Here is a 72,089-nt window from a genome sequence, read left to right on the forward strand (position 1 = left end):
TGCCCTCCTGATTTCGCTCTTAAGTATACTCCTACTTCCTTTATACTCTTCTAAGGATGCACTCGGTCTACCCTGTCTATTCTTGACATATGCTTCCTGCTTTTTCTGAACCAAACACTCAATTTCTTTAGTCATCCAGAATTCCCAATAATTACCAGCCTTCCCTTTCACCCTGACAGGAATATACGTTCTCTGGATTCTCATAACCTCATTTCTGAAGGCTTCCCATTTTCCAGCCGTCCCTTTAGCTGCGAACATCTGCCTCCAATCAGCTTTCAAAAGTTCTTGCCTTATACCGTCAAAATTGGCCTTTCTCCCATTTAGAACATCAACTTTTAGATCTGGTCTATTCTTTTCCATCACTATTTTAAAACAAATAGAACATCAACTTTTAGATCTGGTCTATTCTTTTCCATCACTATTTTAAAACAAATAGAATTATGGTCGCTGGCCTCAAAGAGCTCCCCCACTGACAGCTCACTCACCTGCCCTGCCTTATTTCCTCAGAGTAGGTCAAGTTTTGCACCTTCTCTAGTAGGTATATCCACATACTGAATCAGAAAATTGTCTTGTACACACTTAACAAATTCCTCTCCATCTAAACCTTTAACACAATGGCAGTCCCAGTCAATGTTTGGAAAGTTAAAATCCCCTACCTTACCTACCCTATTATTCTCACAGATAGCTGAGATCTCCTTACAACTTTGTTTGGCAATTTCATTTTGACTATTGGGGGGTCTGTAATACAATCCTAATAAGCTGATCATCCCTTTCTTATTTCTCAGTTCCACCCAGATAACTTCCCTGGATGTATTTCTGGGAATATCCTTCCTCAGCACAGCTGTAATGCTATCCCTTATCAAAAATGCCACTCCCCTTCTCTCTTGCCTCCCTTTCTATCCTTCCTGTAGGATTTGTATCCTGGAATATTAAGCTGCCAGTCTTGCCCATCCCTGAGCCATGTATCTGTAATTGCTATGAGATCCCAGTCCCATGTTCCTAACCATGCCCTGAGTTCATCTGCCTTCCCCGTTAGGCCCCTTGCATTGAAATAAATGCAGTTTAATTTATTAGTCCTCCCTTGTCCCTGCCTGTCCTGACTGTTTGACTCCCTTCTGTTCTCAGCTGGACCCGTCTCGGATCGAGCTCCCAAAATCCTCCCTGTGATTGTTATCACGTCCCATCGCCGCATTCCTCCAAATCTCTGTAAAGTCCTCCCATTCCTAAAACCCGCCCTGTATCTGTCACCTGTCCCAGCTTCCACATCCCTCCCTATCTCCCTATCTCCGTAAGACACCATCCCCCCACCCACCCCCGTCCCAGTTACTACATCCCGCTGTATCACGAAATGCCAGTAGTCACTATAATATCAGATTAAGGCGTGAAAGCAGGAATACTGTACTGGGTTAAATGATCAGTCGTGATCACATTGAATGGTGGGACCGGCTCTGTGGTCAAATGGCCGATACCTGCTCTTCTTTCCTGTGCTTCTCTATAAACATACGATCCATATAACCTCCTTCAGTCCCCACATCCCTCCCTCTCTCCATAAACTCCTTCAGTCCCCATGACTCTTCCTATCCATGTAACCTGAATCATTCCCCAGAAACCTCCCTAACTCCATAACCTCCAAAAGGTCCCACGACCCTCCCTATCTCCATAATCTCATCCTGACCCAATGACCCTCCCGTTCAGAGTAACCTCCTTCAATCCCCATGATCCTCCTGATCTGTGCAACCTCCTTCAGACCCAACAGCCCTGCAGATCTCTTTGGCCTCTTTCAGGCCCCACATCACTCCCTATCTCCATAATGTCCTTCAGTCACCACTGCACTCTCTGTGTCCATAATCTCATACAGTCCGCACATCGCTCCCTATCTCCATAATTTCCTTCAGTCCCCACGACCCTCCTTATTCCCAAAACCTCTATTACCTGTTGAACCTGTAAGCTACATTTTTCAGATTGATAAACACGAACTCCCATAACCCTTTCTGCTGCCAGTCTGAAACCAAGCAGTGTTAGCCTGACAGTAGGTCGGTAGCTGAAATATGTTTGAAAGGATATGTCAATGAACAATAACTGGACCCTTAGAAACGCTTTTAATAAAAAGAGAATATGTTTTTGAGCATGTTGGATTTTATTTTTATTGGTAAGAATATAAATGGCAGAATAGATACGGGTGTAGGAGTGGTTGTACCGAGGAAACGGTTTATTTGAATTTTCAGAAACCTTTACACAAGTTTCAATAAGGGCTAAAGAGTAACTTGTTAGAGAATAGGGCACCTTAACTGTCAGGACGTGGGTGAGATATTAGACGAAATAGTGTTGTCAGAATTTACTGTGGAGAAAGACATGGAAACTCGGGAAGTTGGGGACATAAATAGTGATGTCTTGGAAAGAATCCTCACCAGAGAAGAGAAAGTGCTGCAATATTAAAATAAATAAAGGTAGATCAATCCTCAATCACTTGTTAGTTTGATCCTAGAATATTGTGGGAATCTGGGGAAGATATTGCAGTGTCCCTAACAGAGATATTTATATTATCAACATACACAATGAGTTACTGCAAGACTGGAGGGTGTTCCATCACTTTAAGGCTTCAGGGAGCAGCCAGGAAATCACAGCCCAGTGATCCACTGGTATGTTGTTGGAGGAGATTCTGAGAGAAATGAGCTACATATATTTGGAAAGGCAAGGGCTGATTAGAGATAGTCAGCATGGCTTTGTGAGTGGGAAACCGTGTTTCACAAACCGGATTGACTCTTCGAGGAGTTGACCAAGAGATCGATGAAGGCAGAGCAGTCAACGTTGTCTACATGAACTTCAGCAAAGCATTTGACAAGGTTCCAGGGATGTAGAACATCTAATCAAGAGGAAGAAGGAAGCTAGCTTAAGTTTGAGGAACCAAGGATCAGAAGCTCTAGAGAGTTACATGGGGCAGCACGGTGGCTCAGTGGTTAGCACTGCTGCCTCACAGCACTAGGGACGCGATTTCAATTCCAGCCGCAGGCGACTGTCTGTGTGGAGTTAGCACATTCTCTCCATGTCTGTGTGGGTTACCGACAGGTGCTCCGGTTTCCACCCACAGCCCAAAGATCTGCAGGTTAGGTGAATCAGCCATGCGTTGTTCAAGAAAGGGAATAGAGATAATCCTGGGAATCACAGACCTGTCAGTCTTCTGTCTGTGATGTGCAGATTATTGGAGACTCTGAGATCCAGGATTTATGATTCCTTGGAAAACCATAGTTTGATTATTGAATGTCATTATGGCTTTGTAAGGGACAGGTCATACCACACAAATCTTATTGAATCCTTTGAGAATGTGACAAAACACATTTATGGCTCATTGAGAAAGCACAGAGCATGGGATACAGGGAAACCTGCCTGCCTGGATACAGAATTCCTGGCCCATAGAAGACAGAGGGTGATGACAGATGGAAATCATTCAGCCTGGAGCTCAGTGACCAGTGGTTTTCTGCAGAGAGAGGTCAAAACATCTCTGCTCTTTGTGATTTTATGTATGACTTGGATGTGTGAGTGGGTAAGTAAGGTTGCCAATGACACGAAGGTTGGTGGAGTGGTGAATAGTGTGGATGTCTGCTGGAGGTTGCAATGGGGCATTGACAGGATGTAGAGCTGGGCTGAGAAGTGGCAGATTAAGTCAAATCTGGAAAAGTGTGAAGTGCTGCATTTTGGAAGGTGAGACTTGAATGCAGAATACAGGGGTAAAGGCAGAATACTGAATAGTGTGGAGGAACAGATGGATCTTGGATTTCATGAGCAGAGATCCCTCAAATTTGCCACCAACCTGATAGTGTTGTTAAGAAAGAATATGTTGTATTGGCTTTCATTAGCTGGGGGATTGAGTTTTAAAGCAATGAGGTTATGCTGCAGCTCTATACAGTCCTGTTTAGATCTCAATTAGAATATTGTGTTCAGTTTTGTTCCCTTCATTACAGGAAGGATGTGGAAGCTTTAGAGATTGTAAAGAGAAGATTTACCAGGATACTGCCTGGACTGGAGGGCATGTCTAATAAAGAAAGGTTGAGGGAGCTAAGTCTTTTCTCATTGGAGTGAAGAAGAGTGTGGTGTGATTTGTTAGAGGTGAACAAAATGGTGTGAGGCAACGATAGATTGAACAGTGAGAGACCGCTTTATCCCATGGTACAAGGGGTCATAATTGTAGGGTGATAGGAGGATAGGTAAGGGGGGATTTCAGAATTAGTACTTTACACAGAGAGTGGTGAGTGGGTGGAACAGGACATTTTACCAGACTCTTGGATAGGTACATGGATGATAGCAAAATGAAGGGTATGTCAGTGAGTTTGATCTCACAGTCGGATAAAAGATGGGCATGGCATCATGGCCGAAGGGTCTTGTGCTGTACTGTTCTGTGTTCTACGTTCTGTCTGGTAATCTGGGTAATAAACTCAGATCAATGTAAAAGGATATGGCATTCAGGAGGAGCTAGTCAACTGGATACAAAATTGGGCTTGATGGTAGGAGACAGAGGGTGATGGGAGACATGTTGCCTTCCTGACTAGAGACATGTGACCAGCGGTGAAGTGGGTCCACTGTTGTTTGTCATTTGGATAAATGGTTTGGATGGGAATATTGGTTTTGTGGGAAGTTTTTTGAGTGATACTGAAATTGTTGGTAAAGTGGACAGTGCAAAACGTTACGTATGATACAACAGGGCGAATAGTACGCTGGAGTAGTGGGCTGAAGAATAGTAGATGGAGTTTAATTAGATAAATGTGAGGTGTTCCATTTTGGTGAAACAATCCAGGGTGGGTTTGTACAGTTAATGTTCGGGCCCTGGGTAGTGTTGTCAGTCAGAGACCCAGGGATGCAGGTAGATTGTTCTTTGTAAGTGGTGTCACATGTAGACAGGCTGGTGAAGCAGACATTTGGGGTGGTTACCTCCATTCGGGAGAGCACAAAGCGTAGGAGAAGGATGTCATGTTGTGGCTGGAAAAGACATTGGTGGGGCCACCATAAAACATTGTTGATCAGTGGGAAGAATTCATCTGGTTCACCCACCTCCTTTAGGGAAGGACATCAAATATTCTAACCTGGTCTGGCCGACATGTGACTGCAGACCCACAGCAATGTGGCTGACTCTGAGCTACCCTCTGGGTAATTAGCAGTGGGGTCAAAGACCGTTGTTCCAGGCAGTGACACCCACATCCCGTGAATGAATATATAAAAATACCGATGTCCCTCCGTACCTCTGCAAACCCCTCCAGCTGCAGCAATCCGTCCTGGCTTTGTAACACCCTGACCACTCTCTGTGACACTCTCACCACCTCCAGCACCTTCACCTCTCCCTGTTCCTATTGTGTCAATGAACCCTGACCGTGGCTCCCCTTCCTACAGCCCTCCTCCTGCGAGCAGACCCATTCCAATCCATTAACATTTACTCCTAAAACACTCTCTCACTTCAGGATTTTAAGTACTCTTTGGTGATCCTCTTCGCCTCATAATCTAGTATGATCCCTTTCGTCCTGAGTGAGGGATCAGTGGGAATTTCTTGCTGAGGTTTTTACTGTTTCAGTGGAATGTCCTTTTGTTGAGTATTTTGCATTGTTCCTTCAAATGGTTTCCACTGTTCATTTACAGACATATGTTTCAGTCTGTTTAGCTTGTTTATCTTGGTCAGTTCCCCTCTCACACACAAATAATTGGCTACTTTTATTTCGACTTGTAGCTTGTCCCTTCTGTGTTTCACTTTAAAACTTTGTTTATTTAAACTGCACTTTATCACAATTTCCCGAAGGACCGCTCCAGGTGACATTACTCATTCACTAAGTTTCATTACACGGTCGCTCTGCGATAGTTATGTCCATTAACAGTTGCACAATGTGTTTTTCAAAGAAACACTGAAAAAAAATTCTCCGAACTCCTCTTCCAATATCAATGCTGTCCGTGTGATTGTCCCAGATTATAGAAATATTTACGTTTTCCAAAATTATCACAATGCCTTTGTTAAAAAATTCCAATGAGTTCCTGTTGAATGCAGTGATGAGCAATGAAATGCTGTTCGGTGGCCAAAACTATTACTCACCTTGTGTTTTTGGCAAGTAGTAACCAGAATTTACATTCAGACTGACTCTACCTCATGATCTGCGGCCAAATGATTTCTCTGTAATGCCTTTGGTATCCATTATTGTTAGCGTTACCCATTTTGCCTGAGTTTGCACAAGATTACGAACCACTGAATATTTTGTTCACCCTGTATTCATGTCTCCCTGTATTCATGTCTAAATACCTTTTATCTCTGTCTCACAAATCCATCGACCTTATTGCAGCAACGTTGTCCATTCAAAAAAAAACATAATATACTGCCTTCCACAATTTTCTGTTACAAATCTATTCGCTGATGTACAATTTTAGTTAAACTCTGTCCCATCCTGTTCCTTTCTGCTTGTCTTCAGCCACATTCCCATGCTGTTCCATTGCTTCACCTTTTCCCTTTGGATTTGGAAAGCTCCTTTCACCTGCATCCTCTCTGTCAGTTTAATGCCCTGTCCATAAACCTACCGACATGATTAGCCAGGACACTGGTCCCAGCACAGTTCCAGGGGGATCATCCTAATAGATATTTTTAAAAATCAGGAATGGGATGTGTGTGTCTCTGGCTGACCAGCCTTCCTTGCCCAGTCCTAGAAGCCGTTGAACTGAGTAACTTGCTCGGCCATTTCAGAGGGTAATTGAGAGGCAAACCCTTTGCTGTGGGGATGTCGTGCAGACCACGTGAGGATGGGCAGATGTCCATCTCTAAAGGACAAGTGTTTGGATTTATTGTACATCAGTAATGGTTTCATACTTATTTGTTGATTGTTACTTATTATTTTTCAAATTATTGATTTCAAATGTCCCCTTTTCAGATGGTGGGATTCAATCCTGCCTCCACTGAACATTAGCTGAGGTTTTGGATACATTCTGTCGCTATAATACCACTAGGCCATTACTTCACCTACTCACTGGGTGCTCATCCCTGAGCACTAATACCAGGGCATCATGAAGCTAAACCCATTCTTCTGACACAATTGTGTGATCCTGACATCTTCCAGCAATGTGGGACTATTACTTAATATCGCTCCATTTTCCAGATCTCTGTGGAACTCAGTGCCATTCTCCATGTGTAACCCTCACTGCATCTGTTTAACTTCACATTCTGTCTATTTCTCTGTCTCCTGTAGGTACTCAGGAAAGGCCTGACTCAATAGCCTTTCCAGCTGCTGGGTGGATCGTCCATCACCTCATTGAATGCAGTTGGTCTGCCAGAGAGAGACAAAGGGAAAGGAGATCTGGAGCCTTCAATAAATCCTGTCGTGAATTAAGGTCACCCACAGTGCACAGAGCAAAGAACAATGAGAGGGATCCAAGCATCTGTTAACACAACATGACATAGTACAATGCTGGAGGGGAGCACAGTGCACACACACACCCCAGGCTCAATCACCACACCAATGTAAGTTATGTTATATTAAAACTCACTACTCTACAACAGTGTATCTATGACATGTCTTGTGGTCCAGTGTCTTCAATAATTTTTAATTCCTATAACAGATCCTATCGCTGTAACCTCCTCCTTTCGATAGTCCCTCCACATATTTGAATTGTGCTGCATTCCAGACTACCTTCCTTATCCCTGTAACTTGGTTCAGTGTTAACAACATGCCTTATCTCGGTTGCCTTCTTCTCCAATAATGTAAACACAAGGACTGCAGATGCTGGAAACCAGATTCTAGATTAGAGTGGTGCTGGAAAAGCATGGCAGGTCAGGCAGCATCCGAGGAGCAGGAAAATCGACGTTTCGGGCAAAAGCCCTTCATCAGGAATAGAGGCCGGGAGCCTGCAGAGTTGGGAGGTAAATGAGAGGGGGGTGGGGATAGGGAGAAAGTAGCATAGAGTATAATAGGTGAATGGGGTGGGGAAGAAGGTGATAGGTCAGAGTGGAGGATGGGCGAAGGGAGCAAAGAGTTCACTGGGTGAATGGGGGTGGGAATGGGGGTGATAGGTCAGGGAGGAGGGTGGAGTGGATAGGTGGGAAGGGTGTTAGGCTGTTAGGACAAGTCATGGGGGGCTGAGCTGGAAGGCTGGAGGTGGCGTGTGAGGTATGGGAAGGGGAAATGAGGAAACTGGTGAAGTCCACATTGTTGCCCTGGGGTTGAAGTGTTCCGAGGCGGAAGGTGAGACGTTCTTCTTCCAGGTGTCAGGTGGTGACGAAGCAGCGGTGGAGGAAGCCCAGGACCTGCATGTCCTCGGCAGAGTGGGAGGGGGCGTTGAAATGTTGGGCCACAGGGCAGTGGGGTTGATTGGTGCGGGTGTACCAGAGATGTTCCCTAAAGTGCTCTGCTCGGACGTGTCCAGTTTCACCAATGTAGAGGAGAGCGCATAGGGAGCAACGGATACAATAAATGATATTGGTGGATGTGCAGGTAAAACTTTGGATGTGGAAGGCTCCTTTGTGGCCTTGGATGGTGGTGAGGGGAGAGGTGTGGGCGAAGGTTTTGCAATTTCTGCAGTGGCAGGGGAAGGTGCCAGGAAGGGAGGGTGGGATTTTGGGAGGCGTGGACCTGACCAGGTAGTCACTCAGGGAACGGTCTTTGCGGAAGGCAGAAAGGGGTGGGGAGGGAAATCTATCCCTGGTGGTAGGGTCTGTTTGGAGGTGGCGGAAATGTCGGCGGATGATTTGGTTTATGCGAAGGTTGGTAGGGTGGAATGTGAGCACCAGGGGCGTTCTGTCCTTGTTACGGTTGGAGGGGTGGGGTCTGAGTGCGGAGGTGTGGAATGTGGACGAGATGCGTTGGAGGGCATCTTTAACCACGTGGGAAGGGAAATTGCGATCTCTAAAGAAGGAGTCCATCTGGTGTGTTCTGTGGTGGAACTGGCCCTCCTGGGAACAAGTATGGCGGAGGCGGAGGAATTGGGAATACGGGTTGGCAAATTTGCAGGCGGTAGTCTGGGAAGAGGTGTAATCTAGGTAGCTTTGGGAGTCGGTAGGTTCATAAAAAATGTCGGTGTCAAGTCGGTTGTCATTAATGGGGATGGAGAGGTCCAGGAAGGGGAGGGAGGTATCAGAGATGGTCCAGGTAAATTTAAGGTCAGGGTGGAATGTGTTGGTGAAGTTGATGAATTGCTCAAACTCCTCAAGGAAGCACGATGTGGCGCCAAATCAGTCATCAATGTAGCGGAGGAAGACGTGGGGAGTGGTGCCAGTGTAACTACGGAAAATGGACTGTTCTACATAACCAACAAAGAGACAGGCATAGCTCGGGCCCATACGGGTGCCCATGGCTACCCCTTTGGTCTGGAGGAAGTGGGAGGATTTGAAGGAAAAATTGTTAAGTGTGAGGACAAGTTCAGACAAACGAATGAGAGTGTCGGTGGAAGGGTTCTGTTGTGGCCGTCAGGAGATGAAGAAACGGAGGGCTTGGAGGTCCTGGTCATGGTGAATGGCGGTGTAGAGGGATTGGATATCCATGGTGAAGATGCGGCGTTGGGGGCCTGGAAAACAGAAGTCTTGGAGGAGGTGGAGGGTATGGATGGTGTCTCGAATGAATGTGGGTAATTCCTGGACTGCGGGAGAGGGCAATGTCGAGGTAGGCAGACATGAGTTCGGTGGGGAAGGAGCATGCTGAGAGAATGGGTCGGTCAGGATGGTCAGGCTTGTGGATTAGATTAGATTAGATTACTTACAGTGTGGAAACAGGCCCTTCGGCCCAACAAGTCCACACCGCCCCGCCGAAGCGTAACCCACCCATACCCCTACATCTACATTTACCCCTTACCTAACACTATGGGGATCTTGGGAAGGAGGTAGAATCGGGCAGTGGGGGATCCCGGACAATGAGGTTGGAAGCTGTGGGTGGGAGTTCTCCTCCTGAGGTGATGAGGTTCTGTATGCTCTGGGAGATGACGGTTTGGTGATGGGAGGTGGGTCATGGTAGAGGGGGTGATAGGAGGAAGTGTCTTCGAGTTGGCATCATGGCTTCAGCAGTGTAGAGGTCAGTGCACCAGACTACCACTGCACCCCCTTTATCTGCTGGTTTGATGGTGAGGTCGGCAGAGGAAGTGGAGGGCTGCACGTTGTGAGGGTGAGAGGATGGATTGGGGGAGGGGGTAGATAGGTTGAGGCGGTTGATGTCTCGGTGGAAGTTGGAAATGTAGAAATCGAAGACAGGTAATAGGCCAGCGCGGGGTGTCCTGGTGGATGGAGTATGTTGGAGGTGGGCAAAAGGGTCCTTGAAAGGTGGGTGGGAGTCTTGATTGTAAAAGTATGCTCGGAGGCGTCAGAAGAAGTGTTCAATATCTCAGCGTGTATTAAATTAATTGATGTGTGGACGGAGGGGGATAAAGGTGAAGTCTTTGCTGAGGATTGATCATTCATCCTCAGTGAGGGGGAGGTCAGGAGGAATGGTGAAAACTCGGCAGGACTGGGAGCTGGGACCTGGCGTAGGTGTGGAGCTGGGCGAGGCGACGGAGCCTGGAACAGGAGTGGGTGTGGTGTTAGGGGGGATGGGGATGGAGTCATGAGCAGGGGTGGTGTTCCCCTCCGGATTCTGGGGTAGGGATTGTGATGGTGGGACCTGGGGGTTTGTCAGCAGAATGCAAGTGCGCGGCATTGGTGGGGGCGGAAGTGGTGACAAACACGGCAGTCGAGGGGGGGGCATGGAAGTCACTGAGTGTGTGACATCAGTGATGATGTGAGGGGCGGAAGTGATGTCATTTTGGTGTGTGAGGAATTGTGAGGGGCAGAAATGGCATTTACTTAATGTTAACCAATAATTTCCTGTCACAAATCTATTTGACAATGTAGTATTTTAATTAAACTCAGTCTCTTACTGTTTCTTTCTGTTGGTCTTCATCCACATCTCCATGGTGTTCCAATATTTCAACCTTCCTCTTTGGACTTGGGAATTTCCATTCCCCTCAGACCTTTCCCCCTCCTCATCTGTGTCCATTTATAGCACACTGCATATTCCTGATACCTGGGGAGCCTATCCCAATAAAATAGCTCAGTCTTCCCTGTGTACTGGTAGCAGTGCTCACTGGTCAGAACCACTTCTGTTGATACCATTGTGTGATCCTGATACATTCCTCCACTCTGCTGATATCACTGTCTTTCTGCATGTGATATCCCTTACTTCTGGGTCTAATTGCTGCCTCTGTCAGTGTCTCTCACTCTTTGCAGCTACTCCAGATCCTGAGCTAACAGAATTCTCCACTCCAGAGGGACGCAGCAGAACAGGCCAGAAATGGACATTAGGAATTTCCAGATCTCTGTGGGATTCAATGCCATTCTCCATGTGTAAGATTCATTGCATCAGTGTAATTTCCCATTCTGTCTATTTCTCTGTCTCCTGTCGGTATTCCTGATGTCCCTGACTCAGCAGAATTCCCAATTCCTGTCTCGTCCATCACCACATTGAAGACAGTTGGTCAGCCAGAGAGAGATGGAGAGGGAGATCTGGAGCCTTCAGTAAATCCTGCAGCCGGTCAGATCACTCACAGTAAACAGCACGGGGAGGAGTAAGTGGATTTTAATTCAGACCCTGAGGGCATGATGTAGGAACAATGCTGGGCAAGGAACATGAGAAAATTCTCAGGCTTCATTATCACCATCTTATCTGTAAATTCATCTGTTCCACAGAACCTTCCCTATGTCTGTCAGTTTCTCCATTGTCTGTTTCATTGATACCACTTCCCCTATCTCTATCAGCCCCTACAATCCTGCCTATCCCTGTAAGCTCCTCCTACCACTACAACTCTCCAAGTTTCTGCGTTTGCCTTTAATCCCGGGTTCTGTCACATCTCTCCTTAACTGAAGAAAAACAACTCTTCAGTTCCTTCAGCCATCCTGGTCAGTGTTGTCCTTTCTAGACCTGAAAAACCTCCCTGTCTTTGTGACTTTTTTGAACTCCTACTACCTTCATGATCTCTGTAAATTTCCTGTCACAACAACAAAAAAGCTCTGTACCTTAGTAACCTCCTCCAGCTGTAAGACTCCTCCTTGTCTCTGGGCACAGTGCAGAGTGACCCTGCTTCTCTCATAAATTAGTTTCTGCATTTCTAATGATGATTATGAACTCTTCCTGTTTCTGAAATGCAGTTAGTCTCTGAAAACTCTGCTGGTCCCAAATGATGTAATTTCCTACGATAACTACAAACCTTTATGCCTTCAACCACCTCCACATGCAGTCACACAGTTTATTTCTATAACCTCCATGAGTGTTGAAGTCATAGAGATGTACAGCACGGAAACAGACCCTTTGGTCCAACCCGTCTATGCTGACCAGATATCCCAACCCAATCTAGTCCCACCTGCCAGCACCCGGCCCATCTCCCTCCAAACCCTTCCCATTCCTATACCCATCCAAATGCCTCTTAAATGTTGCAGTTGTACCAGCCTCCACCACATCCTCTGGCAGCTCGTTCCATACACGTACCACCCTCTGCTTGAAAAAGTTGCACCTTAGGTCTCTTTTATATCTTTCCACTCTCACCCTAAACCTATCCCTTCTAGTTCTGGACTCACCGACCCCAGGGAAAAGTCTTTGTCTATTTATCCTATCCATGCCCCTCATAATTTTTTAAACCTCTATAAGGTCACCCCTCAGCCTCCGACGCCACAGCCCCAGCCTGTTCAGCCTCTCTCTGTAGCTCAAATCCTCCAACCCTGGAAACATTCTTGTAAATCTTTTCTGAACCCTTTCAAGTTTCACAAAATTTTTCTGATAGGAAGGAGACCAGAATTGCACAAAATATTCCAACAGTGGCCTAACCAATGTGCTGTACAGCCGCAAGATGACCTCCCGACTCCTGGACTCAATACTCTGACCAATAAAGGAATGCATACCAAACGCCGCCTTCACTCTCTTATCTATCTGCGATTCCACTTTCAAGGAGCTATGAATATGCACTCCAAGGTCTCTTTGTTCAACAACACTCCCTAGGACGTTACCATTACGAGTATAAGTCCTGCTATGATTTGCTTTTCGAAAATGCAGCACCTCGCATTTATCTGAATTAAACTCCATCTGCTAGTTAGCCCATTGTCCCATCTGGTCCAGATCCTGTTGTAACCCTCTTCGCTGTCCACTACACCTCCAATTTTGGTGTCATCTGCAAACTGTACCTCTTGTGCTCTCATCCAAATCATTTATGTAAATGATAAAAAGTAGAGGGCCCAGCACTGAGCCTTGTGACACTCCACTGGTCACAGGCCTTCAGTCTGAAAAACAACCCTCCACCACCACTCTCTGTCTTTTACTTTTGAGCCAGTTCTGTATCCAAATGGCTAGTTTTCACTGTATTCAATGAGATCTAACCTTGCTAATCAGTCTCCCATGGGGAACCTTGTCGAATGCCTTACTGAAGTCCATATAGATCACATCTATCACTCTGCCCTCATCAATCTTCTTTGCGACTTCTTCAAAAAACTCACTCGAGTGTGTGGGATATGATTTCCCACGCACAAAGGCATGTTGACTATCCATAATCAGTCCTTGCCTTTCCAAATTCATGTACATCCTGTCTATCAGGATTCCCTCCAACAACCTGCCCACCACTGAGTTCAGGCTCATCGGTCTATAGTTCCCTGGCTTGTCTTTACCACCCTTCTTAAACAGTTGCACCACTTTTGCCAACCTCCAGTCTTCTGGCATCTCACATGTGATTATTGATGATACAAATATCTCAGCACGAGGCCCAGCAATCACTTCTCTAGCTTCCCACAGAGTTCTCGGGTACACCTGATCAGGCCCTGGGGAGTTATCCAGCACTTCTTCCTCTGTATCTGAACATTTTGCAAGATGTCACCATCGATTTCCCTACAGTCTATATCTTCCATATCCTTTTCCACAGTAAATACTGATGCAAAATATTAATTTAGTATCTCTCCCATTTTCTGTGGCTCCACACAAAGGCCGCCTTGCTGACCTTTCAGGGGCCCTATTCTCTCCATAGTTACCCTTTGTCCTTAATATATTTGTAAAAACCCTTTGGATTCTCCTTAATTCTATTTGTCAAAGCTATCTCATGTCCCTTTTTTGCCCTCCTGATTTCCCTCTTTAGTATACTCCAACTTCCTTTATACTCTAAGGACTCACTCGATCTATCCTGTCTATACCCGACATGTGCTTTCTTCTTTTTCTGAACTAAACCTTCAATTTCTTTAGTCATCCAGAATTCACTATACCTACCAGCCTTCCCCTACACCCTGACAGGAATATGCTTTCTCTGGATTCTTGTTATCTCACTTCTGAAGGCATCCCATTTTCCATCGTCCCTTTACCTGCGAACATCTGCCTGCAATCAGCTTTCAAAAGTTCTTGCCTAATACGTCAAAATGGGCCTTTATCCAATTTAGAACTTCAACTTTTAGATTTGGTCTGTCCTTTTCCATCACTATTTTAAAATGAATAGAATTATGGTCGCTGGTCCCAAAGTGCTCCCCCACTGACAGCTCAGTCACCTGCCCTGCCTTATTTCCTTAGCTTAGGTTAAGTTTTGCACCTTCTCTAGTTGGTACACCCACATACTGAATCAGAAAATTGTCTTGTACACACTTAACAAATTCCTCTCCATCTAAACCTTTACACTATGGCAGTCCCAGTCGATGTTTGGAAAGGTAAAAACCCCTACCATATCAACCCTATTATTCTTACAGATAACTGAGATCTCCTTACAAGTTTGTTTGGCAATTTCCCTTTGACTACTGTGGGGTCTATAATACAATCCTAATAAGGTGATCATCCCTTTCTTATTTCTCAGTTCCACCAAATAACTTCCCTGATGTATTTCTGGGAATATCCTCCCTTAGCACAGCTGTAATGCTATCCGTTATCAAAAATGCCACTCTCCCTCCTCTCTTGCCTCCCTTTCTATCCTTCCTGTTGCATTTGTATCCTGGAACATTAAGCTGCCAGTCCTGCCCATCCCTGAGCCATGTTTCTGTAATTGCTATGAGATCCCAGTCCCATGTTCCTAACCATGCCCTGAGTTAATCTGCCTTCCCTGTTAGGCCCCTTGCATTGAAATAAATGCAGCTTAATTTATTAGTCCTACCTTGTCCCTGTTTGACTCCCTTCTGTTCTCAGCTATACCCGTCTCAGATCGAGCTCCCAAAACCCTCCCTGTGATTGTTATCACGTCCCATCCCTGCATTCCTCCAAATCTCTGTGAAGTCCTCCCATTCCTAAAACCCACCCTGTATCTGTCACCTGTCCCAGCTTCCACAACCCTCCCTATCTCTGTAAGACACCCCCCCCCCACCCCACCCCCTGTCCCAGTTACGACAGCCCGCTGTATCACTAAATGCCAGTAGTCACTATAATATCAGAGTAAGGTGTGAAAGCAGGAATACTGTACTGGGTTAAATGATCAGTCGTGATCATATTGAATGGTGGGACCGACTCTGTGGTCAAATGGCCAATACCTGCTCTTCTTTCCTGTGCTTCTCTATAAACTTACTATCTATATAACCTACTTCAGTCCCCACAGCCCTCCCTATCTCCATAAACTCCTTCAGTCCCCACGATTCTTCCTAATCATGTAACCTGAACCATTCCCCACCAACCTCCCTAACCTCCAAAAGGCCCCACGACCCTCCCTATCTCCATAATCTCATCCTGACACAACGACCCTCCAGTTCAGAGTAACCTCCTTCAATCCCCATGATCCTCCTGATCTGTGCTACCTCCTTCAGGCCCAACAGCCCTGCAGATCTCTTTGGCCTCTTTCAGGCCCCACATCACTCCCTATCTCCATAATGTTCTTCAGTCACTAGTGCATTCTCTACGTCCATAATCTCGTTGAGTCCGCACATCGCTCCCTATCTCCATAATGTCATTCAGTCCCCACGTTCCTCCTTATTTCCAAAACATCTATTACCTGTTGAAACTGTAAGCTACCTTTTTTCAGATTGATAAACACGAACACCCATAACTCTTTCTGCTGCCAGTCTGAAACCAAACAGTGTTAGCCTGACAGTAGGTCAGGAGCTGAAATATGCTTGAAAGGATATGTCAATGAAGAATAACTGGAACCTTAGAAACACTTTTAATGAAAAGAGGATGTGTTTTTGAGCCTGTTGGATTTTATTTTTATTGGTGTGAATATAAATGGCAGAATAGATACGGGTGTAGGAGTGGTTGGACTGAGGATACGGTTTATTTGAATTTTCAGAAAACTTTTCACACGTTTCAATAAGGGCTAAAGAGTAATTTGGTAGAGAATAGGGCACCTTAACTGTCAGGAGGTGGGTGAGATATTAGACAATATAGTGTTGTCAGAATTTACTGTGGAGAAAGACATGGAAGCTCAGGAAGTTGGGGAAATAAATAGTGATGTCTTGGAAAGAATCCTCAACAGAGGAAAAAAAGTGCTGGTATCTGAAAACAAATAAAGGTAGATCAAATCTTAATGTCGCTTATTAGGTCGAATATTGTGGGAATCTGGGGAAGAGATAGTGTCCCTAACATATATTTATTTTATCAATACACACAATGTGTTACCGGAAGACTGGAGGGTGGCTAATGCTGTTCCATCACTTAATGTCTGCAGGGAGCAGCTAGGAAATCACAGCCCAGTGAGCCAGTGCTGGGTAAGTTGTTGGAGGAGATTCTGAGAGAAAGGAGCTACATATATTTGGAAAGGCAAGGGCTGATTAGAGATAGTCAGCATGGCTTTGTGAGTGGGAAGCCATGTTTCACAAACTGGATTGACTCTTCGAGGAGTTGACCAAGAGATCGATGAAGGCAGAGCAGTCAGTGTTGTCTACATGAACTTCAGCAAAGCATTTGTCAAGGTTCCAAGGGATGTAGAACATCTAGTCAAGAGGAAGAAGGAAGCTAATTTAAGTTTGAGGAACCAAGGATCAGAAGCAGGGCTCTAGAGAGTTACATGGGGCAGCACGGTGGCTCAGTGGTTAGCACTGCTACCTCACAGCACTAGGGACGTGATTTCAATTCCAGCCCCAGGCGACTGTCTGTGTGGAGTGAGCACTTTCTCTCCGTGTCTGCGTGGGTTTCCGACAGGGGCTCCGGTTTCCACCCACAGGCCAAAGATGTGCAGGTAAAGGCAGAATACTGAATAGTGTAGAGGAACAGATGGATCTTGGATTCCATGAGCAGAGATCCCTCAAATTTGCCACCAAGCTGATGGTATTATTAAGAAAGAATCTGTTGTATTGGCTTTCATTAGCTGGGGGATTGAGTTTTAAAGCCATGAGGTTATGCTGCAGCTCTATACAGTCCTGTTTAGATCCCAATTAGAATATTGTGTTCAGTTTTGGTCCCTTCATTAAAGGAAGGATGTGGAAGTTTTAGAGAGGGTAAAGAGGAGATTTACCAGGATGCTACCTGGACTGGAGAGCATGTCTTATGAAGAAAGGTTGAGGGAGCTAAGGCTTTTCTCATTGGAGTGAAGAAGAGTGTGGTGTGATTTGTTAGAGGTGAACAAGAAGGTGTGAGGCAAAGATAGAGTGAACAGTGAGAGACCTCTTTATCCCATGGCATACATGGTACATGGGGGCATGATTGTAAGGTGATTGGTGGATGGGTAAGGGGAGATTTCAGATGTAGGTTCTTTACACAGAGAGTGGTGGGTGGGTGTAATGGGACATTTTAACAGACTCTTGGATAGGCACATGGATGACAGCAAAATGAAGGGTATGTAAGTTAGTTTGATCTCACAGTCGGATAAAAGATGGGCATGGCATCATGGCCGAAGGGTCTTGTGCTGTCCTGTTCTGTGTTCTACGTTCTGTATGGTAAACTGGATAATAAGCTCAGATCAATGTAAAAGGATATGGCATTCAGGAGGAGCTAGTCAACTGGATACAAAATTAGGCTTGATGGTAGGAGACAGAGGGTGATGGGAGACATGTTGTTTTTCTGACAGGAGACATGTGACCAGTGGTGAAGTGGGTCCACTGTTGTTTGTCATTTGGATAAATGGTTTGGATGGGAATATTGGTTTCCTGGTAAGTAAGTTTTTTTGAGTGGCACTGAAATTGTTGGTAAAGTGGTCAGTGAAGAAGGTTATCTATGATACAACAGGACGAATAGTACACTGGGATCGTGAGCTGAAGAATAGCAGATGGAGTTTAATTAGATAAACGTGAGGTGTTCCATTTTGGTGAAACAAACCAGGGTGGGACCTGTACAGTTTATGTTTGGGCCCTGGGTAGTGTTGTCAGTCTGTGACCCAGGGATGCAGGTAGACAGTTCTTTGTAAGTGGTGTCACAGGTAGACAGGTTGGTGAAGCAGGCGTTTGCGATTGAGAGTAGAAGTTGGGATGTCATGTTGTGGCTGTAGAGGACATTGGTGAGGCCACCATAAAAGCATTGTTGACCAGAAGGAAGAACTCATCTGGTTCACTTGCGTCCTTGAGAGAAGAACATCTGACATTCTAACCTGGTCTGGCCTGCACGTGACAGCAGACCCACAGCAATATGGCTGACTCTGTGCTATACTCTGGGTAATTAGCAGTAGGGCAAAGAATGTTGGTCCAATCAGCGACATCCTCATCCTATGAATGAATAAATAAAAATATATATATCCCTCCCGACCTCTGCAAACACCTCCAGTTGCAACAATCTGTACTGGCTTTGTAATACCGTTCAGGCCCTGACCCCTCTCTGTAACACTCTCACCACCTCCAGCACCTTCAGCTCTCCCGGTTCCTTTTGTGACATAAAACCTTGACAATTATTCCCTCTTCCATCTGACCTCCTCCTGGGAGCAGACCCTTTGCAATCCGTTTAAAACTTACTCCGAAAACATTCTCTCACTTCAGGATTTTAAGTACTTTTTGGTGATCCTCTAAGCCCGATAATCTAATATGATCATTTTTACTTGAATGAGGGACCGATGGGGATTTCTTGCTGAGGATTTGTCTGTTTCAATGGAATGTCCTTTTGTTGAGTGTTTTACACTGTTCCTTCAAATGTTTTCCACTGTTCATTGACAGGCACATATTTCAGTCTGTTTAGCCTGTTTACCTTGGTCAGTTCCCCTCTCAAACTCATGTTATTGTTTATTTTTGTTTCTAGTTGTAGCTTGTCCTTTCTGTGATTCACTTTAAAACTTTATATTTCCTTAAATTGCATTTTATCACAATATTGCAGAGGATCTCTCCAGGTGACATTACTCATTTACTAAGATTCATCACACAATGGTCGCTCTGAGGTAGTTATGTCCCTAGCCAGTTGCACAATTTGTTATTCAAAGAAACACTGAAAACTAATTTTCTGAACTCCTCTTCCAATATCACTCTTGCCAGTGTGACTGTACTACATTTTGTGAATATTGATGTTTCCCAAAATTATCGCAATGTGTTTGTTAAAAAAATTCCAATGAGTTCCTGTGTGATGCAGTAATGAGCAGCGGAATGCTGTTCAGTGGCTAAAACTGTTCTGCTGCTTGTGTCCTTGGCAAGTAGTAGCCAGAATTTACATTCAGACTGATTCTACTTCATGATCTGAGACCAAATGCTTTCTCTGTGATGCCTTTGTTATCCATTATTGTTAGTGTTACCCATTTTGCCTGAGTTTCCGCAAGGTTGTGATCCATTGAATATTTATGTCCACCTTTTGTTCACCCTATAACCATGTCTCTCTGTTGTCTAAACCTCTTTTATCTCAGTGTCACAAATCCATCTACCTTATTGATAAGACTTCGTCCATTGAAAAAAAACATAATTTACTCTTTCCCACAATTTCCTGTCACAAACCTATTCACTGATGTACAGTTTTAGTTAATCGCTGTCCCATCCTGTACCTTTCTGATTGCCTTCAGCCACATCCCCATACTGTTCCGATGCTTCACCTTTTTTCTTTGGATGTGGAAAGCTCCTTTCACCTGAACCCTGTCCCTGCATCCTCTCTGTCAGTTTAAAGCCCTGTCCATAAACCTACTGTCATGATTGGCCAGGACACTGGTCCCATCACGGTTCCAGTGGGACCATCCTATTGGATTTTTTTATAAATCAGGTAGGGGATGTGGGTGTCTCTGGCTGACCAGCCTTTATTGCCCAGCCCTAGCTGCCCGTGAGCTGAGTAGCTTGCTTGGCCATTTCAGAGGGCAACTGAGAGGCAAACACTTTGCTGTGGGTATGTCGTGCAGACCACGTGAGGATGATCAGATCTCGTTGTCAAAAGGAAAGTGCGTGGTACGCTGGCTCAGTGATTAGCTTTCCTGCCTCACAGCACCAGGGTCCCAGGTTCGATTCCAGCCGCGGGCGACTGTGTGGAGTTTGCACATTTTCCCCGTGTCTGCGTGAATTGCCTCCAGATGCTCCGGTTTCCTCCCACAGTCCAAACGCACGTAGGTCAGGCGAATTGGCCATGCTAAATTGCCCATGATGTCAGGTGTATGAGGTCGAGGGAGATGGGTCTGAGTGGGTTACTCTTTGGAGGGATGGCATGGACTGGTTGGGTCGAAAGGCCTGTTTCCACACTGTAGGGAATCTAATCTAAGGGATTGTGATTTTTGTACATCAGCAATGGTTTCATATTTGTTTATGGATTGTGAATTGCTATTTTTAAAATTATTGATTTTAAATTCCACCATATCTTATGATGGGATTCAAACCTGCCTCCCCTGAACATTAGCTGAGGTTTTGGATAAATGCCCGAACAATAATGTTACTAGGCCGTCACTTCACCTGCTCACTGGTTACTCATCCCTGAGCACTGACACATGAAGCTAAACCCATTCTTCCAACATGATTGTGTGATCCTGAAGTCTTCCTGCACTCTGGTGATATCACTCAGTCTCTCTCCATGTGGTATCCCTCACTGTGTGGGTCGAATTGCTGCCTCTGTCAGCGTCTCTCACTCTTGCAGCTCCTCCAGATCCTGAGCTAACAGAATTCTACTCTCCAGAGAGACTCAACAGCACAGGTCAGGGATGGAGTTTGGGATTTTCCAGATCTCTGTGGGGTTCATTTCCATTCTCCTTGTGTAACCCTCACTGCATCAGTCTAATTTCCCATTCTGTCTATTTCTCTGTCTCCTGTAGGTACTCAGGAAGTTGCTGACTCAATAGACTTCCCAACTGCTGTGTGTCTCATCCATCACCTCATTGAAGATGGTTGGTCAGCCAGAGAGACAAAGGGCAGGGAGACCGGGAGCCTTCAATAAATCCTGCAGTGAGGTAAGATCACTCATAGTGACAGAGCAGAGAGCAATGAGAGGGCTCCAAACATCGCTAACAAGACAGGACGCAGATACAGTGCTGGATGGGGAGCACAGTATAGACACACCCCGTGCTCAATCACCACGTCTACTTTAACTTATGTTGCAGTGAGACAGCATCGGGAGTTCATAGTTATCAATCCAGTCCTGTGCTGTCTTAGCGAGCATCAGTACAACAGAGGGGAGAGTAGGCCTCCGACAAGAGGTTGTAAATGCTGCCTGGGATCTTTCTGTTCTGTGTTCTCCCTCCAACACTCTACTAAGACTCACTACTCTGCAACACCATCTGTGGCATGGCTTGTGCACCAGTGTCTTCAGTCATTTTTAACTCCTACAATAGTCCCTGTCCCTGTAACCTCCTCCCTTCCCGATACTCCCTCCACATATTTGAGACATACTGCATTCTAGACTACCATCACTATCGCTGCAACTTGCTTCAGTGTCTACAACATGCCTTATTTTGGTACACTAATCCTCTTTAGCTGGATACAGAGTGATACAGCACGGAAACAGAACCTGTGGTCAAACCCCTCAAGGCTGCCCATGTTTCTTATACTCAATGAGTCTCATTTGCCTGCATTTGGCCCTTATCTCTTCAAACCTTCTCCTCTCCATGTACCTGCCCAAATGTCTTTTCCATGCTGTAATTGTTTTTGTTTCTCCCATGTGCCTGAGGCAGTCTGTTCCGTTTATGCACTATCCTCTGTGGATAATGTTCCCCTCAGCTCCCTCTTTAAATCCTTGCTCTCTCACCTCCTGTTATACCCTCTAGTTTTGGACTCACCGACCCTTGGTTATTCATCATTCTTAGGGTCACCTCGTGGCCTCCTCTGCCCAAGGGAAATATTTAGGACAAAGTTACAAATATCTCCAACATATGTAACAAAGTGCTGGCCAATGTCGGCAAATGTGCCAAATATCGCTTTCCCCACCCTGTCCACCTGGTATGCCACTTCCGAGGAACAATGTAACTTGCACCCTCTGGTCTCTCTCTCTCTCTCTCTCCGACAACCCTGGCCAGAGCCCTTCCATTAACTGTATTATTCCTCCCTGGTTTGTCTTAACAAAATCCAACCCCTGAATTAAACTCCATCTTTCATTCCTTGGTCCACTGGCCCAGTTGGTCAAGATCCCCTTTGATAACCGTATTCACTGCCCACTACACCATTCATTTGATCATCAACAAACTTTCACACAATCACTCCTATATTTTCAACTAAATCGTTTATGTCGATGATGCACATCAGTGGGCCCAGCCCTGATCCTTTCTTCAATAATGGAATCAAACCATATTCTTGTCATAGATCCATACAGCATGGAAACTGACCCTTCAGTTGATACCCACCATAATCTAAAACTAAACTCTTCCCAGCTGCCTGTTGCTGGCCCATATCACTCCAACCCTGCCCTATTCACCTGTTTATCCACATATCTTTTAAATGTTGTAATTGTACCCACATCAACCCCTTTCTCAGGAAGTTCATTCCACACTCAAACCACCTTCTGTGTAGCAAATTGCCCCATATCTTTTTTTTGAACACCTCTCCCCTCTAACCTTAAAAATATGGCCCCTGATCTTGAGACTCCCCCATCCTGAGGAAAAGGCAACTACCATTAAATTGATCCATATATCTCATTTTTTTCATAAACCTTTATAGCATCATGTCTCAACCCCCAGGCACCAGTGAAAAAAGACTCAGCCTATCCAGCCATTTTTCAGATCTCAAGCCTTCCATACCCAGCAATATCCTGGTAAATCACTTCTGAATGTCCTGCAGCTTAATAATATCCTCCCTGTTAACTGGGCGACCAGAACTGGACAGAGTCTTGCAGAACAGGCCTCACAAATGTCTATGCAAACTCAACATGACGTCCCAAATCCTACACTCAATGGACTGAACAATAGTCAGGCATGCAAAGCACTGTCTTATTCGTCCTGTGATGCAGCCTTCAAGGATTATGTACCTGAACCCGGAGGTCCCTCTGCTTTAAAACACTTATCAAGGCCTGAGCATTAATTGTATAAGCTCTACCCGTGTTTGTTTTACAAAATGCATTACCTCGTATTTATTCAGATTGAATTCCATTTCTACTTTTTCAGCCCATTCATTCACCTCATCAAGATCCCTTTGTCATCTCACAAAACCTCCTTCACTGTCCATGATGCCACCCTCCAGCCTGCCAGCCCATCACACATGGCTGTCTGTAGTACACATACCTTTACTCGGGCCTCCACAATTTTTTCCCTAGCATCCCACAGTGTCCTGAGATACACTTAATCAGATTCTGGGACTTGCCATAGCTTTGAGTTTTAAAACCTCCAGCGCCAGCTCTTTTATAACATGCACTCTTTTCAAGTCATAGAGATTTACAGCATAGAAACAGACCCTTCGGTCCCCAACTCGTACTGGCTTACCCGCTCTAAATAAATCCATTCCCTTTTCCAGCATTTGGCCCATATACGTCTATACCCTTTTAGATTACATTACTTACAGATTAGATTAGATTACTTACAGTGTGGAAACAGGCCTTTTGGCCCAACAAGTCCACACCGGCATGCAGAAGCGTAACCCACCCATTCCCGTACATTTAACCCTTCAACTAACACTACGGGCAATTTAGTATGGCCAATTCACCTGGCATGCGCATCTTTGGACTGTGGGAGGAAACCGGAGCACCCGGAGGAAACCCACGCAGACACGGGGAGAATGTGCAAACTCCACACAGTCAGTCGCCTGAGTCGGGAATTGAACCCGGGTCTCTGGCGCTGTGAGGCAGCAGTGCTATCCACTGTGCCACCATGCCCCCCACCCTTACTATTCAGATGCCAATTTTAAATGTTGTAATTGTATCAGTCTCCATTACTTTCTCTTTCAGCTCATTCCATACACACATCACTATGTGTGTGAAGAAGCTGTCCCTTCAGTCCCTCTGTAAACCATTCACCTCTAAACTTAAATCTATTCCCTCTATTTTTGGACTCCCCAACTTCTGGGAAAAGGCCTTGAATGCTTACCCTATCCATGCCCCTCATGTTCATATAAACCTCTGTGAGGTCATCCCTCAGTCTCCGATTCTCCAGTGACAGTAACCCCAGCATATTCAGCACCAACCCGGGCAATATCTTGTTAATCTTTTCTGAGTCCTTTCAAGTTTCACAACATCCTTCTTGTAGCAGAGAGACTGGAATTGCAGAGAACTCCAATTGTGGCCTAACGTATTACTCTTGTTCCCTGAATTCCCCAGTCTTTCTCCACAGTAAGTTCTGGAGTGAAAAAAATTGTTTAGGATCTTAGCAAATATCCTGCAGTTCCACACATCGATGGCCTCATTGATCACTAAAGGACACTATTTTGTCCTGAGTTACTTATGTACTCTTAATATACTGATACAATCACTTTTGGATTCCCCTTTCCTTCTCTGCTGAGGCTATTTCATGTAGCCTTTCTCCAATCCTGTTTTCTACTCAAAGTGTATTCCTACAGCCCCTGTATATCCTCAGGAATTCCCTTGATCCAGCTGGCTATACCTGACATGTGCCCCCTTTTCCTTGACCAGACCCTCAATAGACAGCCAGTGTTTCCGAATGCTGTCAGCATTGACCTGCACACAAACAGGAACATGCTGGCGCTGATCGATCAGTTTATCTTACTTTTAAAATATTCTCACTTGCCAAACTTCCCTTTCCCTGTAAATAATTCCCTTCCCCAATCACATTTTCAAAGTTCCTGACTAATACGGTCAAGATTGGTCAGGCTCCATTTTATAACTTGCACTTGTGGACCAGGCCTGTCCTTTTCCAAAGCTATTTTCAAACTACTAGAACTGTGATCACTTTGGCAAAACGCTTTCCCAAATCTCAGTCCCTCTCCCTACCTTAATTCCCAAGTGGAGGTCAGGTTTTGCCCCTTTCTCTTTTCAGGCCATTTACATATTGATTGGGAGTTTTCTGGAACACAATTACCAAATTCCTCCCTTGCAAACACTGAACACTGGCAGTCCCAGTCTAGGTTTGGAAAGTTCATAAACGCTACTATAACAGCCCTATTATTATGGTTGATATTTAAGGTGTCCCGACATATTTGTTCCTCAGTCTGCCACAGATTATTCGGGGTCAGCAGTCGCATCGTATCAAAGTGATGACCCATTCTTATTTCTCAGTTCCACGAACATAGCTTCACTGGGCAATCCACAGGAATATTCTCTCTAAGTACTGCTGTGATGATTCATGCAATCAAAACCCACCACCACACGTCCTCTCTTGCCTCCCCTTCCTGCAGCATCTCCACCTTGAAACAATGAACTGTCAGTCCTGCCCCTCCCTCAGCTGTGTTTCTGTAATAACTATAATATCCCAGTCCCATGTTCCAATCCATGCCCTGAGTTCATCTTCCTTAGCTGTCTGGCCCCTTATATTGAAATTAATGCAGTTTAATCATCAGTTTTCCCCCATTCCCTGCTATGTTCTTGCCTGCCTTGTCTGCTGAAATTGCTGTCTTTAACTCGTGTACCAGCCTCAATCATCTTTCTGGCCTTACGTTTATTTAAGGTCCAACACCCTGCCAGACTGGGTTATATCCTCTCAAGCAGCTCTAGCAATTCACCCCACCAGGATATTTGTCCCTCTCCCGCTCCCAGTTCAGGTGCCATTCCCACCCTGTCACCCTGTGCTGACACCTTCAGGGATCTATGGACTTGTCCACCAAGGTCCCTGTATTCCTCAGTACTCCGCAAGGACCTACCGTTTATTATGTCTGTACTTCGCTTATCGTACCTCCCACAGTGTATTACCTCATTTCGATCAGAACTAAACTCTGCTTCGATTATCATCCGATCGACATCGGACAGCAGACAGAGACCATCCTCCTCACTGTGAACAACACCCTCACCTTTCATGTCATCTGCAAACCGACTAATGATACCTTCTGCTTTCACATCTGAGTTATTAATGTTCAATGATTCCTGCACAGTTTCCTGTGGTACACCCGGTGGTGAAAGTATGCTATCCACCAATTTTGCATCCAATTTGCCAACTTGCCTTGGAACCCAGTCCTTTTGAACCAGCCTTCCATGTTGGATCTTGTTTAAGGACTTAGTCAAGTCCATGTAAACCACATCATCTGCAGCGCCTTCATCAATATACTTAAGCATCATTTTAAAAAAAAAGCTGAATTGAATTCCTCGGACAGTATCTTCCTCTGCCAAATCCATGATGACTAAACCAAGTTGATCCTTACCTTTGCAAGTGTTGATTCATCCTCACAATTGTTTCCAATAATTTCCCTCCTCCTGCTGTCAGACTATCTGCTCTGTAATTACCTGGCCTATCCCTGCTGCCCTTCTTGAACAAAGGAACCATATTAGCGATCCTCCAGTCATTCAGCACTTCACCTGTGGCCAGCAAAGTATTATATTTATCCAGCAATTTCTGGGTAATTAGCATGGGGTCAAAGAATGCTGGTCCAGGCAGTGACACCCACATCCCATGAATGAATAAATAAAAATACATATGTCCCTCCCTACCTCTGCAAACCCCTCCAGCTGCAGCAATCCGTACTGGCTTTGTAACACCGTTCAGGCCCTGACCTCTCTCTGTCACTCTCTCACCACCTCCAGCACCTTCACTTCTCCATGTTCGTATCGTGTCAATAAAACTTGGCAACGATTCCCCTTGCCATTGCCCCCCCTCCTGCTAGCAGACCCATTGCAATCCCTTTAAAACTTACTCTAAAACTCTCTCTCACTTCAGGATTTTTAGTACTTTGTGGTGATCTTCTCAGCCTCATAATCTAATATGATCCATTTTGTCCTGAGTGAGGTACCCCATTTTGTCCTGAGTGAGGTACCGGTGGGGATTTTTTGCTTGGTTTTTGTCTGTTTCAGTGGAATATCCTTTTGTTGAGTATTTTTCACTGTTCCTTCAAATGTTTTCCACTGTTCATTTACAGGCGCATATTTCAGTCTGTTTAGTCTGTTTATTTTGGTCAGTTCTCCTCTCCAACTCAGGTAATTGGCTATTTTTGTTTCTAGTTGTAGCTTGTCCTTTCTGTGTTTCACTTTAAAACTTTATAGTTCTTTAAACTGCACATTATCACAATTTCCCAGAGGATCTCTCCAGGTGACGTTACTCATTCACTAAGTTTTATCACACAACAGTCGCTCTGAGACAGTTACGTCCCTCGCCAGTTACACAATCTGTTATTCTAAGAAACACTGAAAAAAATTCTCTGAACTCCTCTTCCAATGTCACTGTTGTCAGTGTGATTGTCCCAGACTTTGCGAATATTAACGTTTCACTGAGTGTTCACCATGCTTGTATTGCCCTCCATATGAATATTTGTTTTTCCAATCTGTACAACCCACGTTTTCTCTGTAATCTGCTCCATTCACCTGAAACATTCCTGTCTATGTAAAACACCCCATCCTACCAACATCCTTATCCCTGTAAACTGCTCCATTCCTCCCAAACTCCCCATCTCCATGAACCCCTGTAGGCCCGACAGCTCTCCACATTTCTGTAACCTCCTGTGGCTCAAAGGTCCTCCCTCCCTGTGAAACCACCTCCAGTTCCCACACCCCTCCCAGTCTGGGTCATCCGCTCCAGATCAGGCCATTGCTGTCTCTGTTACCTCATGCAACCTTAACAACGCCTCATATTTGTGTCTCTTCATTCAGATCGCATCCTCTCCCACTTCCCGAACCCTCTTGCTGCCATCATAACCCTTGCTATTTAGAAAATGGAATAGCACATTCCAGTACAAGTCCTTCCGCCCTCAATATTGTGCTGACCTTTTATCCTACTCTGAAGATGAAACGAACCTACATATCTTACATATTACTATCATTGATGTGCCTATCCAAGAGTTGCTTAGATGTCTGTAATGTGTCTGAATCTACTACCACGGCTGGCAGTCCATTCCACGCACCCACCACACTCTGTGTAAATAACGTACCAGTCCCGTCCATGCCGACAGGATATCCCAACCAATCTAGTCCTACCTGCCAGCACTTGGCCCATATCCTTCTGATATCTAAGCTAAACCTTCCGCCAATTACCTGAAACTTATGTCCCCTTGTGATTACCATTTCACCATGGGAAGTAGTCTCTGGTTATCCACTCTATCTATGCCTCTCATTCCCTTGTACACCTCTATCAAGTCACCATTCTTCCTCCTTCGCTGTGATCAGAAAAGCCCTAACTTCCACAATCTACCTTCTATGGGCATGCCCTCCAGTCCAGGCAGCATCCTGCTAAATCTCCTCTGCACTGTCTTTAAAGGTTCCACGTCATTCCTACAATGAAGCGAACAGAACTGTTCACAATATTCGAAGTGTGGTCCAACTGGGGATCTGTAGAGCTGCAGCAAAATCTCACATCTCTTAAATTCAATCCCCCTGCCAATGAAAGCCAACACACCATCCGCCTTCTTAACAGCCTGTCAACTTGGGTGGGAACCTGAGGGACACAGGATCCCTTTGTTCCTGCACGCTGCTAAGAATCCTACCTTTAACCACGTAAAGGTTTTCTGCAGAATCCTCCAATCGAAAACTATCCCTATCTTTGTAAGTTCCTCCAGTCCCTACAACACTCATAAACTGTGAAACCTTCTCAAGTCCATATATTCCTAATGTCTGCAATATCCTCCTGTCCTGATGTCACTCCATATCTCTGTTACCCCCACCATCCTGCAGTGCTCTTCTGGGGAACATTGCAGAGGAAGGAGGAGTTGGAGAGTCTGGGCCATGTTACAAGGTATGAAGGGCTGCAGAACTTGGAGGATGGTACAAATGTCGGAAGGGACGTGGGACTTGAAGAAGGTTAGGTGTTCCGGGATTCATTGAACCTGCAGGATAGGACAAGGGATGGCTTGTGGAACCTGGAGGATATTATGATTTGAACCACAGGTAATTTTTGATTGGAACATTCAGCCGATCTTATAGTCATAGAGATGTACAGCATGGAAACAGACCCTTCATTCCAACCCAGCCATGCCCACAGGATATTCCAACCCAATCTAGTCCCACCTGCCAGTACCTGGCCTATTTCCCTCCAAACCCTTTCTATTCATATATACATCCAAATGCTTCTTAAATGTTGCAATTGTACCATCTGTAAGACTGGCTGAAAGATCCAATCAAACATTACCTGTGGTTCAAATCATAACATCCTCCAGGTTCCCCAACCCATTCATGGTCCCATCCTGCAGATCAGATATCCCAACCCAATGTAGTCCCACCTGCTAGCACCCAGCTCATCTCCATCTAAACCCTTCCTATTCATATACCCATCCAGATGCCTTTTAACTGTTGCAGTTGTACTAGCCTCCACCACTTCCTCTGGCAGCTCATTCCATATACTTACTATCCTCTGCGTGAAAATGTTGCCCCTTTTTATCTTTTATATCTTTCTACTCTCACCCTAAACCTCGCCCTATAATTCTGGATTCGCACACCCCAGGAGAAAGCCTTTGTCGATTTACCCTATCCATGTCCCTCTTGATTTTATAAACCTCGATGAGGTCACCCTCAGCCTCCAACTCTCCAGGAAAAACAACCACCACCTGTTCAAACTCTCCCTATAGCTCATCCCTGGCAACGTTGTTGTAAATCTTTTCTGGACCCTTTCAGGTTTCACAACATCCTTCCGATCGGAAGTAGAACAGAGTTGCATGCAGCATTCCAAAAGTGGCCTAACCACTGTCTTGTACAGCCACAACATGACCTCCCAACTCCTGTACCCAATACTCTGACCAATGAAGGAATGCATACCAAGCACCTTCTTTGTTATCCTAACTACCTGTGACTCTACTGTCAAGGAACTCTGTATTTCATTTGAAAGATTTCATAGACAGGTAGAGTGGCCCGAGGTCTTCTGGGTAATGCTAGTTCAGTCTAAGCTGGTAAGCAGAGCCAGTGAAATATTTGCAGCGCTGTCTCTCGAATGGTCGAGTGATAATGCACATGTCAAACAGGCTATTTTAAGTGCTTATGGATTGCTTATGAAAGGGAAGCCACTACAATTCCCTTTACCGTACCATCGCTATCTGTCAAAGCTCTTTCAGGTCTATATCCTCCGAATTGTTGAAACCTGCTCTCACAATTGCAACTCCCGTTATTTCCTAACATTGTTGAGTCTCTAAAACCATCCCTTTCAGGTTAATCTCCTCCACTGCATACAACACTCCAAGCTTGTGTAATCTGTTCAATTCCTTCAGTTCCTATATACCTATGAAGAGGTGTGACTGCTTTGTGGCCATTGTATCCTCATTTATATCTGCAAAAGGCTCTGCTCACTGTAGCATATCCTATGCCCATAAGTGAATCTGGTCTCTCATAAGACTCTCTATCACTCTCTCCTCCAGTCTCTACAAGCTTCCCTATCCCTGTCGTATCTTGCAGCATGCACACCACGCACTCTCTCTGACATACCTTCCAGTGCATAAATTCATCTCTCCTTCTAACTGTATCCAGTCTACAACTTCATCCCTGTCCGTGCAACATCCTCCAGTCCATATACTCCTCTCTATTGCTGCAGCATTCTCCAGCTTATATCATCTTCCATGTGCTTGCAACATTCTCCAGTCCATACGACCCTCCCTTTCCCTGTAATATTCTCCAGTCCATACGACCCTCCCTTTTCCTGTAATATTCTCCAGTCCATACTACCCTCCCTTTCCCTGTAATATTCCCCAGTCCATACCATCCACCCTATCACTGTGATATTCTCCAGATCCCACAACTGTTGTTAAATGTACGACATCCTGGAATCCTGTGAATGTTTCTATGCCCTGATCAACGTTGTCCATGTAACGATCCACAACCCTACACACATCCCTATCTCTGGAATCTAATCAAATACGCTTTATCTCTCTATCTTCCTCCAAACAATAAAATGTTTTCTCCTGCGAACAATCTGTAGCAACTGTAACTATGTTTAACCCTGCAACATTGTCACACCGCCAAACATCTCTCCCACTCTGTGACCTCTAACCATCCCTCAAAGGCCCTCTCTCGGTGACACGCGCCATGCATTTGCAACAAGGCAGATGGAATGACAGCATTAACTGAAGGGAACAGATATGATCGAACTGTTATTGTGGAGGTGTGGCTGCAGCATGACCATCGCTGGGATGTGTTTATTGAGGGGTTGTAGGGATTTAGGCAGGATCAGCAAAAAACCAATCAAGGTCCCGTTTTGTTGTGAAGAAAGGACGCAGTCAGTGCATTAATGAGACAGCCAATTTAACCTGGGAATCAAAATATAGAGTCATTTTGAATCGACAGCTTCCAAATAGCAAGGGAGATCTGGGAGATCAAATCACAATCCATGCATGTTGTTAAGTCGGATGCAATATTTTCTTGGTGATAGTAGACAGAGGCATGTGGAGTTGTCAATTTCTGATTGGACGTCTGTGGCCAATGGTGTTTCACAAGGATCAGTGCTGTGATGTCTGTGTGTAATTTATATCTGTGACTCAGATGAAAAGGTCAGCAGTTTGAGTGGTAATTTTGCAGTCGACATTTGGAAAGGCATGTAATGATTAGGGATAGATAGGGGAATTGTGGATAGTGAGGAAGAGTGTTCATGGTTGCAGCAGTACATACATCAGCTGTAATGTTGGGCAGAGATGTGGCAAATTGAATTTCATCGGGACAGGTGTGAAGTGATATATTTATGAAGTCATATGGAAGAGAGAAGTACACTAATTGACTAGTTGGAAACATTGATAAACAGAGAGACATTGGAAGCAAATCCATAGCTCCCTAAAAATAACAACACAACAGGATGTGGTGGTCGAGGGGGAGTATGGCATGCTAACATTTATTGGGCACAGTATTGAGTACAGACTTTTGCATGTCATGTTGTGACTGAATGAAACTTCATTCGACCATGTTTGGAAAGTTGCGTGTCATTCTCATCGACACACCACAGGAAGGATGTGGAGGTTTTGGGGAGGTTCCAACAGAGGGTTGGCAGAATATTGCCTGGATGACTGTGTTTAAGGAGGTTGGACGCAGTTGGATTGTTTTGCGAGAATATCCGAGTCTGAGGGGTGACCTGGTACAGGTAAAGAGCATGAGGAGAGGCGTGAATAGTGTGGATAGTTGGAATCCTCCTTCCAATGTCGAAATATCAAATACTAGGGCGCATCGGTTTAAGGTGAGAGTGAGAAGTTTTAAGTGAGATGAATGAGGCCAATTGTCTTTACCGAGCAATGTGATTATTGAGGGGTTGTAGGGATTTAGGCAGGATCAGCAAAAAAACAAACAGGAGGTGGGAGAGGTGGCAACAAGAGCAAACATTTGAAGGGCATTTAGACAGAAACATGAACAAACAGAGAATAGAGGGATATCGCCCATGTGCAGACAGATGGGATTAGTTGAGAATAATATCATGGTCAGCACAGCCATGGTGGGCCGAAGGGCCTATTACTCTGCTGTACTGCTCGATTTTCTAACTTAACGACATCTAACCTGTCAAAGCCCCTCCGAATCCTGGATGTTTCATTCAATTTCTCTCCCATTCTTCAAAACTCCAATAGGTTCAAGGGCAATCTCCTCCACCTCTTCTCATTGGAAAATCCCGCCATCTCCAGGATCAGCCGAGCGAACCTTCCCTGGCCTGCCTCCAACACAAGAATGTCTTTCCTTAGGGCACACATACTATTCATTATAATCTAGGTGTGGTCTGACTTGTACCTTGCATCGTTTTAGCAAGACCTCCCTATATTTAGACTCCATTCCCTTTGCCTTCTCGATTACTTGCTGGTCCTGTAAGCTACCTGTTTCAGATTGAATCACAAGGATTCCCAAAATCCTTTGTGCAGTCAGTCTGAAACCAAACGGTGTTAGCCTGACAGTAAGTCGGGAACGTGCTGGAATGTGCTATAAAGAATATGACAATAAATGAGAACTAGATACTTAGAAACAATGTGAGATGTATGATTTTATAAAAGGGGAATATTTTTAAATCTGTTGCATCCTATATTTTGGTGTGACCATAAATGGCAGAATAGATAAGGGTGGGGAAGGCTAGTTGCAGTAGAGGGATATTTGAAATTTCAGAAGCATTTTGACAAGTTTCAACAAGGGCTAAAAATTAGCTCGTGAGAGAATAGGGCCCCTGAAAGGTGAATGAGGCTGTCTGTGTGGAATCACTGCTGATGGGGGAGATACTGAACAAGTATTGTGTGTTAGGCTTTACTGTGGTGAAAGACATGGAAGCTCGGGAACTTGGGAAAATACATAGGGATGTCTTGAAAAGAGTTCACATTGGAGAACAGGAGGTGCTGGATGTCTTAAAATGCAAAAGTTAGATAAAACCTTTGGACATGATCAGATATACCCCAGCGCCTTGTGAGAAGCGAGGGAGGAAATTGCAGGGCCCCTCTCAGAGATATTTGTATCATCGACAGCTACTACGGACCAGTGAGACTGATGGCAGGGGTGGTAAGTTGTTGGATGAGATTCTGAGAGAAACGATCATCGTGCATTTGGAAAGGTAAGGACAGATTAACGATCGTCAGCATGGCTTTGTGCATGGGAAATCATGCCTCAAATGTGAGTGTGGAGGTAGACAAGTGAGAGGTCAAAGCAGAGCAGTACACAATGTCCACATGAACTTTAGCAAGGCCTTTGACAAGGTTCTGCATGGCAGACTGGTTAGTAAGTTTAGATCGCACATAACCAGGGAGCGCTCACCAACTGGATACAAAACAGGATTGACTATAGGAGACAGAACATATTCATAGAGGGTTTCTGCCCAAACTGCAGGCCTGTGACCAACGGTGTGCCATGGGGTTCGGTGCTGGGTCACTGTTGTGCATCATTTATATAAACAGATTGGATGATAATACAGGATCCATGATTAGCAAGTTTGTGAGTGAGACTGAAATTGGTGATAATGTGGACAGTGAAGAGGGATATCGAAGAGTACAATGGAATCAACAGTACTGCTGGACCACTGAGGTTAGGAATAACAGGTGGAGAAATGCAAGATGTTGTATTGTGGTAAAGCAGACCAGGCTGGACTTGTACAATTAATGTTTGGGCCTTGGATATTGTTGTGAATCATTTCATTGACCCAGGGATGCAGGTACACAGTTTTTTGAAAGTAGCGTCACGGGTAGACAGGCTGGTGAAGCAGGCGTTTGGGATGGTCACCCTTCATTGGGCAGAGCATTGAGAGTAGGAGTTGGGATGTCATGGTTTATCTGTAGAGGACATTAGTGAGGCCACTGTATAAGCATTGTTGATTATCTGGAAAAAATCAACTTGTTCACGTATGTCCTTTAGGGAGGGATATATGATATTTTTACCTGGTCTGGCTCACATGTGACTCCAGTCCCACAGCAATATGGCTGGCTCTGAGTTGCCTCTGGGCAATTAGCAGGAGGGCAATGGATGCTGGTCCATCCGGTGATATCCTTAGGCCTTGAATGAATCAATGAAATACACATATGTCTATCCCTACCTTGGCAAACAGCTCTGCTGCAGCAATCCGTACTGGCTTTGTAACGTTGTTCAGGCCTTTGCCCCTCTCTGTAACACTCTCACCACCTCCAGCACCTTCAATTCCCCCTGTACCGCTACTCTGATTAAACACTGACAATATTTCCTCTTCCTACTGCACTCCTCCACATTTCTAAATGTTGGTTACTTCAGAATTGATCGGTTCTTTTTCATCTCTTAATCAAATCGGCCAAGACCGTCTGAAGTGGGAAGGAGCATTGGGAAGGTGTCAAGCACCTCGAGACTTTCTGTGGGGAAAACGGGAATCCAGGAGAAAACAGCACAAGGAGCGCGCTGTCATGTCAACACCCCACCCACCCCCTTTCCACGTTCACCTTCTGCCTCAAGTGTAACAGAGTCTGTGGAAGGCCACATCGGTCTGTACAGCCAACTCCAGACTCCCCCACCCCCACTGAGAGTGGGAGAGAGTCAGCCTCATCTGTGAGCCACTGCCAAAGAGATGATGAGATAGGAAGGTTGAATCCCCTCACAATTATCCCAGTGTCTTTGTTACAAATTCACACAATTCCCTGTTGATGCAGTGTTTAATAATGTCATATCACTCAGTATCTCTCCATGTGGTATCCCTCACTGTGTCAGTCTATTTACTGCCTCTGTCAGCATTTCTCTCTCTTACAGATGGTCTGAGATCCTGAGTCAACAGAATTGTCCATTCCAGAGAGATGCAGCAGCACAGGCAAGGGATGGAGACTGGGATTATCGAGATCTCTGCTGGACTCAGTGCCACTCTGCATGTGTTATCCTCCTTGCATCAGTCTAATTTCCCATTCTGTCTATTTCTGTCTCATGCAGGTCATCAGGATGTTCCTAACTCCTGTCTCATCCATCACCTCATTGAAACTGGTTGGTCAGCCAAGAGAAATGGAGAGGGAGATCTGGAGCCTTCAGTAATTCCTGCAGCTGGTAAGATCACTCACAGTAAACAGCACAGGGTGGAGGTAGACCAGGAAGACAGGACAGAGATATAGAGCTGGGTAAGGAACAGCAACATTCTAGACTTCATTCTCACCATCTTGTGAGGGTCCTGCTTTCACCTCTTCTGTACTAGTCCTCAATGCGACAGCACAGGGGATCGCAGGCATCAATCCTGGCCCATGCTGTGTTCGTGATCTCTGTAATTTTCTCCAGTCCCGATAATCCTTCCTCTGTTTGAAATCTCCTCTAGTCCACATCATTCTCTGTGTCTCTGTCTCTGTCTCTGTCAGGTTCTCCAGTCCCTAACACCCTAATCCCTAACCTTCTCCAGTAGGTACTAAATTCCTTCATCCCTGTAAACCCTGACAGCCCTGTCTATCCCTGTAAGCTCCTCCCACCAATACCACCCTCCATGTCAATGTATTTGTCTTTAACCTCTCCATCCGCCCCTATCTATGTAATCTTCTCCAGCTCCTACAACCCTTCCTTAACTGTGAAAAATTTGTAATCTCCTTATCCTTCTCCAATTCTTTGATCTTTATCTTGTTAAATTTCACCTTCATTCCCGACACCATACCCCTCCCGACCACAGGAACCTCTTTCAGTTTGTGCAACCCTCCCCATTTGTGTAACTGTCTTCAACCCAGTAACCTGGAATTCTCCATTGCCTTCCTATCTATGTAGCCTCCAGAGCCTAGAAGCCTTCTTATATCTGTAAATGTCTTCAATCACAACAACCTTCCATATCTCTGTTGGTATACACAATAATCTCCTAGATGAAACAGCCCCCTGTCTGTGTCTCTCAGTCTGCCTGCCTCTTCCTAACTCCATCCCTATTCCTCTCTCCAGAATCTAATCCAGCTCCCTCTCTCTCTGTAAATTCCTCCAATCCCCAAACACCTTTGTCCCTCTGACATTCTTGACCAGATGTAACTGTGTTTAATTCTTAGCCTCCCTATCTCTGTAACCTCTACCCATCTGTCCAACCCCCCACTACTGAGGTGCGACTCCCTGTATTCGCCATAAGGGAGATGGAATGACAGTGAACAGATCTGATGGAACTGTCATTACGGAGGTGTAGCTGCAGAATGACCATAGCTGGGAAGTGAATACTGAAGGGTTGTTTGCATAGAGTCATAGAGTCATAGAGATGTACAGCATGGAAACCGACCCTTCGGTCCAACCCACCCACGCTGTGCAGATATCCCAACCCAATCTAGTCCCAATATGCAGACTAGGCAAAAAGCTAACAAGGTATGAAGGAAGGATGAGGTTAATGCATTAATGAGACAATCATGTGGATCTGAATTTGAAAAGTAGAGTTGAGAATAAGCAAGCAGCAGCAACCGTTAGCAGGAATTCTTTTGTAGGCACCAAACAGTGATGGGAATGTCAGTATGGTTACAGTCAGGACACTGAATGTACTTATGGCAAGGGCAGTACAGGAACGGTGTGTGACAATGGTCTCCATGCCGACTGATCCAGCAACGAGCCTGTTGGATTGAATTTGTTGGTGTGAATATAAATGGCAGAATTGTAAGGGTGTAGGAGGGGTGTAGTGGTATAGGGGATATGGTATATTTGAATTATCAGAAGCCTTTATGCAAGTTTTAACAGGGAAAAGAACGGACAAAGGAATAACATGGTGAGGGGAAGAAACTGACAGGACAGCGTACCTGCAGAGTTACTGCCTTTGCTGTTTGAATTCATGTATCGCTGGATATCGGAGTGCATTTATCAGATTTAAAGGTTACTGCAGATTATATCTGCAATAAATGCTTCTGCTTGTGAGTCCTATCAGATCGAATAGATTGGTTGGAGAGACAGTTTAAGACAATACAGAATTGGTAACACAACAGTATGTGATGGATGGCAGTTATAGGAAGAGGGACAGTCTCAGATAGAGTTACATAGATGGGTTAACTCCAAAAAAGGCAAGAGAGTTTAGTAGCTAGTGCAGGAGTCTTCTGTGGCTCTCCCTATTTTAAACAAATATGCTGTTTTGGAAAATGTAGCGGGTGATGGATTCACAGGGGAACGTTGCACAAACAGACAAGTTTGTGGTATGGAGACTGGCACTAATGCAACAAGGGATACGTCGGATTCCACGAAGTCAATTGTGTTAGGGGACTCGCTAGTCTGAGGTACAGACAGATGGTTCTGTGGACAGCAGAGAAATAAGCAGATTAGTGTGTTGCTTCCCTGGTGCCAGGATCAAGGATATCTCAGAAAGGATGCAGAATGTTCTGACAGGGGAGAGGGTCCAGCAAGAGGTCATTGACCAAATTGGAACCAACGACATAAAAAGGGAAAACGTTTGAGATTATGGACGGAGATTGCAGGGTGATAGGCAGAAATTTAAAAAAGAGGATCTTGAGAGTAATAATATCTGTATTACTCCCGGCGCTATGAGCTAGTGAGGACAGGAATAGAGGGATAGAGCAGATGTTTACATGGCTTTGGAGCTGGTGTATGGGAGAAGTATTCTCATTTTTGGATCACTGGAATCTCTTTTGAGGTAGAAGGAACCTGTACCAGAAGGACGGATTGCACCTAAATTGGAAGGGGGCGAATATACTGGCAGGAAGATTTGCCACAGCTGCTCGAGAGGTTTTAAACTAGTTTGGGTGGTGGGGGGTGTGGGGGGGGGGGGGAGCTGGGGGCAGGGAGATAGTGAGGAAATAGATCAATCTGAGATTGGTAAACTGAGAACAGAAACGAGTCAAACAGTCAGGACGGGCAGGGACAAGGTAGGACTAATAAAGTAAACTGCATTTATTTCAATGCAAAGGGGCCAAATAGGGAAGGCAGATGAACTCAGGGCATGGTTAGGAATATGGGACTGGGATATCATAGCAGTTACAGAAACATGGCTCAGGGATCGGCAGGACTGGCAGATAATGTTCCAGGTTACAAATTCTACAGGAAAGATAGAAAGGAAGGGAGGACAGGAGGGGGAATGGAGTTTTTGATTAGGGATAGCATTACAGGGGTACTGAGGGATGATATTCCTGGAAATACATCGAGGGAGGTTATTTGGGTAGACCTGAGAAATAAGAACGGGATGATCGCCTTATTGGGATTGTATTATAGACTCCCTAATAGTCAGAGGGAAATTGAGAAACAAACTTGTGAGAAGATCTCAACTATCTGTAAGAAAGTAGGGTGATTATGGTAGGAGATTTTAACTTTCCAAACATAGACTGGGACTGCCGTAGCGTTAAGAGTCTAGATGGAGAGGAAGTTATTCAGTGTGTACAAGAAAATGTTCTGATTCAGTATGTGGATTAACCTACTAGAGAAGGTGCAAAACTTGACCTACTCTGGGGAAATAAGGCAGGGCAGGTGACTGAGGTGTCAGTGGAGGTGCACTTTGGGGCCAGCTACCATAATACCATTAGATCTTAAATAATTATGGAAATGGATAGACCAGATCTTAAAGTTGAAGTTATAAATTCGAGAAAGGCCAATTTTGACAGTATTTGGCAAGAACTTTCAAAACCTGATTGGGGGCAGATGTTCACAGGTAAATGGACGGCTGGAAAATGGGAAGCCTTCAGAAATGAGATAACAAGAATCCAAAGCAAATATATTCCTGTTGGGATGAAAAGAAAGGCTGGTAGTATAGGGATTGCTGACTAACTAAACGGTTTGATTCATAAAAAGAAGGAAGCATATGTCAGGGATAGACAGGATAGATCGAGTGAATCCTTCGAAGAGTATAAAGGCAGTAGAAGTATACTTAAGAGGGAAATCAGGAGGGCAAAAAGGGGACATGAGATAGCTTTAGCAAGTAGAATTATGGAGACTGCAAAGGGTTTTTACAAATACATTAAGGACAAAATCATAACTAGGGAGAGAATAGAACCCCTCAAAGATCAGCAAGGCAGCCCTTGTGTGGAGATGCAGGAAATGGGGGAGATACTAAACGAGTATTTTGCATCAGTATTTACTGTGGAAACTGATATGGAAGATATAGAATGTCAGGAAATAGATGGTTACACGTTGAAAAATGTCCATATTACAGAGTAGGAAGTGCTGGATGTCTTGAAACGTGTAAAAGTGGATAAATCCCCAGGACCGAACAGGTGTACCATAGAACTCTGTGGGAAGCCAGAGGAGTGATTGCTGGGCTTCTTGCTGAGACATTTGTACCGTTGATAGTCACAGGAGAGGTGCCAGAAAACTGGAGTTTGGCAAACGTGGTGCCACTGTTTAAGAAGGGTGGTACGGACAAACCATGGAACTATAGGTCAGTGAGCCTGACGTCGGTGGTGAGCAAGTTGTCGAAGGGAATCCTGAAGGACAGGATGTACATGGAGTTGGAAAGACAAGGACTGATTAGGGATAGTCAACATGGCTTTAACCGTGGGAAATCATATCTCACGATCTTGATTGAGTTTTTTGAAGAAGTTACGAAGAGGGCAGAACAGTAGATGTGTTCTATATGGACTTCAGTAACGCGTTCGACAAGATTCTCCATGGAAGACTGGTTAGCAAGTTTACATCTCACGGAACACAGGGACAACTAGCCACTTGCATACAGAACTGGCTCAAAGGTTGAAGACAGAGGGTGGAGGTGGAGGGTTATTTTTTAGACTGGAGGCCTGTGACCAGTGGAGTACCACAAGGATCAGTGCTGGTTCCTCAATTTTTTATCATTTACGTAAATGATTTGGATGCGAGCGTAAGAGGTATTGTTAGTAAGTTTGCAGATGACAACAAAATTGGAGGTGTAGTGGACAGCGAAGAGGTTTACCTCAGAGTACAACAGGATCTTGATCAGATGGGCCAATGGGCTGAGAAGTGGCAGGTGGAGTTTATTTGAAATAAATGCGAGGTGCTGCATTTTGGGAAAGCAAAGTTTAGCAGGACTTCGACATTTAATGGCAATGGGTGTGTTGCTGAACAAAGAGACCTTGGAGTACACGTTCATTGGTCCTTGAAAGTGGAGTCGCCGGGAGGTAGGATTGTTAAGGTGGTGTTTGGTTTGCTTTCCTTTATTGGTCAGAGTATTGAGTTTTGGAGTTGGGAGGTCATGTTGCGGTTGTACGGGACACTGGTTAGGCCACTGTTGGAATATTGTGTGGAATTCTGGTCTCGTTCCTATCGGAAATATGTTGTGAAAATTGAAAGGGTTCAGGAAAGATTTACAAGGATGTTGACAGAGTTGGAGAATTTGAGGTATAAGGAGAGGCTGTACAGGCTGGGGCTGTTTTCCCTTGAGCGTTGGAGGCTGAGGGGTGACCTTCTAGAGATGTACAAAATTGTGAAGGGCATGGAGAGGATAAATAGAGAAAGTCTTTTCCCTGGCGTCGGGGAGTCCAGAACTAAAGGGCATAGGTTTAGGCTGAGAAGTGAAGGATGTTGGGTGGCACAGTGGTTAGCAATGCTCCCTCCCAATGCCATGAGACTCAGGTTCAATTCCCGACTCAGGTTCAATTCCCGCCTCAGGCTGTGTGGACTTTGCACATTCTCCCTATGTCTGCGTGGGTTTCCTCCCACAATCCAAACTTGTGCAGGCTAGGTGAATTGGCTATGCTAAATTGCCTGTACTGTTAGGTTAGGGGGATGGATCGGAGTGGTTTGTGCTTTGGTGGGTCGCTGTGGACTTGTTTCCACACTTAAAAAAATGAAAATGTGAAAGAGACCTAAGGGGCAACTTTTTCACACAGTGTGGTACGTGTATGGAATGAGCTGCCAGAGGATGTGGTGGAGGCTGGTACAATTGCAGCATTTAAAAGACATTTGAATGGTTATATGAATAGGAAGGGTTTGGAGGGATATAGGTCGGATGCGGGCAGGTGGGAATAGATTGGGTTGGATATCTGCTCGACATGGACGGGTTGGACTGAAAGGTCTGTTTCCATGCTGTACACCTCTATGCCTCGATAACTCACAGAGTGAGTTTGTAAATGCAGTTAGTGTGAATGGTATTTGGAGCAATACATGTAATTGGAAAGTTAAAGTTAGGTTGGAGTTTGTTTAAAGGGATTGGAATAGAGAGGTAAAGGCATCATGAATCAGTTGCATAGAGTGTTGGTGAGAGTGTACCTGAGGTATTGAGTGCAGTGTCGGTGACCTAATCTAAGAAAGATGACACTGATCACAGAGGACGTGCAATGGACATTCTCCAGATTAATTCCTGAGATGACAAGATTTTCTGATGGGGAGATTTGTCCTGCGACCTCTCCAGTTTCAAAGCATGAGAGGTGATCGCAGTGAAATTTCAAAAATCTATGATTCATGTGATGAGGTGGAAATAAACAGGATGTTTCTCTAGCTGTCTACTCTATATTTAAGGCAAATAATGACAGGATAAGGGATATGCCATTTAAGACCGTAATAAGGAGGAAATTCTTCCCTCGGAGGGGACTGACTAACACAGGGGCATGGAAGCCTGTTAGCAGGGCAAGATTAAGGAGAATCCCCAGATATTCTTCACGTATATCAAGTGGAACAGAACAACCAGGGAACATGTAGGGTCTATTAGTGACTTGGCAAGTTGTATCCAAACTCAACTTCATGGGAGAAGGCTGTTTGTGTGACTGGAGACAATTTCCCCGGTGTACCCGGTAGAGATCAGTGCTGTGTTCCGTATTATTTGTGGTATTCATAAGTGATGTGAATGTGAAGTGGGTAGGGGGAGTGTGATAAGTAAGTTTGTGTTTGACACAAAGATTGGCTGTGTGGTTGGCAGTGAGGAGGGAGGTCTTATATTACAGGAAGATACAGATAGAATGGTCAGATGGTCAGATCAATGGCAAATGGAATGTAACTCTGATAAATATGAGGTGATGCACTTTGGAAGAAGGAAACAGACAGGGGAGGACTCAAAGAACGGCATCACACTAGGAAGCTCAGAGCGTGCTTCTCCACACATCCCTGAATGTGACTGGATATGATAATTGATGAGTTCAGCATGACTGTAGATAAAGCCTTTATTCATTGACCCAAAGATTATCCGAGTTTTATATAGCACTTCGGTAAGGCCAAATGAAATATTGTGTGCAGTTCTAGGAGCCGCGTTACAGGAAGGATGTGATTGTACTGGATGAGGTGCAGAAGAGATTCACCAGAATGCTTCCTGGGATGGACCATACGAGCTGTGGAGAGAGGCTGGGTAAGCTCGAGTTATTTATTTTGAAGCAGAGGAAGTTGAGTTGGAATGTAATTCAGATTTAAGATTACAAGGGGCATGGACAGGGTGAATAGACAACAGCTGTTCTTTTTAGTCAAAGTTTCAGATTCTTTACAGAGTGAAACCAGGGAATGGAGAATGGAGAACAGAGAAACATGACACAGCTACTTCACTTCTGCCTTCACAGAAAAATGCATAAACAAAGCCTTCCCAGCAATAGGAAAAAACCTGAGTCTGATGAGAAAATGATGTGGAATGAAACTAGTAAATAAACTAATTTGGAGAAATTATTGGAACTGAAAATAATGGGCATAGAAAAAAAACCAACGCAGATTGATGAAATGGGAAACATTTGAGAAACTCACTGGTAGATTAATTAAAGAAAATACAATAGAGGCACTGAACTAGGATTTTCAGCAAGGATTTTAATAGAGTCCCAACCCTAGTAAGCAAAGTAAAAGCACATGGGAAAGGGGGTAATATATGAACATGGTGTTAAAATGGGAGTGTTGACAGGAAACAATGAGGAGGAATAAATGGATGGGTTTCAGTTTGGAAGGCTCATGAGGCATCGCAATGATTGGTGATGGGGCGCCAGATATTCACAATACATCTCAAACATCTCGTTGAGGGATTCAAATGCAAAGTTTCCAAGTCTGCTGACGGAACTAGGATTTTGAAAGTGAGGAGAATGTGAAAAAAACTTAAAGGAGAATGAAACAAACGGAGTGAATGAGTAAACATGTGGCAGATGAAGAGCAGTGTGGATAGATATGATGTTGTCTACTTTGTTGTGAAACACTAAAGTTCCAGCCAACCATTGGAAAAGGAAGTGGTTGAGAAATGTCGATCTATGAAGGGAACTGTACTTTTCTTCTGTTATTATTTAGACAGACATCTGTGTTCCATGCAGGGCAGTGAGTTCTGCAGAAAGAAGCCAATACAGGGAATACATTGGCACACTGACCAGTTTACACAGACCCACCAAGTGGGGCGCTGTAACATTGAAAAGGATTTGGGATCTCCCTGTACACCAGTCACTGAAAGCAATATTGCAGGAGCAGAAAGCAGTCAGCAAGATAAATTGTTGTTGACCATCATTTCAGAAGGACTGGAGTCCAGGGGTAAGGGTGTCTCAGTGCAGCTGTACAGGCCCTTGGTGAGACCTCAACTCGAACATTGTGCAGTGTTGTGTGCAGTTTTGGTCTCCGTACCTAATAAAGAACAAACCTGACATTGAGGGAGTGCAGCGAAGGATGACCAGACTGATCTCTGGGATGACAGACTTTTTGTGGAGCAGAGTTTGGGGCAACTGAGCCTGTATCGCATGGGGTTTAGGAAAATGAGTGGAGATCTCAGTGAGATATATAAAACACTGACAGGGTGAGGTAGATTGGAAGCAGTGATGATAATTCCCCTGGCTGGGAAGTCTAAAACAAGAGGCCGCAGTATTAAATACAGATGGGTCACATTGCATTTAGATACGAATAAATGTCTGCACTCAGAGACTGGTGAACCTGGGAATTCTCTCTCACATAAGGCTGTGGAAGACAAGGCACTAAAGACTAATAAGGATGTCTAGACACCAAAGGATGGGGGAGAGGGCAGGAGTATGGTGTAGAAATAAAGGGTCAGCCATCATTATATTGAATTGGATAGCAAACTCGACAGACCAAGGGGACGACCACAGTTCCTATTTTATAGCTTCACAAGGTTAATCACATTAAGGGGTGTTTAAAGTGTGTGGGGAAAGTGCATTGAGGAGATGTTCAGACATTAACTAGAATGGGGCAGGCTCAATGTGCTGTATGGTCTATTCCATTCCCGATGTTTCTGTGCGGTCTATAGGAAAGCTCTGTAAATGTTGTCACAAGTTCACAGATGTTAGGAAGGACGTCTCTGCAGGGTCAACAGGACTGTGTTTCCAGTTCCGTTTTCCATACCGAGGTTGGGGGCTGGGTGTTCTGTCAGGTTTTATCCTTTTAGACTTCAGAGCAGTTTGATACGATAGAGTGTCTTGCTTGGCCTTTTCAGAGACCATTGAAGAGTGCATCACATGTCTGTGTGTTTGGAGTCACTTTTAGGCCAGACCAGGAGAGCACGGGAGATTCACTTCCTGAAAGTACATTGGGGAAGGAAATTGGTGTTTACAATCGACATTGACTTCAAGGCCATTGTTACTGACACCAGATTTGAGATCTCGATATTTTATTAATTGTTTTTAACTTCCACCAGCTGCCAGAGCATTAGCCTGGTCTGGATTATTCATCCAGTGACTTTTCCAAAACAGCACCATCTCCACATGGGGACCGATCGGAAACCACACTGAGCAAGTTTATGTCTGTGCTGCTTGACAGCTCTATCAAAACGAACTCCCAATTTGACTATCATAATGAGGCTGAGAGGGTTGTAATTGTCCAGATTGTAATTATTCCCCGACACTGAGTAATTTTCCACATTGCCAGGGAGATGTCAGAGTTGTAGCTGGAAGGAAACCGCTTCCCCAGGGGCACGGCTTGTTGTACAGCACAAGTCTTCAGTCCTATTGCAGGAATGGGGTCAGGACTCATTGCATTTGCCTCTCTACTGTGTTCAGCTTTTTCTTCATGGCACGTGCAGCGAATTGAATTGGTTGAAGACTGATCTGTGATCCTGTGGGCATCATGATGACGGTGAATTGAATCATCGACTCAACACCCCTGGCTGAGGATGGTACAGATACTATTTCCTTGTTTTTTACACTGATGTGCAGAGCTGATCCATTGATAGAATGGGGATAATTGTGAAGCCCTCTCTAACAGTTAGTTGTTTAATCGACTATCACGATTTTTGGCCGGATATGGCAGGCTGCAGAGGTTTCATCGGGGTGTATTGACCTTGTGACAATTTCTCTCTCTCGATCATACGATTTGGTTTTATTTGATTTGATAGGATTCATTGTCGCATGTATCTAAGTAGAGTGAAACTCTTTGTTTATACACAGTTCTGGCAGATCATAGTGAGGGTTGGAGCTGCCTTTTTTTAGAGACATGAAGTGGCCGAAATTTAAAAGTCTACTTCAGCTGTCTGTTTCTGAAGAGCCACAAAATAGACAGAAATTAAAATAGATTGCTTCAGCATCAGTGAAAAAAGGGCCTTTGAAAAGGGAATTATTCCAAAGCAAAAGAAAGGATAATCTGATTCGCAAGATTCTGAAACATGCCAATATAGTGGTAAAGAAGGTTCTTTTTTAAAAAAAAGATGATTTGTAACAAAACACAGATGAAAAAATGAAATTGTAGCACAAAACCTTTAAAGAATCACTACAAAAAGTAACTTATTCTGATCTCAGTAAGGATTATTTTCATCCACAAAAACAGCATCTCAAGTTATCTTTCAGAAGCTAGCTGTGCCTTTGAAACTGTTTACAATAGTAATAAGTTCTAGTTAAATATCTGGTAAATAATCATGGACACAGATTTCAACATAATAATAAAACCTTAAAGAGATACCTGGCTTGTCTTGTCGAATTCACGAAGAAAACGGTTAACCGTGGAAATAATAATATTACGTATTTTGTATCAGAATCAGCTTTTTACTGTAAAATGTGATCACGGAATTTGATAAGAGATAGCCTGCCCAATGGAGAATAGAACTCATGCAATCCTTCAAGATAAACAATGAGGGATATGACTGAAAAGAGCAGAGCCCCGAACTTTGGAATGCATTATAGAAAGATCCCAAGGCCTAGAGATACCAACAATCGTTAAACATCCGAAACAAATAAGAAACTCGGGCTGTCCATGGGAGTGTCCATCAATGATCAGTTGTTTTACAAGATTGGTTCTGCAGAAGGGGAGTGGATGGTACACTGACAAAGTTGTTTATGATCATTGCAACACAGAACGTATAAAAATACTGTCTTTTTACTGTAAACTCGAAGTGTGTCATTGATTTGCCGTCTGATCTGAGCTAAAGATTAAGGAAAGGATTGTCTTCTCATGTCAAAGCCAGATTCGAGAAAGACCCTTTGGTATTCTCCCAGCATTAACCAGGTTTTGTTTGAATTAAAGTCCATTCCGTGCCTGTGTCCTGTCTGCCTCCAGAGTCTTTGTCCCTCGCTGGGTAATCTCGCTCCTACAATAAGCAAGGCCATATAGATCATAGGGTAAAGGAAAAACTTAGACTGAGACATACAGGCTACACCAGAAAGGGCATGCAATAGGCAACATCAATGTGAGCAAGATCAGCATTATTTGAAGTTAGAGAGTCCATTCCTCAGTTTAATCGTGGGCTGGGACGATGCTGTTCATGAGCCGCTGGTTTGTGTGTTCAAGATTCTGTATTGTCTGCATGATGGAAGAGATTGCAGGAGATCCAGGGTGCGATGGGTCTTTGATAATGTTGTCAGCCTTTCCACGGCAGTGAGCTGTGTAAATGGAGACAATGGATGGGACGTTGGTTTCCGTGATGGCATGGGCTGTGTACACAAACTTCTGTCATTTCACTTACTGTCCTGGGCACGGCTGTGGCCACACCAGGTCATTATGCACCCAGATACTTTGCTGTCAGTTGTGCATTTGTAGACATTGTTGAGGGTCCTTGTGGACATGTCAAATGTCCTGAGCTGCCAGAGAAAGAAGAGGCGTTCTTGTGCCATCTCGGCTGTAACATCTAGATGGAGGTCGGTTATCGTCACTCCAAGCAACTTAATGCTTTCCACTCTTTCAACTTCAGTTCCATTGATGCAGATGGGGGCATGTTCTCCTCATTTCTTTCTGAAGTCATTGATCAGTTGGTTAGTTCTGCCGATGTTAAAAGAGAGGATGGTCTCAGTGCAGCATATCACTAAGTCCACTATTTCGGTTCTGTATTTTGACTTGTTATCATTACATACCTGTCCTACTATGATGGTGTCATCAGTGAACATGTAGATGGCATTCGTTCAAAATTTGGCAACACAGTCGTGGGTGTACAGGGCGTATAGTAGGGGGCTGAGGACACATCCTTTGGGATTTTAGTGTTGAATGTTATCATGGAAGAGACACACTTACCTATTTTCACTGATTGTGTACTGTGTGTCAGAAAGCTGAGGATCCAATTTCAGAGGGCAGAGCCAAGACTAAGATCAGGGAGATTTGTGATCAGTCTGAAGGGAATAATGGTGTTGAAGATGAACCTAGAGTCAATGAGCAGGAATCTGACGTGGGTGTCCTTGTTGTCCAGGTGTTCGAGGGATATGGCACCCGCTATGGACCCATTCCACTGGTAGGAAAATTGTAGGGGATCGAGGCAGGCTGGGAGACTGGGACTGATGTGGGCCATGACTAGACTCTCGAAGAACTTCACTCCCCTCAGTCTCCAGCGCTCTAAAGAGGAATGTCCCAGCTTATCCAACCTCTCCCTATGACTCAGACCCTTGAGTCCTGGCAACATCCTTGTAAAGTTCCAGTTTAATACCATCCTTCCTACTGCAAGGTGACCAAAGCTGAACACAATGCTGAACTTGAACATATTTGGAACTAAGTTTTACTCTGCTGCAAATTATTATGCTGCTGTGATATTGTTTTTTTTGTGTGTTATTCTGAAATCTTATTATTCATTGAATCCTCTGACGGCAATCCCCTCCGGTGAACGTTCTCCTGACTGCTTGAATTTGAATCAATCTATTCTGTTTGGACTGATATTTTGATGCCGCTGTATATCAGAGAACAGGAAGAGATGATGGATGATTGTGCAGTGTGTGTCCTTTACTGGACCAGATTGACTCTCCAGGTACCTAAAGCTTTTATTGTGGGCCAGAGTACCTCAGAATCGTTACAACACAGAAGGAAGCTATTTAGCCCATTGTAGGTCCATGCACACAGAACATTACTGCTCAGTACCCACAACATCCTTCAGCACTGCTGACAGATCCACCAACCTTACTGACAACCGTAAATTTACTAACTCATCCTTCTATACCCTCATTAAGGTCATTTTCAAAAGGACAAACAACAGTCACTCCAAAGCAGATCCTTGCACTATATCACTAGCAACTAAACTCCAGGATGAACATTCCTCATCAACTACCACCTTCTGTCTGCTTTCAGCTAGCCGATTTGTGATCCAAACGCTAAATCACCCACAATTCCACGTCTCCATATTTTCTGGGAGAAAGTAAGGACTGCAGATGTTTGAGATCAGGGTCGAGAGTGTGGCGCTGGAAACGCACAGCAGGTCAGGCAGCATCCGAGGAGCGAAGAGAAAATGAAGACTGCAGATGCTGCAGACCATAAAACTGATTCCTGATGAAGGGCTTACAAGAGAAACATCAACTTGCATGCATCTTGGATGCTACCTCATCTGTTCTGCTTTTCAAACACCACACTCTCCATATTTTCTTCAATAGCCGACCATGGGGGACCTTATCAAACGCTTCACTGAAATCCACATACCTCACTTTACTCTTATCCACCTGTTTGGTCACCTTCTCAATGAACTCGGTATGATTTGAGAGGCATGACATACCCTTCACAAAACCTTGTTGACTATTCCGAATCAAATGTTTCCTTTCTAGATGATAGTAAATCCTATCTCTTATAATCCTTTCCAACACTTTCCCCACAACCAAAGTAAGACAGGTATATAATTACCAGGGTTGTCTCTTCTCCATTTCTTGAACAGAGGGACAACATTTGCTGTCCTCCAATCTTCTGGCATTATTCCTGTAGACAATGGCGATGTAAAAATCCGAACAGTTGGTTGCGTAAACTCCTCCCTAGCTTCTCAGAGAATCCTAGGATAAATCCCATCTGGCCCAGGGGACATATCTATTTTCACACTCTCCAGAACGTCTAACATCTCGACGTTACGAACTTCAATCCCGTCTAGACTAATAGCCTGTTTCTCAGTATTGGCCTTGACAGCATTTTCTTTTTCCATTGTGAATACTGATTCAAATATTAATTTACAGCCTGTCCTATCTCTTCAGACTCCACACACAACTTAACACTACTGTGTTTGATGGTGACATGCTGATAGAAAGCTTGAGGGTTTTCCGTGATCCTACTTGCCAAAGACTTGTCATGCTCTATCCTGGCTATTCTTAGCTTTTTTAAAAAGTCCTTCCAGGCTAACTTGTAACTCTCAAGCATCCGAACTGAGCCTTCATGTTTCATCTTTACATAAGCCTCCTTCTTCCTCTTGACAAGAGATTCAACTGCTTCAGTAAACCACAGCAGCCTCACTCAACCATTTCCTCCTTTCCTGGCAGGTATAAAATTATCAAGGACACACAGTAGCTGTTGTTTGAAAAAGATCCACACTTAAATTGTACCTATCCTCTGCAGTTTCCTTCCTCATCCTATGCATCCTAAAACCTTTCCTAATCGCATCATAATTATCTTTCCCCCAGCTATAACTCTTGTCCTGCAGTATACACCTGTCCCTTTCCATCGCTAAGGTAAACATAACTGAATTGTAGTCACTATCAGCAAAGTGTTCACCAACATCCAAATCTAACACCTGGTCTGGTTCATTACTCAGTACCAAAGCCAATTTGGCCTCGGCCCTTGTTGGCCTATCTACATACTGTGTCAGGAAACCATTCTGCACACATTGGACAAAAACTGACCCATAAAGTATTTCTGCTGTACCGTTTCGAATCAATATTTGGAAAGTTAAATTCTTCCATAGCAAATGCTCTGTTATTTTCGCTCCTATTCAGTATCATCTTTTTAATCCTTTCCTCTACATCTCTGGAACATTTCAGACGGCAATAGAGAACTTTCAGCAGAATGACCTCTCCGTTTTTGTTTCTAACCTCTTCCCATACGACCTCACTAGACGAGTCCTTATCAAGCATCCTTTATAACAACGTAATGCTGTCTTTGATTTTCAATGCCACGCTAACCTCCCCCACCCCAACCACCACCCCCGCCCCACTGTTAGTACTTTCCTTTTTTTCAATGAAGCATCTAAACCCCGGACCCTACAACGATCAGTCCTGTCCCTGCTCTATCCATTTCTCCAAAATGGCCAAAACATCAAGCTGTACAACAGCACAATTTGGAAACAGGGAGTGATTGGAGGGATGTTAAACGAGGGTGAGTTGGATAGATCAGAAGACAGCATGAGGGGAGATAGAAAGGAACGGACAGAAAATGGAAGTTTTATTTAGAAATTCTCACGCACTGCAAGGCCTTTATCTATTGTCATACCGTTTGAGCACTGTGCGGATACTGGCTGTGGTCCCAGAGCATTTATCGCCAATAATACCACAGAGCTGAATTGCTGACAGTTAAACAGAGTCCAAAAGGCCAAGTGATTTTTTATTTTTCTACACTGAGAATGTAATTTAATTTAAACAGACTGGGTGAACAGCAGCAGGAACTGAGAACCCCCTCAATACTGAGATAATGCGCCAGAGAATCTCAATGAGGTGGATCACTGACAGAGGGGAAATCAGCATCTCAGCTGTGGATCAAATAATGGTTGAGAAAGATTGCACACCACTTCCGTGGTTTTCTAATGCACATTTCAATTTATGTAGCTCAATATCACGAGTGTATCTTATTTCTTCGTACTTCCCATAGTTTACTACGGACAGAAAATCATTTTGTCACCGTATTTTGTGTTCAATAAACAGAACTAATACGGTGATAAAGTCCATGTTTTTTTAACATGGTTTACATGATTGGACCCATCAGTGGGTCAGCAGGTTGGAGCAATTGTTGAAGGCCTTCCAGCACTCAGGTAGCTGAAGGGCCTCTTCCCAGTGTGGACCCGCCAGTGCTTCAGCAGGGAGGAATTGCTGAAGGCCTTCCCACACTTGGGGGAGAGGCCTTTCAGCTGTCCCAAGTGCAGGATGGCCTTCAGCATTTCCTCCACCCTGAAGCACTGGTGGGTCCACACGGTGGAAGACTTAACAGACTCTGAGAACGTTCCTCTCACTCCACGCCACTCCCCATTTCGATTGAGAGAGAGAGAGAATCAGTCTTTAACTAAACTCTTCCAACATTTATACAGTGCATTTGGTGTGTGATCATACTTCACGTTATCCACCATCGTGACAGGAGCCACAATACCTTCATTCTAAAACAGATAACCATTCCCACAAGCTTCTGATCCCCACAGAGAACATGGGTCTGTCTTCTTGGAGATGGAAGATGCCTCCTTGAGGCTTGGCACAAAACATGTGGCTTTCTTCCTCACTGCCGACAAAACACATTAAAGAATCATTTGTTCCACAGGCAATGGAGCCACGAGGAACATTGTGAGCAGTCTACGAGTGCAGTCTCTGCTCCATTCGTTCTCCAGGTTGGAGCATCAATGACACCCTCCTATTCCTGTGTAAGTGTCTCGAGGGGTGAATGGTCTCCTCCTGGTTCCATAGAACAGGTTTAGGGGTCTTACTGGACTCTGCCTGTTCCTGTTTAACAGTTCAATGTGCTGACCAGACACCTCCTCTTCCTGTGGAACAGGCAGGAGGATTGAATGGGCTGTCCCTCTTCTTGATCAGTCATTTCGATGGGCTGAATAGTTTCCACATATCGGGATGTAACCAGCTTGAAATGCTGAATGAGCTTCTCTTTTAATTGTGGAAAGTTGCAGTGCCTGGCCGTTCTGTTACATGAAAGTTACTGACACTTTAACAGCACAAATGTGAATGTTGTTTGGGTCTTGCTGAATATGGACACAGACCGGTTCAGGAGCTGAGTGGGGACAAAATGTTCTGAATATTGTGTGATCTTCAGTGATCACTCCGCTTCTGATCTTGGGACAGATGGGGGGCGTCGGGAATGGGGGCACATAGACGTTGATGAAGGAGCTGAAGATGTTTGTGCTGAGGAAGTTAATCTGAGGATCTCCTGAAGAGATGTCCCGGGACTGAGAGCATTGTCGGCCACCGACCACAAACATCTTCCTTTGTGCTCTGAAAACCCCAACCAGTGAGGAGGTTAGACCTGATTCTCATTAAGCTCAAATAAGTAGGTGGTCCCGATGACATCCTCAGTTAACTACTGCCTTGATATCAAGGCCATTCACTCTTTCCTGAGCCCCTGTGTTCACCTCTTGTTCAAATCAATAGGTAACGGTGTATGTGTAGAGTGTTTTCCTCTCACAGAGGGTACTCAATGTCAGGAATTATCTGGACTAGAGAGTTAGGGGAGCTACATCGCTGAAAGTATTTAAAGAGGTGGTACATGAATCGTTGACCTGTCAGAGAGCTGAGGTGTGTGAAGAACTGGGCATTAAGGAGTTAATGCTAACAGTAGATCAGCCATGATCGTATACAATGACTTGATCGTCTGAATTACCTATTCCTGTTCCTTATGTTTTCATTTTCTGTAATTTCAAAGTAAACGGCTGTAATTTTCCTGGATGTACCGTTATTGTATGTTGTAATCAGAGCTAGCAAAGCATTTTTGTGAGTGAGGTATGGAGCTTTATTCATAACGAATCCTGGTCTAGACCAAGACCAATAAATGAAGCACAAGTAGCAGTGAGGGAGCACTCTGTAAACAGACCAGAGGCGTCTTTCAAAACCAACCTGGATTTCCAAATAACATTTTCCAATCTGTGCGTGACAGTTGTGAGGGATTATTTGAGATCCTGTGTTACTGTGGACCAGGTATTTGGAGCAAGTGGCCCCCATCTGCACCTTGCAGGAGCTGTGAGAGGCTGAATGCACCATCGTAACCCGGGACTGTGGAGCAACAGTGGGTCATCAGACACTTTGTCATGGCTCTACCATGCACTATGATCTGATGAAGGTCTCAGCACCACTTTTCTGTCAGTGTACCATTTCCCGACATTCATTTGTCTTTCAAATGTCTTACATAGATAATTCTGAACAAATGGAAATATCCAGGCATCACAATCTTCTGTGGAAGGGAATTCACACCTTAACAACCCTTTGTGAATCTCTTGTTCGTGTTCTGACCAGTGTTGGAGGGTCACTCATGTCTTTTCCCACTCCTCTATTGGTGAAAGCAAATTTTAAATGTAACCAGTTGAGTGCTGTGTCCAATGATATAGGTATCGGACTGGGTAATTTTCTGGAAAAATCAGAGACACAGAAAGTTGAACTGTGAGCAAATGGTAAAATGATAGAGTGTCCCAAACATGTTTCTGACTTCGAACTTATTCTGCTCACACAAATGTCTGGGAAAGCGGATTTCTTCCCAGAACAGTTGGATTTGGCTGAATTCCCTTTGTTTTGAGCTGTACAGAGATTCCTATGAATCCTCATCAGGAATCCTCCGTGAGTGGTAAAGATGACTCAGGATTCTTGTGCTCTTACACCTTGTTTTCAGGCAGAACAAAGTAAGAGAGAGAGAGAGAGAGAGAGACCAATTGGGTGCGGCTTCTGAAGCAAGTAATATTTTTCTCCGTCTCTGTGCGGAAAAATTCAAGAATATCAACTGAACACCAAACTGGATCATGTGCACTCTCCATGTACATTCTCTGGAATGGATGATATTAGACTGTATGCTGTATGCAGCATCATTGTTGTTGTTGTGCACAGTGCCTTTCATTAGCAAAAGAAAATAATGTGCCCGTTTAATGATTTGATGAGATGCTTATATGCATCTGCGTAATTTTTAAAAATGGGTTGATATCTTCATAATATTTGTGTTAATACCAATGCATCTCATTCAAAAGATTATTATCTAGCTTTCGTCTTCTTAACAGGAGAAAATATGTAGCCAGCTGAAAGACTTCTCTGAAAATCATGGTTCAGTAAGATTTCTCATCTAAGATCTAAACAGATAATCCCCGATAACAAAAAGCCTTCATTTCAGGAATGAGTAAAGGGAAGCATCTTTAAACATCTTTGAAAGGAATTGTATCCGTTTTTTTTAGTTTAGAGGATCAGAACTGCACCCAATGTATCTGATGTGGTCTCAGCAATGCCCTGTACAGATACAGTGAAATATTCCTAATTAAATCCAATACCCGTTGCCACAAACATTATCATTCCACTTACTTTCTAAATCACTTGCTGCATCTGCAGACAGACTTCATATGATTCATGTACCAAGAATATGAAAAACATCTGCATCACAGAGTTCTCCAATCTCTCTCCATTTAAATTGTTCCCGACTGCAATAGACAACTCACATTATATTATTTCTGCTGAGGGTACGCTCACTAACCTTCCCTGTCTACATCATAATGAAGATTCACTCCCTCCATTTGAAGATCTATTGAATGATCATTTTGGTGTACAAGGTAGTTCAGCTTTGATCCATTCCGTCCCTTCATCGAGATATTTTACAAATATTATTTATCAGTGATGACCCTACAGTGATCGCTGAGTCAAAACTAGTTACAGTTTTGTTTAAAAAGATCATATATCACTACTCTCTACTTCCTGTTAGTGACAGCATCCCTGTTCCTGTGCAGCAGTTCAGGCGGGTTGAATGGCCTCGTCCTGGGCTGTGTAATGTACTCAACGAGCTGAATTACTTCACCCTATATTCCAGTGTAATTCTTTGGAGGGGCAGAATGGTCTTCTCCCGTCTAATTGTAACGATCCAGTCAGGCTGAATGGGATAGTCTGTAATCGCACTCAGTGGTGGATTGAGGGAACAACACATGGGGTAGGGACAGCAGTATATGTCTGTAACTGCATCGAGTGGTAGATTGAGGGAACAACACATAGGGTAGGGACAGCAGTATATCTCTGTAGCAGCCGGGAGCGTGGATTGAGGGAACAACACATTGGAAAGGTGCAGCAGTTGGCCGTTTAGCGGCACCATTCAGAATGGTCATGGCTGATACGAGTGTGTCTGACCATCCGTCTCCTGTCTGTTCCCAATAAACTTTGACTCTCCTGTCCAGCAAAGATCAGTCAAGCTCAAACTAAAATACCTGAATTTACCGAATCTTCACTGCTCCCTGAAGATGAGGGCACCACAGATAGCACAACAGTAAAGGGAAAGGGACATCCTTCTTTCATTGTGGGATACATTTTTTTAAAACTGTGTCAACCTCATATCAAATCACTGCCCCTTTTCAGATATAGTGGTACAATAACTAGGAATAGACATTTACCATTCTCCCCTCCAATCTTTTCCCACATTACCACTGACTCTTTCCAATCAAATATGCTGCTGCTGCTGTCTCAGGAAGAGAATACCAGATAGCATAACACCACACGAGCATTAAAAAAGGAGCAGAATTAGACCATTTGGCCTATCGAGTCTGATATACCTTAAAGTCTTTCTATAATGTTCCTCAACATCATTCTCTTACCTTCTCCCAGAATCCTTGATCTCCTTATAAATCAGAAACTAATTTATTTGTGTCTTAATGGCACTCATGTCTGTGTCTTAATGTGTACTTAAGTGTGTATTTGTCCATGTACTTGTTACTTTTGTATTTGTGTGAATATGTCTGTCTGTCTTTATATCAGCCAGTGTGTTTCTATCTGTGATTGTGTCCATTTGTGTATGACTGTTTATGTCTTTGTGTGCTTCTCCGTGTGTGCATGCTTATCTCCTTGTATGCATTGTGCATGTTAGTATATTGGGGTATTTACCAATAGTCTGTGTATTTCAATGCCTGCATCTCTCTGCAATGGGGTATCTGTTCTTCTACGAGTGAGAGAGATGAGGTTGGAACTGACAGTAGGTTTGAATTGAGAATTGCTCTTTACTAAACACTGCTCCTTATTCGGTTGGTGGGACGTGGATGTTTCCGAATCTCCACACAAGCCCTACTGGTCCTCTCCAGCTCTCTCCAGGATCCTCCCACATATCAGGGTAGGGGTATGAGGGAACGGATATCTGACACTCCCCCACCCGGCGTGGCCCTTTCTGTCCCATTCCAGGCTGTTTCTCCTGGAATGGGAGAAAGGGAGGGAATGAGTGAGGGTGGGAGTGGATGGACCTGCTGTTAGTGCTGGACTAGGTGAGGTGTGACATGGTGAGGTAGCCGGAGGGAGTCTGCCCATAGTGTTGTATCCCTGTAGTGCTATTACTGTGCGGGGCTATTGCATCAGCGGCAGAAAATGTGTGGGAGGGAAGGTGCTGAATTCAACAGTGAGTGTGGTCGTACTTGAGCCTTTTTGGAGTGTGAATCTTGGTCGAGGGTAGGTGCTTTAAGAGACATACAGTGAGTGTGAGGGAGCAGTGAGAATATACGGTGACACTTATCCTGACAGAGCGGAATGGATATTGATGCTTGTCCTATATTGCTGGACCTGTCTTCAGATCATCTCAGCATCGAGGTGAACCTCCCTGAATGTCTTATCCAAGTCTATCACTAATAACGACACAGGCCCTGTCCCTCAGATTCCACAGAATGGGTTTGGGTGGGTCTTACAAATAGCAAGGAGAAACAAAGTTGTTGTGTTATATATCTGAACCAAAACTGTCACGCAAATATTTTGCATCATATGCTCTGGAAATTATATATGCAACTATACTCAAAGGGAAGCTATGACATACTGATATTATCGCTGGGCTCTTAACCCAGAGACCCAGGTAATGTTCTGGGGACATGGTTTCAAATCCTGCCATGGCAGATTGTGGAATTTGAATTCAATATGTATCTGGGATCAAGGGTTTATGATGATCAGGAATCCATTCCTGATTGTTGGAAAAACTCATCTGGTTCACTAGTATCCTTTAGGGAAGGAAACGGCAGTTCTTATCTGGTCTGGCCTGCATGTCACTCCAGATCCAAGGCAACGCTGTTGACTCTTAACTGCGCTCTGGTATGGCCAGTAAATGCTGGTTATCGAGCTAAGCCCTCATCCTGTGAATGAGTAACAAATACTCATGGATCCTGCAGTAATAATGGGTGGTGTCAAGTTGCATCGAAACTGAGTTAACTAAGTGACTGCTAATGTTGTGAAAAATAAATTCCTTAAGTGTACATCAGGTAGGTTGGAGAGTATGTTGTGAACCAAACTAGAGAGCAGATTATTTTGGATTTGGTGTTGTGTGATACTGATTAAGGATGATCAGCCATGATCATATTGAATGGTGGTGCAGGCTCGAAGGGCAGAATGGCCTACTCCAGCACCTATTGTTTATTATCTATTGTGTGGTCGGAAAGACTAATTACTAACCTTCCTCTGAAGCAGCTTTGGAGGAATAGTGACATTAATATGTTGTGTTTTACACTGTGTCTGTATTCAATGTGGAATATGTGAACATTCTGGTCAAACATCATGGAAGCCCAGAGGTTAGAGGGTCAAGTTCACTCCAGTGAATTGGGAAAGTACAATATAACATTCAGTAGGAGAACAATGATTGTTAGACCCATATAGTCTAACAGCACGGCGACAGGCCATTCGGCCCAAACTGATCCATTCCGAACAAAATGTCCATTCACACTAACCCCATTTCCCTGCCATTTCCCTGTATCCTTCTAATCCTTTCCTACCTCTGTATTTGTCCAAATGTATTTTAAATTTTGTGAATGTACCCGCCTCAACTACTTCTGCTGTCAGCTTATCCCATATGCATACCACCCTGTGTGGAAAAGAAATTGCCCCTCAAGTTCCCTTTTACTCTTTCCCCTCTGACCTTAAATTGATGCCCTCTAGTCCGTGACTGTCCAACCCTGGGGAAAAAAAAGACTCTATCCATGCCTCCCGTGACCTTATACACTACTATCAGATCCCCCTCAGCCTCATACATTCTAAAATAAAAACTCCTAGCTTATTCAAGCTCTCACTATAACTCAGACCATTGAGTCTTGGCAACATTCTTTATAAATTTCTTCTGCACTTTTTCCAGTTTAATAACATCCTTTCACGAGCAAAGTGAACAAAATTGAACATGACGCTACAAGTATGGACTCGCCAACATCTTGTATAACTGCAACATAACTCCCTAATTTCGATACTCAGTGCTCTAACTGATGAAGGGCAGTGAGTCAAAAGCCTTTTTCAGTGCCTTGTCTACCTGGGACTCCACTTACAGAAAATCGTGCACCTGAATTCCCAAGGTCACTCTGTTCCACTGCACACCTTAAAGCCCTGCCATTCGCCATGAAACTCCAGCTTTCTAAAATGCAAGAACTTACACTTATCTGAATTAAACTCAAATTGCCATTTCTCTGCCCAATTCTCCACCTGATCAAGGTACTGCTGCAATTTCTGAGATTTATGATAACCTTCCTCACTGTCCACGACACCACGTATTTTAGTGTCACCTTGAAACTTACAAATTATACCTGTACATTCTCATCTAAATCATAGATATGTGTAATATATGAATATATGGTCCCAGCACCGACCCTGAGGCATTCCACTCGTCACAGGCCTCTAGTCTGACAAGCATCCTTCCACGATTACCCTCTTCTTCCTATCATCAAGCTAATTTTGGACCTAATTTGCCTACTCCCCCTCAATTACATGTGATCTAACCTTCCAGAGCAGCGTACCTTGTGGAACCTTATTGAAGGCCTTACTGAAATCTATATATACATCCATGCCCTTGCCAATGTTACTGGTCACTTCATCAATGCAGTCTAACAAACTTGTGAGCCATAATCCTCCATTCACAAGGCCCTGTCTTTCCAAATGCACCTCAGAATATTGTCAAGTAACTTACCTGCTACATATTTTAGGTTTACTGGTCTATAGTTCCCCGGTTTTTATTTATAGCCCTTCTTGAATAACAGCACAGCATTCACTACCCTCCAGTCCTGCAGGACCTCACCCATTGATGACCGATGATGCAAAAGTACCAACCAGGGCCCCCGCTATTTCTTTCCTGTCCTCCTGCAGTGTTCCTGAATATATATGTTCAGGACCAGGTGATTGATAGAAATACTACAAAGTCTGAAAAATATGTCTATTTATTTCAGGTAAAACACCCAAGAGTGAGAAAGGGAGTTAACAATGATTATCAAAATAAATTAAAGATTACACGAATCACAGGAAGTAACTTCAGAAGAATTCCAGACATTGTGGAATCCTGAGAATTCTCAGAAAATTAAGATCCAGAAAAGAAGGGCCATGAAACGGGTAAAGAAATCAAACAGCGAACATGCAAACAAACAGGAACACAAGGACTGCATAAATCTATGATATATATTTCAAAGGAAAGAGAAAAGCAAAGTCAAATGTGGAAATCTGCAATCAGGAGAGACGAGCTTATTATGGATAACAGGGAAATGGCCAAGCAAATAACCAGTTACTTTCTATCTGTCTTCATGGAGAAAGATCCAGAAAATCACCCAGAAATACAACGTCATTATATAGGACTTGTGGATTGAAAGACATAAAGTCAATTTATATCAGTAACAAGGCTCTACTTGAACATGCAGCTGGATTGAGCATTGCTAACCATGACAAACTAGATGTACTTCATACCAAAATCTTCAGAAATAAAGCACTAATAGAAGTATTTGTTGCACTGTCGATGACTGTGTTCTATTACCCAGTGCATTCTGCATAGTCTGGATCCAAACACTATACATGTACGGTAGTGATCCCAGCATCTACAAAGGGAAGAAGAGATAGTGTGGAGAACTGCCGACCAATTAACTTGACATTTGTGGGGAAACTGTTGGATACTATTATATAGGATGTGATATTCGTTATTTATAAATTGACAGCAACATTGGAGAGAATCAGTGTGCATTTCTGAAAGGGAAATCATACTTGACAAGCTTTGGAATTGTTTGAAGTTGATTCTTACAGCATAGATAATGGGGAACCAGTACAATTGGCGTATTTTAGATTATCAGAAGGCTTTCTGTAAGAACTCACACAATGAGTTTGTAACTGCAATGAATGTGAAGGGTATTTGGAGGAATACATGCAGGTGGTAAGTTAAAGTTTGGATTGCATTGCTTTAAGGGAGTCAGAATATAGGTGTAAAGACATGTTGAAGCAGTTTAACAGCATGTTGGTGAGACTGTACCTGGAATATTGAGGACAGTTTTGATCACCAAATCTGAGAAAGAATATACTGACCACAGAGGAAGTTCAATGGACATTCTCCAGATTAATCCCTCAATTGGCGAGATTGCGTGATGAGGAAACTCGACCTGTGTTCTCTAGAGTTTCAAAGAATGAGAGATGGGTCACTGTGAAATGTATAAAATTCACAAAACATGTGACAAGTTGAAAATTAACAGGATGTTTCTCCGGCTGCCTAATACACAATCAAGGGAAATAATGGCAGGATAAAGGACAGACCATTTAAGGCTGCAATAAGAAGGAAATTCTGCACGCGTAGGGGACTAATTAACACAGGGGCATGGAAACCTGCTGGCAGGGCAAGATTAGGGAGAATTCCCAATTATTCTACCAGTGTGTCCAGCGGAACAGAATAACCAGGGAACAGGTAGGTCTCATTAGTGACTTGCCAAATTGCATCCAAATGAAGTTTAGTGGTAGGAGACACAAGGTGGTGGTTGACTCCTTGTGTGACTGGAGGCCAGTGTCCAATGGTATACTACAGAGATCAGTGCTGTATCTCTTATCGTTTGTGATTCGGAGGTGCTGGTGTTGGACTGGGTGGACAATGCTGTAAATCTCATAACACCAGGTTAGAGTGCAACAGGTTAATTCTGCGGCACTACCTTTTGAAATGCTGCTTATTCATCAAAGCGCACAATCACCTGATGACGAAGTAGCGCTTGTAAAGCTAGTGCCTCTGAATAAACCTGTTGGACTCTAACCTGATGTTGTGTGATTTAACACTTTAATATTTGTGGTACTCATAAATGATGGAGCTGTGAATATGGACGAGGGGTAGGGAGTGTGATAAGTAAGTTTGTGTTTGATACACAGATTGGCCGTTGGCCGGCAGTGAGGAGGAAGGCCTTAAGTTATGGGAAGATACAGATGAAATGGTCAGATGGACAGATCAATGGCAAATGGAATGTAACCCTGATAAATAAGAGGTGATACACTTTGGAAGAAGGAGAGGACTCAATGAATGGGAGCACACGAGGAAGTTCAGAGGGTGCTTCTCCACACATCCCTGAATGTGAGTGGACATTTTCATACACAATTTGGGAAAGCATAGAGGAATGTAAACATAACCTTGATTCATTGAGGCTCAGATTATAAGAGCTATGCGGAACTTTGGTGAGGCCAAGATGGAATACTGCGTGAAGTTTTGGGAACCATATTACAGGAAGGATGTGACTGCACGGGAGGGTTTGAAGAGGAGATTCACCAGGATGTTCCCTGGGATTGTGCATATCAGCTATAGAGAGAGGCTGGATAAACTTGAGTTGTTTAGTTTGGAGAAGAGGAGGCTGAGGGGGACGTATTCAAAAGCATAGGATTACGAGGAGCATGGACAGGGTGGATGGACAGCAGCTGTTCCTTTTAGTCAAAGGGGCACACTTTTAAAGTGATGAATTTGCGGTTTAGTGAGGATTTGATAATTGCTTTTCAGCCAGTGTGTATTGGGGTCTGAAGTGCACTTCTTGAGAGGGAAGATGTCATGACAAACTCAAAATCATTCGAAAATACACGGTTGTGCACTTGAAGTGCCTTAAGATACACGGTTAGGCGTATTGTGTCGGAAAATGGGCCTTATGTAGACCATGCTGTATTTCTGATAGTACAGAGTCTTTGCTTCTGTGATTGTATGGCTGTAGAAGGCCAATCAGTGAGTACCTTAAAATTGGAATTGATAGGTTTCTGAAGAATGTCTTAACAAAGTTTATAAGACAGAACTTACGATATTTTCTGAAAATATGTTAATGGTAAAATTAAGAGAAAGAAATGTGCAGCTTTCTTACAGTTTGATGTCAGATAATTGAGGACCGGGAAATGGTAGAACGATGGAACAAAAGTTTCAGACATGCCTCCACAGAGGAAAACAAAATAAAAAAGAAAACTTCCTAGCAATACTAGGTATCTTTAGTCTGGTGAGAAAAAGGGAATAGAATGAAATTAGCAACTAAACAGTTTAGAGAAAGTATCGGAATGAAATTAATGGACGTAGACAAAGTCAACAGAGATTTATGAAATGGGAATCATATTTGAGAAAGTGGCTTTTACCAACATTATGGAGAAGGTATCAATGTAATACGAGTGGAATCTCAGAAAGATTTTTGATAAAGTCCCAAGCATATTGTGAAAATTCGAATCCTGTGGGACTGGGTCTAACGAATGGTCATGGTTTTAGAATGGGAGAGCTGGCAGGAAACACTGCGCAGGAAGAAAACAACATTTTTTTTAAATGGAAGGCTAGGAGGATATAGCAAGGTTCGTGTCTTGGGCCCCAGCTATTCCCAATACACATCATATATTTGGTTGACGGGCTCAAATGCAATATTCCCAAGTCTGCTGACAGCACTAAACGATGTCAGCCTGTGAGTTGGCGAGAAAGATGTAAAAATGCTCCAAAGTGACTGAGACAAGTGAAATTACTTGGATAATATGTGGCAGACGGAGAGCAATTGGGAGAGATGTGATGTTGTGTACTTTGATGGGAACAATAGAATGGCAGCCTCTCATTTGAAAAGGGAGTGGTTGAAAAATGTTGTTCTACAAAGGAACTTAAGCTGCATTTTAGTTTATTTCTGCACAGCCCTCTGAGTACATGCAGGACAGTAAGTCTGAAGCCAGAAGTCAATACTGGGAATGGCATTGACACGCTGACCAGTGGACATAGACCCAGCAAGTGGGGAGCTGTAACATTGAAGGATGACCTTGTACCAGTCACTAAAGCAATATTGCAGGAGCAGAAAGCAGATAGACAGATAAATGATGTATTTCACCTTCATTTCAGGGGAATTGAGTGCAGGAGTAAGAGTATCCTACTGCAGCTGTACAGGGCCTTGGTGAGACCCCATCCCGAACATTGTACAGTATTGTGTGCAGTTTTGGTCTCCTTACCCAATAAAGGACAAACCTGACATTGAGGGAGAGCAGCGAAGGATGACCAGACAAATCTCTGGGATGACAGGCTTGTTGTGGGAGCAGAGTTTTGGGCGACTGGACCTGTATTCCATGGGATTTAGGAAAATGAGCGGTGATCACAGTGAAATATATAAAACTCTGACAGGGCGAGACAGATTGGAAGTTGGCTTGGATGCCTCAGACAAGGGGCCACAGCATTAAGTACAGACAGGCCACTTTGCATTGAGATGAGAATAAATGTCTTCACTCAGAGACTGGCGAACCAGGAGTACTCTCTCCCAGCTCGGGCTGTGGAAACCTAGGCACTGAATATAAATAAGGATTTCTGGAAATTAAAAGGATAGTGAGAGAGCGGAGTATCGTGTGAAGATAGAAGATCACCTATGAGTCCAGGTTATTCTCCAATAAATCAGTAGCTGTGTTTCTGTGCAACACCGTGTTGGACAAAATCGTGCAATATTAATAATGGGGTCTATGGGAAAAAGAGGGTAAGGGGCGAACCCCCAAAAATATTAGTAAAGCCAAAAATTTAATTTAGTCTAACACACATACTAGCACAGTCTAAATAAATCTTTAAGTCCCATATTGTAAAAAAAACAGTGCTGTAAATGTAATACTTTCAAAATACAGGTCACTGACTACAGCAGTGTACCTTTCACCACACTCTTCACCAGAAAGCGCGTGGGGCTGACTGACCACGTGATTCCGATGGGGAAACTCCAGTTCTCCTCAAGAATCTCCCCACAGTTTGAAATAAAGTTCTTTCGAAATGGCTACTACAATTCCCCGTCTCAGGCTCAGTTTCAAGGCTTCCAGATCGGATTACATTCCTGTTTTAGCTGAACACATTGATTGTACCTTTTGCAGACAGAGGATCCTGAGGCTGGGTTTTGCTGTTCAGTTGGTTCCCGGCAAGGAATTGCGTCACAATGAACGGGAATTCACTTTATGGAAAAAGGTTCACGAATTACATTGCAACCAAAGTGTATTTAATCAGCACGCTTTATCTGAGAACTGCCTGTATATTGAATGGAGGACCAAAATTGATGGGCTGAAGGGACTACAGCAGTTCTCACTTTATATTTCACAATGTTTAAACATATTAAGGGATATGAATATTGTATTGGTAAAACTGCATGAAGGAGATGTTCGACCATTAACTTGGACAGAGAAAGCTCAATGTGTTGTGTGACGTACTCATTTCCCGAAGTTCCTGTACAGTTTGTGGAAAGCTCAGTAAATGTTGTCACAAACCGTCAGGCGTTAGGAAGGAGGTCTCTGCAGGGTCAACAGGACTATGTTTCCCGTTCCCTTTTCCGACACCAAAGTTGGAGCCAAGTGTTCTCTCCGGGTATATCCTTTAAGAGTTCGGAACAATTGATACAATTGAGTGCCTTGCTTGGCCGTTTCAGGGACTATTGAAGTGTTTATCACATGTCTGTGCGTCTGGAGTCACTTTTAGGCCAGACCAGGAAAATACGGGAGATTCACTTCCTGAAAGTACATTGGGGAAGGAAATCGATGTTTACAATCAACATTGGACACAAGATCACTATTACTGACACCAGATTTTAGATCATGATATGTTAATAATTGTTTTTATCTTCCACCAGCTGCCCAAGCATGAGCCTGGTCTGCATTAGTAATCCAATGACAATTCCACAACAGCACCATCTCCACATGGAGATCTATCTGAAGCCACGCTGAGCAGGTTATTTCTGTGCTACTTGACAGCTCTGTCATATAGAACTCCCACCAATTTGACTGTCGTGATGGGACTGATGGGGTGGTAATTGGTCAGATTGTATTTATTCCCTTCTTAGGAAACTGGACATAGCTGAGTAATTTTCCACATTGCCAGGGAGACGTCAGAGTTGGAGCTCGAATGAAACAGCTTCCCCAGTGACACGGCTTGTTGTGCAGCACAAGTCTTCAGTCCCATTGCAGGAATGGGGTCAGGGCCCATTGCCTTTGTTGTATCTACTGTGTTCAGCGGTTTCTTCACGTGCAGTGGATCGAAATGGTTGAAGACTGGCATCTGTGATTCTGTGGGCATCATGATAGGGTAAGTTGGAACATCCACTCAACACGTCTGGCTGAGGACAGTGCGGACACCACATACTTGACTTTTGCACTGATGTACAGGACTGTTCCATTGTTTAGGATGGGGATATTTGTGGAGTCCTCTCCTCCAGTACGTTGTTTAATGGTCCATCGACATTTATGCTTGGATTTGGCAGGAAGACAGTGCTTCGATCTGATTTGTTACTCGTGGTATAATTTCTGCCTCTGTACAAGATGTTACTTCTGCTGTTTCCAGACTAACCAGCCAAGTGCGGTAGCTTTAATGGGTTGTCATCAGGTAAAGGTACACATGGTACTGACCCTGGCATGTTCACCCACACTCATCACTGAACTATAGATCAGCTTGACGGTAATGGTGGACTGAGGGATTATCCTGAGGGAAACGTTACAGATTGTCATTGAATACAATTCTGCTTCTGCTGTTGCTGCTGTGACCTACAGCATCAGATGATAACCCAGTTTAATCTGCACTATCTACAATTCAATTCTACTGACTGTCCCCCAGTTCACACCAAGACCCATTCACCCATCAGCCCTGTATTCAGTGACCTACTCTGGTTTCTGATGCGGTAACACTTCCATTTTCATATTCTCATTCTGCTGAAATTCTTTCCTTGGTGTCACGCCTCCAATTTGTTACTTGAACTGAATCAATTTAAGGTACGAATCCAAATCTTTTCATTTGAGTAATGCCATCTTCTGTATTTGAAGTGAATGTGTTTCCTTGTGTTTTTCTCCCTGACCATGATTCAGAGCTCTGTCGTGTCAGTGATGCCAGCCTTATGCAGTTCCAGAGTTAAGGAACTTGTCGCCATGCGTTATCGTTCAGTTCCCAGTGTACGGCGCTCCATGTTCGACAGGCTGTTTGAGCATCTTTGACATTCATCGTTGGAAATTGTTCAAAAGCAGAAATTACTGAAGATGTTGCAGCATCTTCTGGAGTGAATGCAGATATAAACTTGCAGGTCCATTGAACCTTCTACAAAGCTCTCTGTTTCTCCAGCAATTTTTGGTATTTTTATTTCCAGTATCGATCATTAATTTTTAATTGAAAATTTGTTCTGTGCCCCTATTCATTTCTGGAGAAACTCAGCAGGTCTGTCAGCATCTGCAGAGACAGGGAAACAGAATTAGTGTTTCAAGTCTAGTATGAAACTTCTTCAGAACTCAAAATGATTGGAAAATGTGCTTTAAATCCCTAACCAGAGTTGGGGAATGGGTGACAGGGGAAAGAGGGTGTGGCAAAAGATAAAAGAAGATTCTGTGAAACGGGTTTAAATTAAGATGCGATGGGGAAAGAGGTTTTCTCTATTGAGTGCAAGATAAGGAAGATACAAGCACAGAAGATCATTGGGAGGCCAGGTGGGGGAATGTTGACTATATGGTATTATATCGATCTGGCCATAGTTATATTTTCATTGTCGAGATCATCACCCCCGTTAGACAAATATATTCAGGTGCGTGACTTGTTATTGGCACTAAATAAGCGTTTCATGCTGCATCAGTATTGTAATATGGAGAAAAACAAATAATAGTATGAAGTTTTGGTTGTGTATTGTTTTACTCTCATGTTTAATATAGTTTCAATTTTGCAGCACTTGTCTTTAAATGCTTGTTCTTGAAGTTAGTATCAGATGGAGTGTAGAGTGGGCTGACGTTATAGAAGTTTATGAAATCATGAGAGGTACGTTTCGGGTGAATACCCAAGGGCTTTTCCACAGGAGGGGAGAGTTCAACCATAGGAGGCATAGGTTTAAGGTGAAAGGGGGAAGATTTAAAAGGGACGCAGTGGCAGTGTTTTTATACAGAGTGGTACGGGTATAGAATGAGCTTTCAGAGGAAGAGTGGTAGATGCCAATATAGCTATAACATTTAAAACTCATTTGGACAAACATACGAATGGGAAACATTTCGAGGCCTATGGGCCAAATGAAAGGAGATGGGGTGAGTTTCGTTTGGAAAACCTGGCCAGCATGGACATTAAGAAAAGCTTCACGCAGTGTCAATGTGGGCTTGTGAAAGGGAAATTCTATTTTGCCCTGTAATATCATGCAAAGATTTATGGCGATGCCTGGAAGTATAACAAGCGGACTTGATAAAGGGGATCTGGTAGACAAGAGGCTTTTCAGAGATTTTCCTCAGGGTATTACAAAATAAAAGATCTTACTCAAGCCGGAAGCTCGTAGGATGACGGATAATGTATTAACATGCGAAGATGACTGGTCAACACATAGAAATCAATGAGTCTGGATTAATGGATCTTTATGATAAAGGTGTATCTGCTGGATCACCACACATATCAGTCCAATGGCATCAGTTATTTACAATCTATACTGACAGCCTGAAGGAGGGAGCTGAGTGCAATATACATCCGAGTTTGTGGAAGACACTGAGAACCAAAAGGCTGGCTGTTATTTAATGGAGAGGACTTCCAAAAAAGGAGGAGTACAAAGTGATTGGAGTCTTCCTCAGTATGAAGCATAACGTCAGCATGCTGATGCAGCAAGTAATGCGGCTGGGATCATTAACCGGCTTCCAGAGATGAAAGGGTTGAGTTATTCAGAATCTCTATAATGGTGAGGTGATTATTCATTGGAGTTTAAGTGAATGAAGAGGGATACTGCTGAAATATATAAGATACAGAGAGGGCTTGAGAAGGTAGATGTTGAGAAGTTGCTCCCATTCCTGGGCAGAGTGAAGAACTCTAGGATAAAGATACCGAATAAGGAACATCGATTTCAATCTGAGATGCAAAGTGATGCCTTCTCTCAGAAGGTAGTGAATATCTGGAATTCCCTAACCCAGAGAAATGTGGAGAGATACAGGAGTCGGCAAGAAAGTGAAGTTGAGTCCTGGAGTAGATCAGCCATGTTCTTATTTTATGACAGGGCTAGCTTGAGGGGGTGAATGACCTACTTCTGTTCCTATTTATTAATTTCACATGTTACGCTATTGGAAACTAACAGGTTATTTTCCTGGAAGTCGTGTTGCACAATGTTGCATTCAGGGACAGCAGATGATTTGTTTAGGTTAACCGTAGTTGGGGTATGGGGGCTGTATACCCAGCGTATCTAGGTCTGTAACATGACCCACATCTGGAACAGATGTTACAGAGAGGGGAAGCCTGGAAATAGAGCTTGCGGGTGGGGGTCGGTTCCTGACCCAGCCTGGATTTTCCAAGTACTTTTCCGAAACTACACCTCACCATCGGAGTGGCCTCAATGTGCCTCTGTGTAGCAGGTCTGAAGGGTTGAACGTAACATCAGAACATGGGGCTGAGGCACATGAGTGGGCTATTCAGCCCATTGACACTACTCCACCAGTAAATAAGGCTGTGGTTCATCTCATTGTGTTCCCAGCTGCACTTTGCTGCCGATGCACTATTATCCCTGATTCACCTGTTTGTGGAAAATCATTTTATATTATATCGAAGCCAGCCTCGATATAATATAAAGATTCAGCCATCCCAAACTTCCGGGAAAGAGAATTCCCACTGGAATAAATTCCCATTTGGTGAATTTCTCCAAATTCCTGCTCTGACTCAGGTTGGAGGGTGTCACTGTTTCATTTTTATCCCACTCCTCCACTGCTCCGAACAAATTTAAAATGTAGCTTAAAAATGTATTGCTGGAAAAGCGCAGTAGGTCAGGCAGCATCAAAGGAGCAGGAGAATCGACATTTCGGGCATATGCCCTTCTTCAGCAATGAGGAGGGTGTGACAAGCAGGCTAAGATAAAAGGTAGGGAGAAGGGACTTGGGGGAGGGGCGTTGGGAATACGATAGGTGGAAGGAGGTTAAAATGAAGGTGAGAGGTCGAAGAGGAGTGGGGCAGAGAGGTCGGGAAGAAGATTGCAGCTCAAGAAGGCGGTACTGAGTCTGAGGGACTGAGAAAAGTTGGGGGGAGGGGAAATGAAGAAGCTGGAGGAATCTGCATTCATCCCTTGTGGTTGGAAAGTTCCTAGGCGGAAGATGAGGCGCTCTTCCTCCAGGCGTCATGTTGCTATGGTCTTGCGATGGAGGACGCCAAGGACCTGCATGTCTTTGGCAGAGTGCGAGGGGGAGTTAAAGTGTTCAGCAACGGGGCGGTTGGGTTAGTTGGTGCGGGTGTCAAAGCGGTGTTCTCTGAAACGTTCTGCAAGTAAGCGGCCTGTCTCCCCAATGTATAGGAGGCCACATCGGATGCAGCGGATGCAGTAAATGATGAGTGTGGAGGTGCAGGTGAATTTCTGACGGATGTGGAAGGATCCCTTGGGGCCTTTGAGGGAAGTGAGGGGGGAGGTGTGGGCGCATGTTTTGCATTTCTTGCGGTTGCAGGGGAAGGTGCCAGGAGTGGAGGTTGGGTTGGTGGGGGGTGTGGATCTGACAAGGGAGTTGCGGAGGGACTGGACGTTCCGGAACGATGATAGGGGTGCAGAAGGAAATATATCCTTGGTGGTGGGGTCCGTTTGGAGGTGGCGGAAATGATGAAGGATGATACGATGTATCTGGAGGTTGGTGGGGTGTTAGGTGAGGACCAGTGGGGTTCTGTCCTTCTGGCGATTGGAGGGGTGGGGCTCATGGGCGGAGGAGCGGGAAGTGGAGGAGATGCAGTGGAGAGCATCGTCAACCACGTCTGAGGGGAAATTGCGGCCTTTGAAGAAGGAGGCCATCTGGGTTGTTCGGTGTTGGAATTGGTCTCTCTGGGAGCAGATGCGGCGGAGACGAAGGAATTAGGAACATGCAATGGCGTTTTTACAGGGGCAGGGTGGGAAGAGGTGTAATCTAGGTAGCTGTGGGAGTCGGTCCGTTTATAGTAAATGTCCGTGTTGAGTAGATCGTCCGAGATAGAAATGGAGAGGTCTCGGAAGGGGAGGGAGGAGTCTGGGATGGTCCAGGTAAATTTGAGGTCGGGGTGGAAGGTGTTAGTAAAGTGGATGAACTATTCTCCTAGTAAACTTTAAATGTAACGAGGTTGGTGATATGGACGATCATAAAGTTCTCAGACTGCGTCAGGTTCAGTGACAGGAACAAGTCAGGCAGATTTCTTTAGTCAGCCACAAATAGCTAATAGAACTGACGGATGTGCATGGTGGATATCTGGTTAGCACTGCTACCTCCCATCATCAAGGAGCTGCATTCAATATAACCTCAGGAGACGCGATGTGTGGAGTTTGAGCATTCTCTCTGCAGATTTCTGTGTGGGTTTCCTCCCAATGCTCCAATTTCCTCCAACATTCCAAAGATCCGCATCTTAGAGTGGATTAGCTATGATAAATTGCCCATTATGCCCAGGGGTGTGTAGGTTAGGTAGGTTAGTCATGGGAAATGCAGGGTTACTTGGATAGGGTAGGGGGGCAGGTCCAGTGGATGCTGTTTGGCGGGTCAGTGTGGAGTTGATGGATGGGATGTCTTACTTACACACTGGAGAGATTCTGTGAAAATGACAATAAATTTAGACTATACCCAGTGGGTATCTATCTGATCCACTCTCGTCTAGGTCTTGTATGTTTCAATAAGATCATCTCTCTTTCCAAGGGTGACCTGTTAAATCCTTCATAATATAAGGTTCTCATTCCTGAAATGCGTGAAGTGAAACATCGCCGAACTGCTTCTAACGTAATTATATTCTTTCTCAGAGAAGGAGACAAAGAAAAAATAATCTCACACTCAGATCTTGAGTTTTATTTTTTTTTCTCAGTGTTGTGGGTCTTTGTAACTCTCTTCCCCACAGAGCATTGGAGGCAGAGATATTGAATAATTTTGAGGCACCAGACAGAAGGTTCATAAATAACAACAGTGTCGAGGATTATCAGTGTTTGGCAATAATGTGCGGTATGTTGGTAAATGTAGACAGTGGTACCAAATGACACTGCTCCAGAACATCCAGGAATATAATTCAAAACGAAATGGTAATATCGATAAAATGTTAAGGGGGAAGCCCAGATGGTGGCGATCTGGAAGGTCTGTTTTACTGGGGTCTGCATCAGAGCATAGACAAAGTGGTTCTCTAACCCACCCCATCCCAGCCAGTTACTTAACATTCAACACTAAAAAGAGCGATAGAATCTTTACTAATCCCATTTTGTCTAATGGAAATGACAAAACATGGGAAAGGATCGAGCAAGTCACAACACACAGTGCACCCGTCAGAAGCATCGAGCAGGCCTGAGGCTGTAGCTGCAACCCACTCTGCTCGTTCAATAGACCCAGTTACTCACCAGGCCTTGGTCACTGAGTTCACCAACTTAAGTGAAATGATTGAAGGCATGACTGAACAGAAGTCCAGCTGTGGCTAGAACCGCTCTCAGACGTGCTCCAAAAACATGAGCAGCAACTCGACAGCCTTGGAAACAGAACATACAATGTCAAGTGCCGAGCTGCATTGACAGAAACTTCGATCAAT

The 72,089-nt window shown here is 44.1% G+C and overlaps 1 long non-coding RNA gene across 5 annotated transcripts; it reads left to right on the forward strand.

Moving 5' to 3' along the window:
- Window positions 1-7,211: 7,211 nt before the first annotated feature.
- Window positions 7,212-60,104, forward strand: LOC140494027 (uncharacterized). Of its 5 annotated transcripts, none has more exons than XR_011963848.1 (5): window positions 7,212-7,477; window positions 21,037-21,171; window positions 35,538-35,719; window positions 42,675-42,783; window positions 59,596-60,104. It is a non-coding gene; the product is annotated as an uncharacterized lncRNA (long non-coding RNA). The 5 variants fall into 5 exon arrangements; XR_011963844.1 differs by lacking the exon at window positions 59,596-60,104 and adding an exon at window positions 45,037-46,820; XR_011963846.1 differs by lacking the exon at window positions 59,596-60,104 and adding an exon at window positions 45,398-46,820.
- Window positions 60,105-72,089: the final 11,985 nt, after the last annotated feature.

This window comes from Chiloscyllium punctatum, chromosome 23 (genome assembly GCF_047496795.1).
Source record: "Chiloscyllium punctatum isolate Juve2018m chromosome 23, sChiPun1.3, whole genome shotgun sequence".
NCBI classification, from domain to species: Eukaryota; Metazoa; Chordata; class Chondrichthyes; order Orectolobiformes; family Hemiscylliidae; genus Chiloscyllium; species Chiloscyllium punctatum.